The sequence below is a fragment of the Asterias rubens genome, chromosome 1 (assembly GCF_902459465.1).
Source record: "Asterias rubens chromosome 1, eAstRub1.3, whole genome shotgun sequence".
Taxonomy (NCBI): domain Eukaryota; kingdom Metazoa; phylum Echinodermata; class Asteroidea; order Forcipulatida; family Asteriidae; genus Asterias; species Asterias rubens.
In genome coordinates this window covers 28,247,197-28,319,285 of record NC_047062.1, presented here as the reverse complement: position 1 = coordinate 28,319,285, position 72,089 = coordinate 28,247,197, and the positions used below count along the sequence as shown (strand labels likewise).

Below are 72,089 nucleotides of genomic sequence, written 5' to 3'. Positions count from 1 at the left end.
TGCTTCCCTTCCCTAACTGGAACACTAAAATTTACTAAATGTTAAAACTACTAAGAATAATACAATGCCAGTTTACAAATTTTTGCAGTTTATAAAAACAAGTAAGTGCATATTATTTTATATTCAGTTTTTAAAAGTATAATGAATAGGGTAGATGGCCTTAGCTTTCGATCCAATCCGGACCTTCTTCAGAGGCATAAAACAAGTACAAACAAATACATCTCCATTTATAGCAAAGGAGAGGGGGAAAGGGATTAAGGAAAGGATCCAGAAAGAAGCGGGAAAATAACAGCCAATCAAAGTTTCTATTTCAGAAACAATATTGATGGCTATGAACCAATAGGACTGAAGTGGCGAGGACAAAGGATGTTTAGTATGAAAGGATGAGTTACTGGACCATAAAAGTGGTAAATGTATTGTTCGACAACAATGCAGGGAGACATGAAAGGGTAGGATTAGAGAGCAAGTTGCATCATGATGCAACTAACAATGGTCAATTAATAAGAATAGCAAGATCAAAGGTATGATGAGGAGTCTGTCCTCCAACTGAGACATGAATAGGTTAGCATGTGAGGGTGCCATTTTGGTACCCATGGCAGTACCCTGTACCTGTAGAAAATGCCTGTCAGAAAATGTGAAATTATTCTTCATTAGAATGTGGCTCATGAGTTCCTTAATATGACTCACTGGGGGCGGGACTGATTACTAGCATTGAGGGCAGAGACACATGCACTCGTGCCTTCATGATGGGGTATGTTAGTATACAGTGATGAAACATCAAAAGTAACCAAAATGGCAGAGTCAGGTATTTGGTGCTTGACCTCATCTAGTTTGTGGAGAAAGTGTTTGTTATCCTTGATGAAGGAAGGAATACGGCAGACTAAGGGTTTGAGAAAGAAACTCAGAAATGCGCTCTGTGGGGCTACCATTCCCAGATACAATAGGTCTCCCCGGGTTATTGGGGTTGTGTATCTTAGGTAGAAGGTAGAACCTTGCTGTACGGGGGTCATGTGGGAGGAGATAGTTAAATGTATCTTTCTCAATACCATTGGCATTATAAATCCTAACCAGGGTGTCACTGATATCTTGGGAGAAAGATTCAGTGGGATCAGAAGCACATTCAATGTAATGATCAGTGTTACTGAGCTGTCTAAGGCCCTCAGCAATGTAGTCATGTGTGTTCATGACTACAACTGCGGACCCCTTGTCAGCCCGTTTAATCACTATGTCTAGTGATTGGAAGAGTTGTGTAAGGGCATGCCGCTCATCTCGGGGGAGGTTATTGGGAGTAGGGGTACTGGGGGCCTTAAGAACCTCGGAGTTAACCGAATTGATGTATGTCTCTAGAGACACATCTCGGTTCTTAGGGGGTACCCAAGTACTCTTTTCCCTGAAGCGGTTGCGGGGAATACGTTGGGTCTCCTCAGATGACTCGTCATCCATGGAGGGCTCTACATGAAAGTATTCACGTAGGCGTAACCTACGATTGAATTGGGCCATGTCCTGTTGGAAAAGAAGTTGGTTAGGTTCTCTGGGTGTGGGCCAAACTTAAGACCCCTTGAGAGGAGTTTAACCTGTGGGTCAGTAAGGACCATGTCAGACAGGTTAACTACAGTACTGGTCTCTGGCAACCTAACAGTAGGAGGAGCAATGGTGGCTCTCTTACTGTGGAAACGTCTATGGGTGTGTTTCTTATGGTTAGCCAGGACATTCATACGTTTCTTGTTCTGTTTGTCCTTTAAGGTGGACCTTAAGTGGTTGACGTTAGACAGTATGGTATCTTGTAACTGTTCATACTCGTCAATAGAGCATGACTCCTGGAGTTGAGACTCAGTGTCTGTTATCTCAAGTAACTGGTTATCAATTAATTGTTGGCATTGATTTTCCAGCAACTTGATCAAACGGAAAGACGTATTAGTGTCTTGTTCCATTTCTTCAAAAAGGATGGGTCAAGGTCCCCAAAGGAAGGGGTACACTTGATCTGTCGGCCTTTGGGAATGATACGGGACAAACGATAAAAACGGTAGTTATCAAGATGTGACATGTAACGGGTGTTCTTTTCCTTAAGCTTACGAAGCTTGTGGAAAATGCACTTGGTGTCGGGAGCAAGTGCCATAATGGATGGGGGAATACAGTCAAGGGGAAATATGTTAAATCATTCCTGTGGAGAGAACGGGTTATAAATCCTGTACAAAATTGATTATTAATTAACAGACGCGAAAGGAAAAAGTAGAATAAAACTGAGAGTAAATTGGGTTAACAAGACCCTGTAAAAGAACGGGTTAAACCTGCAAAAAATAAATTATGTACAAACCTGAAAAGAGCAAAAAAGGGTTAACACAAACCTGTTGAAAAAATGGGGGTTAACATAATCCTGTAAAAAGAATGTAGTCAATAAACTTGTTTTAAAAGTATTTTGAGTAAAAGATATACCACGCGGGCCACATGAAGCCTATAACCAGTGAAGCCGAAGTGTTCGAAACAATTTCGTCGCCATGTTGTTTATTATGAAGCCTGAGCCTCACTGAGCCGGAGCCTGAAAATACCAAGCCTGAAGCCTCAAGCCTGAGCCTTCGATTCGAAAACGCTCCATGTGCTTTCTCAATGACATTCTTAATGCTTGCATTTCCTTTTTGTTGAGTGAAATTAAAAACAGCGTCAAAAAATGAAATTTTCTGCTCGGTACTCACTGTTGTTTTTCTGCCGCATCGCACCAGCCTACTACATGGGCGTCGCCGCTTACAATACCCGCCGTTCACGCATAAAGCTTGCACGCACTGCCTTGTATAAACGCCCCTTTCACAGAATGGTTTAGTCCGACTCCGCCGCGGCTCGGCAGTTCGTCGATCTACATGCAGTAGGCTGGTGCTATGCGGCAGAAAAACAACAGTGAGTACCGAGCAGAAAATTTGTTGACGATGCTTTTTAATTTCACTCAACAAACGGGGGAGCCTTATATAGTTTCTAGAAGTAGAAGTATGCTAGGACCTACACCAGAACTTTGTCGTACTTGTCATGTCATGATCTACATAGCACGGTATAACCATGGAGGTGTATAAATAGATTTATATTAATAAACATAAGTATAAACCACCATTACTTAGTCACTTTTTGTCACTTTAATTTTGAACAATATCAGTGGTAGGGTCTACTAAAAAGTTGATGGTGTGAGAAATAAGGAAAAAGTATCATCTGCCACATCAAGTTTAAAAAATGTATGATTGAAAGCTATTCTAATTACGTCCACGTCATTGCTGATTAGTGTGGCATACAATTACAAATACAAATTGAATCAAGACAATGTAACCATTGATGGGCTTTATCCATAGAGCTACATCTAGACTCTAGTAGTAGAAGGAGCCGTCTGATGGGGACACACAAAGGAAAATAGTATTGGAAATCGATAAAAAGACAAAGGAATGAATGGAATAATTAATGAGGACACACAAAGGAAGGGATTACAGTTTTGGGGACACACAAAGGAGGGGGATTAAGATTTTGGGAACACACAATGGAGGCCGGAAGAAGAAGGGATTAAGATTTTGGGGACACACAAAGGAGGGGGATTATAATTTTGGGGACACACAAAGGAAGACAGAAGGAGAAGGGATTAAAATTTTGGGGACACACAAAGGAAGACGGAAGGAGAGGGATTACAATTTTGGGGACACACAAAGGAAGATGAAAGGTTGTATGAAATTTTTAATGAGGACACACAAAGGAAGACGGAAGGAGAAGGGATTAAAATTTTGGGGACATACAAAGGAAGACGGAAGGTTGAATGAAATAATTACAATAGGAAGATGGAGTTTCATCATACCTAAATTAAACGTAAACAGAACTATAGTATACAGGATTAAAATGATCCCCCATCATAGGTATAACTAACAACTTAGTCAACTATATTGACCTATTATTTTCTACCCTCACCTGAAAAGGAAATATTCCATCAGTTATTTTTTCAGCAGGACTCCAACGTGTCTTAAAACATTAATGCAGTTAAAGTAATCTCAGTGAATTCACTAAGTTCAACTGAAGTTATTAAATATAATAATATTTGATTTTATGTTATGTTACTTACACTTTTAGTGTTTAAAACCATTATGCAATTACACGTCGAATATAATGCGAGCTTATTTCTGTATTTAGTTTTTATAAAACAAAAAATTATCATTGGAATAAAAAAAAACGAACCCCCTAATTTGAGATTACCTACATGAAACGCGTGCAGTAAATTCGATTCTTTATAATCGAATATTCGGATGTTACTTGAAAAGGAAATATTCCATCAGTTATTTACTCAGTAGGACTCCTACGTGTCTTAAAACATTCATACAGTTAAAGTAATCTTAGTAAATTCATTAAGTTCAACTGAAGTTATTAAATATAATAATATTTGATTTTATGTTATGTTACTTACACTTTAAGTGTTTAAAACCTTTATGCAATTACACGTCGAATATAAAGCGAGGTTATTTCTGTATTGTTTTTATAAAACAAATTATCATCGGAATAAAAAAAAAAAACGAACCCCATAATTTGAGATTACCTACATGAAACGCGTACAGTAAATTCGATTCTTTATAATCGAATATTCGGATGTTACTTGAAAAGGAAATATTCCATCAGTTATTTACTCAGTAGGACTCCTACGTGTCTTAAAACATTCATACAGTTAAAGTAATCTTATTAAATTTACATATGGTGGTGCTCCCTTAGCCTTACCGGCCTTCTTCCGTCCCTCTCCACTTGGCTTTTTGAATTTTCCGTGGGCGATATAATATTTAAACAGAGTATGAAAGATTAAATTAATCCCCGTTATAGTAAAAAGAATACATGTCATTTTTAGTATATGGAGAGACTATTGTAAACATTCCTATACTCTTTTTTCTTTAAATTTTAAGTTAAAGCGTTACGTTCAATATAAAATTGAATCTTAAGAGTGTCAAACGTCTTGAGCCATTTTACAAACAAACATATATTTGTTTAATACTACGAGAAAAATTGTGCGCTACCATGGCTAACGGAAGTTGGTATCGTTCATTGTTGCCTCCCATGACTAAATCAATACATGTGATGTAAAAAGAAAACGCAGTATGTAGGGCTTCACCGTTTTAATTTGTCTAGTGCACTCACTGCAACATCACATCCAGTATGATATGGGATGGCATAGTTGCATGCTGTGTGTGGTGCACATGGTGATGGCCCTATACTTACTCACTTGGGTATTTCCAGGCTTCTGATTGGTTATAAATTGACTGTTGAAACAAAGGGGGCTTGAGCAGCTGTTGAATAATTAGAGGGGGCATATATTGTTAAAAATCTAGGGGCAGTGACATAATGACAATTTAGCGGGGATTAAGGCATGAGGCCCCTACATTCGTTTTTTTTTTTACAAATGCTCAAACTGGCAAAAGTTTATGGTATTTAAAAGGATTGTTCTTCTCCTTTTTTGGAAGACCTTTGGAATCATGTTGCCCAACGAAGCCGGTATGTCCTTATAAGGTGCTGCACCCTTAGCCAACTTGCGGGGGAAATACTCATCAGACATTTGTGGTGGGAAAGAATCAGTACATCGAATCAACTGAGTTAAACAATTTATCGCTCCTTCACATTATTAAACGGTTCAGTGTAGAATAACATCGATTTTATCTTGGTTAAGGGTCATTCATAATAGTCAATGCTAAACAAGTACGATATGTTTTCGAAATTGTGGGTGGGTTAGTCAACAGAAATAACTGAAAATCAAACTTAATTTTTGGAAAAAAAGACAAGAAAACAGAAAAAGAAAAAAAATCGGGAAAAAAAAAATCAATTTAACATTATGAATAGCCCCGTATTTGAAACAATGACTTTTTCCCCGCTAATTTAAATCACCTGTTTTCGTGTCAGGTTCAACCAAGGCAAAGGCAGAGGAAAGTAAAACCTCGGTGGTCGAACCAACCGAAGATAAGCCAGTGACGGACGTAGGCATTGGACCAGCACTCGGTGAGAAACCCAACCAGGAAGGTTTGACTTTAATAACTCTTCTTCTTCTTATTGGACATTGTGACTAGCACAGATTAACTACAACGAAAATAGAAACAAAAAGATATGTCACAAGAAATACTCAGTGATTGTACCAATTGATTGGACCTAACCAGAATAACCACATTTGCAAATAAAGGACTGAATAAAGCAATGTTTACATTGACCCATGTGCCTGAAGTGAAACTATTAAACCAACTTGACCCTGGGCTATAATTACCACATAAACACAATTAGCAACTGACTGAATCATAAAATATGATGCTATACTATCCAGTGTGTTATATCAACCAACGGCAATTATGCATGTATGACCCGAAAAAATCCTCAATTACATGTGCAACCAAATTAAACGCATTGACAAAATACAACTATTTTAGCCTTCAAAACGGTACCTAAATATAACACAATCACTCAATCAGCTCAATAATTTAGTGGCTAGAAAATTAATGCACATACCGTTTCATAAACCTTGGCGGGAATCTAATACTTTGGTAGCCTTTAGTTAAGGTGCACGCGGCACACCGGATGGCACGCCGACCCTAAAAATGTAAAGCACGAAAAAGACTATCACCGCAAGCAGCGAAGCCGCGAAGCGCCTTTACCAACTCGTTTTGGGGCCTTATGGCTTTCTTTACATTTGCCAACGATTTTGGTGGGAGAAAATGTAATGCATAATGCATTAGCGTGGTGAGTTGCTGGCCAATAAGAAGCCACAATTACTTGCATGACGTCACAAGAACGTTCGATGCAAATTTGTTACATTTTCTCCCACCAAAATTGTTGGCAAATGTAAAGAAAAACATAAGGCAGTCTACCTGCAGTACACTAATCCCCATTGTTATTTATCTACAGGGGTATGCGGCGTTTTTCATGCGTGACCTCAGTTTGAATACTAATGAGTCAAAAGGGCTACTGGAATTCGGTCATTTTCAGCTATTGCTGAAAAGTCTCAACCAAAATAATGTACCTGCCAGTAAATTGAAACGAAGAGCATATCTGTCGTTATGTATAAAAATAATCGGTGCAACTCAAATTGTAAAAAGAAAAATTTGTACGTAAACAAAGTCAGAAAACAAGTCACAAAAACACGGAAAATGTTCATGTTATGAATGTCGGCAACAGTCCCCAATTAGTATGTATGGATAGATTATTTCATATTCTACCTGGAAATGTTAAAAGCGAGACCGGATCGTTCCTAGTCCAGTCAGGATACCAGATTACGAAAAAGTCAACTATTAGACAGAATGGTTTTCTTGCACGGGTGATTGGCTGACGATGACATGATCGACTGATAGGGCAGCATGCATGCTGTTTTTCAAGTACGATTTGAAACTTTGCATAATGGAAATAAGATATAGAAGAGTTTGGGGTAACACCATGAATGAATCTCTAAATGATTTGGGGTGGTTCTGAAAAGAACCGTTGGATTAACTCGACGTTTCGATCAGTATGCTCTGATCGTCTTCTGGAGAATGCTGTTTTTCGTTGGCATGGTACCTTGACCACCAAGCCTAAGTTTTTTATTGACTTATTAACAAGTTACCTTAACATCAAACGGGATGTACCAGCTGGAAATTATAAGTGACGTTACTATTATTATTCAATAATACTGCATTATTGTGTTTGATAAATGGTCGTTCTTTACATTAGTTCAAAAACGATTCACCAGAGATATCTCACGGACCCTATAAATAGAGTCATTTTTGGCACATAGTTAATTTTTGCACATTGCTAAATTTACCGAAATGGCTGTCTTTAGAAAAGGTCTGATATCTATAGTAAGTGGAACAAATGAAAGTCCGCATGCTCAACATTCACACTTGATCCTGCTAGGAGGATCAAAGGAGGATCTTATCTCGAATGGGCGATCAAAGGGCGATCTCCGGCGAGTGTGGACGCGATCAGGATCGGGATTGATTATTGTAAAAGAACGGGTTAAACCTGCAAAAAATAAATTATGTACAAGCCTGAAAAGAACAAAAAAGGGTTAACACAAACCTGTTGAAAAAATGGGGGTTAACATAGTCGTGTAAAAAGAATGTAGTAAATAAACTTGTTTTAAAAGTATTTTGAGTAAAAAATATATTATCAGTACACTATGGACGTTTTCGAATCGAAGGCTCGGGCTCAGGCTTCAGACTGATGCAGCCATTTTGAAGCCGCGTACGAATCGGAGGCTCCGGATCGGGCTTCGAATTTGAGGCTTCGATTTTGACTAAAAAGGGCGCCAGGTGAAGCCTCCTCAAGAAGTGGCTTCGCCAGGCTTCATGGCGTCAGATTCGTGATGATAAAACTTTTTCTTGCGGCAGCCATTAAAATCCTCGGTTACCGTTTAATAAAATTTACAAGTTTGGCTCTTTTGAGCGCGTTTTACTATTTTTAACAGCAGTCTTCACCTGATATATCACCCTTGAGAAGGCGAACAATTTGCATCAATGATATTAAGGTAAGTTTTGATATAAAATGTAATTTTTTATGATAATTTACTTCGCGTTAAAAATGACGGATACAAGTACGTGTGGTTTTGGTTTATTCTCAACATTTACTGATGAAGATAAGCTACATTCGGGAATTATTTAAACAGGACAATATTTGTGAAAGTAGGACCTGTCTTCTTAACTTGTTTATGGTGTTTTTTTTTTTTCGTTGACAGAAATAAAATACCTTATCTGCTGATAATAAAAACGAAAGTTTATTATTTAAATCAGGCAGGCCGAGAGCTGGATAGTGATATTAGTTATTAATATTGCGGTTTCGTTTAAGCTGAACCGATTTTTTTTATATATGTGACGGTCATGAACTATTACATATGCCCACAGTCTATTTTTTATTTAACTTCACCCTCTTACGTAATACCTCCATATAGCGCCCTCCAGCGATCTCATTTTCGCGGGCTTTCAGTTCATAAGATCCCTAGACGAAGATCTCATCACACCGTATTTATCTTCGTCAACAGGTAATTATGTTTTATATTGTTTAAGGCTTACCTTTTGCGTTAATATTGTTTTCTAAATCATTCATTATGTTCCGTTTACTGTCATAGTGTTAGTTGTATATATTTACTGTTTAAATCTTTGATTTATTGACTCGTTTGCCATGTATAACGGAGTCAAACGAGAGTTACCCTTAGTTCATGTTCATGCCTTAAGACAAATTATGTATTCGTTTTGTAAATTACATCGGGACAAGTCAGTCCCTTTAGTGTAAATATATCTTTAGTGCATTTATTAAGTAAGCTCTGTTTTGGATCCAGCTTACGGTTAGTTTATATTTTCCTTTGATTTCCAAGATGGCGGACGACGCCTAGAATTATGGCGTGAACCGCAGGTAGAACTGTTTGTTTATTTATCAGTGTTAATTTAATATTCATAATTATTATTGTAAAAGTTCATAAGATCCTTAGACGAAGATCTCATCACACCGTATTTATCTTCGTCAACAGATCCATGAGTGTAAATAAACTACTGGAAAGCTAACAACTGAACAGCCGTGTCAATCTTGAATACAGTCAGAGGGGTCACATATATAAACATTACATTGAACACCGTTGTTACTTATGAATAATATTTCGCTTTGTTCCCCTTTTTCAAGAAATGTTTTGTTGTAGGCCTACTTTTTTAATAATAATATTTCATATTGTTTACTTCTGAAATATGACTGATGTATCGGGTATTTAGTAATTTATTTGAGTTTTCTGAAGGGAAATACATTTCTTGGCAACTTATTAAAATATTAGCCATGAATGAATGAATGATGATACATGTACACTTCCTGCATCAACTTATCAAGCAGGGGCTACATGGGATTAAGGGCTTGTGGATTAAGGATTCCAACTTGTTTGTAGAAGAGGACTGGCATTCATCAACATTCTTACTTGAATCAACTTTCATTGTTTTATTTTATCGTGTAGGCCTACAAGTACAATGTAGAGTTGGAAGAGTGACTTTGGTGTGAGGAAAGCCACCAGGCCGAGGTTCAAGTCTAATAGGGGCAAAAGGATACTTGGACAATGCCCATATCTGTCAGGTACGGTATGAATCACATAATTGGTTTTTACCCATATACACCGGTGTGTGTTATATAAGCACGGTATACTCAGTACTTACCTGAGTTCTGTGAAAACAAAAATCACAGGCAAATTACTCAGGTGGGATTCGAACCCACAACCTTTGCAATTCTAGAGCAGTTTCATGCTAAACAAGACCACCGAGTTTGCCCAGTAGCTGAGGCAGTCTGAATCCTTAATTTTAGCAGCCGGAACTACAAATGATAATAAAATTGCACCGGGTTACGAGTATTCTTGGTTTTTACTCCGGTAAGTATTGAGTATAGTGCTAACACCACATCGGTGTATATTGGTAAAAACCAAAATGAATACTATAAATATCAAGGCTGTGGTATTATTCACTCCGAAAAAGACGACGGTCTAAACCCACCCGTATACATTGTGCGTAGTGTGTAATCACACCGCACGACCCACCCGTATACACCGTCACATTGCTGAACACTTGTCGTACGACAACTGTGCACAAGTCATCCGCACTCGTACCACTAACCGCATGCGGAAGCTGTGTACGGGGGCGTCGTGTCGTGCGATGTGGTTAATTTTACGCACAGTGTCCAATGTTTACGGGTGGGTTTTTACAGTGGCGTTTTTTCGGAGTGACAATTTGACTGCCGTAGCAAGGCTTAGCAAGGCTAACCCGACATCCTTTTGAGATGTTTCCGATAATCAGTGGTGATCTGGAGTTCCAGAGACTTCCAAGTCAATCCCCCCTTGAATGTTAACCTTTGTTTTTTATATCTAAAAGGGGGGGGGGGGGTAAGAAAAAGAAAACTCTCTAAACCAACATTAAGCCCAAGAGTTAAAAATCAATTTTGTTAAAATACATTGTACAATGATCACCCAAATGGTTTGATTAATGCTATAATTTTGCAATTTACGTTGAGGGCTGCATTGATTATTTGATCTGATACATGTACTCAAGCATTGATTATTTGATGATACTCGAGCATTGATTATTTGATCATACTCAAGCATTGACTATTTGATCATACTCATAAGATTGTATCTACTTCTCATTTCAGTTACAAGGATCTGCAGCAAAGCGTCAATGTGAGAAACGTATAATGTGCTAGCCAGTTCTGCATCAAAGCGAAAGACCTGTTAGTTCATTTCAGAAAGATGTCATCAGTAGGCCTGGGCAACAAGTGAAGTTTACTACTCATATAGTGCCAAAAACATTGTAGTCACGACTTTGACACTAGTTGCGACTATTTTAAACTTCCAAGATACATTGCGGCAAGTTGTTTGCCGCAGGCCCAATCAAGTAAAATTTGTGCTAAAAGGATTGAAGTTGTTGGGAATAGTCAAGAGCGACACAATGGGAGACTTTCCAACGCTAGGTGGCAGCAGACTTACCGGGTAAACTTCATTGTTTACGTAGTTATGAGCTTGCGCATAATTCTGAGAACTATGGCTTTACCCGGTAAGTCTGCTGCCACCTATCGTCCTAGAAAGTCTCCTGTTGGTTAACCAAGCAATAGCTGGACTGTTTTTGTAGTAGTCATGGTAGCACGTCAACTATCTGAGTAGTAGAACAATAGGAGACTTTCCAACGCTAGGTGGCAGCAGACATACCGGGTAAATTTCCATTGTTTACGTAGTTCTGAACATGCGCATAATTCTGAGAACAATGGATTTACCCGGTAAGTCTGCTGCCCTCTATCGTCCCAGAAAGTCTCCCATTGCATTTGTTACTCGACAAGGCAATCAATAGTCTCTACTTCGACACTTGTCACGTTAGTCGCTCAGGCTTAGTCATCGGTAGAGGAAATATCACCTGTGATTCAGCAGAATAAACTTCACCAGTGTCGATAAAGATATCAAGCTCAATTCTAACTCTGTAAAGTAACATAAAGCAAACTGACCTGTCCTTATTTGCTAATTTTTGCTAGCAACTATTCTACAGCTGAAAAATACAGTACGAAAAAGCTTGACAATTCCGAAATACTAACCTAACAGTTGACGAAGTAATCATGATTTTTTACTTTAAAGTGAAGATCATCATAATTGCAATGAACTTAAAAGTTGTTAAGTAACCTAACATTTTCCCAGCCTAATGGGAGAACACAAACAATTATTTACTAGCACCGTCTTTGTAATCTTAAAAAAGTTATTTAAAAAATCAATTGCTGTAAATTGATATTTCTTGTGTTTAAAAGTAACTCAATTTATGATAAAATAAAGTTTTCATTGTAGTGCAGTATAGCTTGTATGCAGTTTTTACTTGAGAGTCATAGTATATTATTTGTATTCTAAAAGAATACTCTAGTTTTCAAATAACAGAACTTACCTTTCGAAATTTCCCTGCTTTCCGGTTTCAATGCAAGGCATGTTGTTGACATATTACAACAAAATAAAGCTATGTTTTCAGAACATTTTTGGTCCATTTCGTTGTTGATGAAAACAACCATGATTTATTGGCTTTCACTAAAATAAGTCATTTTTCAATCAAGTGAAGCTAAAAGTGGGCTGCTTTAATTATTACAAGTTATTGAGGTATTTTTACAATATTAAACCATCAGAGAGCGAATATGCGTTTGTTAAATTACAAATGGTATGATTATGTGTTAATTTTACATGTAGTAGGCTGGTGTGATGCGGCAGAAAAACAACAGTGAGTAGAACATTTTTTGAGGATGCTTTTTAATTTCACTCAACAAACGGGGGAGCCTTATATAGTTTCTAGAAGTAGAAGTATGCTAGGACCTACACCAAAACTTTGTCGTACTTGTCATGTCATGATCTACATAGCACGGTATAACCATGGAGGTGTATAAATAGATTTATATTAATAAATATAGGAATAAACCACAATTACTTAGTCACTTTTTGTCACTTTAATTTTGAACAGTATCAGTGGTAGGCCCTACTAAAAAGTTGACGGTGTGAGAAATAAGGAAAAAGTATCATCTGCTACATCAAGTTTAAAAAATGTATGATTGAAAGCTATTCTAATTACGTCCACGTCATTGCTGATTAGTGTGGTATACAATTACAAATACAAATCGAATCTAGACAATGTAACCATTGATGGGCTTTATCCATAGACCTATATGTAGACTCTAGTCTAGACCGGATAGAGGAATAAGAGATGATTGTATTTTTGGTAAAACAGTCATGACAGTCCTCGATCATCAGGACCTTGTCAATGTTTTTTTCTGTTACAAAGTGTTGCAACTTCTCGTCCTTGACTTTGTCATAGTCGGCTCTGACGGTTGACAGACATAGACGAGCAAACCTAAAAATAGTAATTTTATCTCGAAAAAAGGTCGCCTTTGGAGTTTGTCTTTAACTACCGTGTCTTGGCACATTCACTTTAGCTAAAAATTACCTTAATTCGTCTATGCCAGAACTATTTATTCTTTCAAGCAGCTCTTTCTCGGTCACTCCTGCCACATCCATTTTGCAAACCGATCGATCGTGTACGAACGTTGAACGTTGTTTACTTTTTTGAGCGAGGTGCCAAATTTTGCCCACAGTCTACCTTAAATAAGGTCTATTAACAAACGGTTATGCACACACACGTGACGCGCTCTCCAACAATAGGAGTAGAGAAACTGTCTGGGGTATTTATGAATGATATTTTGATTAAAATGACTTCTGTGTTACTTTTCTTGCCTCTTAGTCTTAGATCTCAAATATTAAATTTGGTTCGAGAAATTTACTTTTGTACGGCTGGAAGTAACTCTAAATCTGAAGATCACGTGATTTATCAGAACCACATTTTGGTTCTAATAGATCACGTGACTGTTGTATTACACCCTTCATCAACCGAAGTTCACTCCGAGGTGCGCATTAATTGAAGCATATTTGTCAGACTCTGTATAGAAAGGATGTAAAAAGAAAACACAGTATGTAGGGCTTCACAGTTTTAATTTGTCGAGTGCACTCACTGCAACATCACATCCAGTATGGCATGGGATGGCATAGCTGCATGCTGTGTGTGGTGCACATGGTGATGACCCTATACTTACTCACTTGGGTATTTCCAGGCTTCTGATTGGTTATAAATTGACTGTTGAAACAAAGGGGGCTTGAGCAGCTGTTGAATAATTAGAGGGGCACATATTGTTGGAAATTTAGGGGCAGGGACATAATGACAATTTAGCGGGGATTAAGGCATGAGGCCCCTACATTCGTTTTTTTTTTTTTACAAATGCTCAAACAGGCAAAATTTTATGGTATTTAAAAGGATTGGTCTTCTTGGTTAAGGGTCAAACAAAACAACAACCAGAAGAAACATTTTTCGAATTATGAATGGCCCCTTATATGAAACAATGATTATTTCCCTGCTAATTTTAATCAACTGTTTTTGTGTCAGGTTTAAACAAGGAAGATGCATCGAAAAAAGCAAAATATGAAATACTTTTGAACGAACGTATCGGAAAGAAGAAAGTGACGGAATTACCAGGCATTGGACCAGTAAGCGGAGAGAAACTCAAGCAGAAAGGCTTCTTGTTTGTATGTTCACTGCATTAGTTTCATTACAACGACAGTAATATAATTTATTTTCATGATACCAACAGATTTAAATCAAGTTGATCAAATTACAACAACTAAGCTCCGTCACTTGAAAATGAAGGCTGAATATATTAAGAACATAAACTTTGAAGAGACCTACGTCATGAACTGTTGCTTCGTTTAGAAACTTGTTTCCGGTCATGGTCGCTAAAACACGCCCTCTGACGGTAGTAATTATAGGGAAATAAGTTTGCAATCTGTATAATTATTGTTAAACTTATTTCAATAAAGTTAATCCCATTTTTTGTATGTATGTTGGACTAATTTTAGAAGTTAACATAAATTCTTACTGGTATGGAAATAAACTTAATAATTTACTTTTAATTTGATTTTTATTTTATTAATTAAATAGATGAAACATCTTGTTGGAATTTACCTGACAATGCATGGAAACGAGAAGGAAAAAGAAGACTTCATCGATTGGTTTTGCGAAAAGATAGAGGCTAAACGTCGTGAGGATGCAATTAAATGCTACACACTTTTGAAGGAATGGACCAAAAAACACATCAATATTGATTCCAACTAGGCTTTGTATTTAGGTAGAGGTAGCGGAGGATTAAAAGGTATACCAATCAAACTTCGTAGCATAGGGAAGGAATTAGAACCTCGTGCGCAATGTGTAATTCATGGGGTTATAACCGCACTTAAAGGGTTTAAATGGAATGCACTGAATCTTCTATGCAATAAAAAAATTGTATAATAAAATTTAAAAAATGGACAATAATAATAATTAATATATAGCGCATAGCGAACTATGCGTAATCACAATGGTATGTTACGCCGAACACCATCGTAAAAACTGGTACCCGCTACCTTACAAATACCCTTTCTCACAAGTTCACTAAAACAATGATAAAAGTATAGTTTTATGATTATACAAAATATTGTTTATACATTATTGAATGTACTATTTTTAAGACATAGTTTAATAAAAGTGAATCAATTCAATTGTTAAATAAATAATAGAACAAACACACTTCTCAAAGTAATTTCAAGCTACACAATGCTGTGCTTCTGTGGGTATTTTTATTGGAAAAAGACAACAAATTAATCATAGAATAAATATTATATTAGGATTGGAAAAAAATTGTTAAATAATCAATTAAGTTTATCGCGAAAACAGTTACAAGTTAAACTTTTTATAATTTCAAGATGTTGGCTATTAAACCATACAAAAATATCACACTGAGTTTTGGTGAAGAACTGACATATTAATTACTTATTAAAAAACATATAAACATGTTCTCACACTCATCTGTTTTCATGAAACTGCAGCAGACCTTCATACTAGATTGTTTTGCCACTAGGCATGTTTCACACAATAATAATGATAATATTACTAATCATCATAATAAACTAAACATTTATAAAGAGCTTTATACGAAGTGCCTCACTGGTTTTTAACAAATTATATTAAATCATTTATTGTTCATAGTTATGTCACACTTTGCTCAGTATTTAAGATTGAATCGCACATAAGATCAATCTTAGCTCTAAGAGAGAGCCATAAAATCTTGTTTTGTTGCAGAATGCGGAATGCTTTGAACAATGACGATTTTCATGACTTATCAATATCTGTTTTTAGCACGTTACATTATTACCACCTAAAAAAAAACTTTTGTTAAATACATATGAAACATTAATCAAAACAAATACATTCTTTCATTTCATTCATGCACTCATAATTATAACAACCTTGGTTTAATGATAAAACAAAATAATAATTTGACATACAAATCTAATTTTCATAAAAAAAGAAAATTAATTAAATACAAAAAGTAGTTTGCATTGCATTTGAAACGAGCAGAATTTAAAAAATATATCACAAAGAGTTGGCAAGCAGTTAAAAGCTTTACTTGTTTTAATAAGGGTCGTGTTCTCCTGAACAAGTAAGGTTTATGCTGATCATTCTATTTGCACTGTGAAATCGAGATTATCGCCAGAGTGTATTGTATCTTAACTTACTTTTTATCATCTGGGATAATTTTATGGGTTTTGGTAACTGTATGTAATATTGTTAACTCTTTATATATATTAGTTGTCTTGGACATGTTTAAAATTAGTCAGCTTTTCAAGCATACACTTACTTTATTTTGAAAAAGAGCTGAATATAACCAAGTTTCCATTTGTGTCAGTCATCAATAATTTTCAATAAGTCATCAATGGTTTTCTTCCTATCTCTCAGGAAGAGAACAAAGAGTCCTCATTCAAGGTACATCTTCGGATCCATCTCCATTGCTTTGGGGTGTGCCCCAAGGATCTGTAGTAGGACCAGTTCTTTTCATCTGTTATACAACACCAGTTCAAGATTTAATTCATGCGCATGGTTTCTCCACTATGATATACGCAGATGACACACAACTCTATATTTCCATGAAATCTTCAAATCGGGACCAGATGATGGGGAAGCTTGACACCTGTCTGAAGGAGGTTAGAAGCTGGATGGGCTGCAATCATCTGGTCCTTAATGACAACAAGATGGAAATTCTTCATGTAGCTTCCAAATTCAGACCATGTCAAGAGCTCTCCCCGATCAATATAGACAGTGGTCAGGTCACATCTTCAACATCAGTGCGTGACCTGGGTGTCATCATTGACAAGAATCTGAACATGAGTCGTCACATCAACATAGTCTGCCGAAACGCCTCTCTTGCTCTGAGAAGGATTGGAAAGATTCGCTCCTTCTTAAACAAAACTACTACTGAAACCTTGATTCACGCCTTTGTCTCATCTCTTCTAGATAACTGCAACAGTCTCCTGTACGGCATTCCTGATAAAGACCTCTCTAAACTCCAAAGAATTCAGAATTCAGCAGCACGGCTCATCGCTAGATCAAAGAAGCAGAACCACATCACCCCCATTCTACAAGAACTCCACTGGCTTCCTGTCAATGCTCGCATACAGTACAAAGTCCTGCTCCTCACGTTCAATGCTGTCCATGGTCTCTCCCCTCATTACATTTCTGAACTGATAACGCCATACACCCCAACAAGGTCACTTAGATCCTCTTCACAGCTTCTCCTACAAGTTCCCCCATACAGAACAAAAACGTACGGTAAAAGAACCTTTGCTTTCAGCGCACCCACACTTTGGAACTCTCTTCCTGCTACTCTCCGTTCCCAGATAAACCCGGATCTCTTCAAATCCCATCTCAAAACTCACTTATTCACTAAATCTGTTTTGTAATATTGTATTGTTTAGTTAAATTGTTGCTTTCTCTTGTATAAATTAATTTGTTTATTTGTTTTGTAAAGCGCATTGAGAGTACTTGCAGTACTGAATTGCGCTATATAAGCATTTCTTATTATTATTATTATTATTATTATTATTATTATTATTATTAATTGCTATAAAGATTGCGAATGGTTGGAAACCCAGGATAGACCCAGGAAGTACCCCCTTACTCAGTGGTAGCACACTGAACAGGCAAACTAGATTGTGTACAGAAGAAAGGCGATTGTGGTTTACATCAGTCCATAAATATTTAGCAAGCTGCCCACAGGTGGCTGATAGGTGCGGGTCGATGGGCTGTACTTGTTTATCTGCAATCAGACACATTAAAACAGAAAAACAAGAAAAAACTAGACATAGTGTTTTTTGTTAATTACAAAAACACGGTGTTCGGTTGGACGTTACGTGATGACGTAGTTCAAAAACATTGAACCATAAAGATGTTTTTATACAATGTGTCGTATTTTATAGTTAAACTTGTGTCACACTTTTGAACGCCTTGTTTCTTCACAAATGCAATATGTTTGTGTGAGATTGGCATCAGTTTTTTGTTTGCAACTTATGAAAGCCCTTTAAAAATCTAGCTCACCCCTGCACTTGATGCTGTACACAGATTTGATAATCAAAAGCGCCCTCTTTGGTGGGCAAAAAGAGAGCGCTGTAGGGAAATCCCCAAAAAAAATTCGCGTCATATGATTTTTACAAATTTTAAACGTTGTTTTATTGTTATTTAATACCCGATAACGTCATTTTGAAGGTTCAACTATCTGTTGAGTTTCAAGGTTCAAATCGATCTCAATCTTGAGTTATGCCGTAGATAAGCTCAAAAGTTGTTTTTTTTATGGAAAAAACACGAAGGCAAACTTTGACCCAGGGTAACGACCCAGAAGTTTAGGTCGTACGATTTTGGCGTTAACTTTTCAAATGTTGTGTAAGTCTTAAACTATCTGATGCCTTAGTATGAACATCATAGCTGTTATAATCGTTGAGATACAGCAACAAGCAAATGATCATTTTTGAACATTAAAAACCCTGTCATGACGTCATCAATGACGTCATCATTCCAAAAAATTGGCGGTTTCATCTAATCACTATAACCTATGTACATACTAAGTTTTAAGTTTGTACAAGCTTTACTTTTGTTTTAAAGCTCAAAAGTTGTTTTTTGATGAAAAAATGCGAAGGCGAACTTTGACCCAGGGTAACGACCGGAAGTTAAGGTCATACGATTTTGGCGTTAACTTTTCAAATGTTGTCCAAGTCTTTATCTATCTGATGCCGAAGTATGAACATCATGGCATTCATATTCGTTGAGATACAGCGAAAAGCAAATGTCGTTTTTCAACTTTAAAAACCTTGCCATGACGTCATCAATGACGTCATCATTCCCAAAAAGTGGCGGTTTCGTCTACTCACTATTGCCTATGTACATATTAAGTTTTAAGTTTGTACAAGCTTTACTTTTGTTTAAAATTGCTGGAGAAGGTTCGCAGGGAAAGAAGAACACGAGGAAAAACTAGACATAGTGCTTTTTGTTAATTACAAAAACACGGTGTTCGGTTGGACGTTACGTGATGACGTGGTTCAAAAACATTGAACCATAAAGATGTTTTTTATACAATGTGTCGTTATTTTATAGTTAAATGTGCATTACAGATTTGAGAATCCCCTTAAAATGTTTTAGAAAAGTGTGCCATAATGCGATCGTTAATGCAAAGCCACCCCGGATTTTTAGGTTTAGTTTTTCAACTGAAAATCTTATGTCACGATAAAAAGCCGGTTCTAAACGAAAGCAAGGTCAAACACTAACACAATACTTTTGTCGTGGTCAAGACCATAAAAATAGCTTATTGGTAGTATTTGTGATGCTCAAGATATAAATTTTCTAGCTATTTAATGTAATGACTTCATCAATGACGTCATCAATTCAAAAAAGGTTGTGGTTTTTGTGCGAGACGTTATCACTCAACTGTTGCGATTTTCCGCTCTGCACATAGCGCTCAATGTTTCTAAAATCTTTATACCCAACAGCGCCCTCTTTCGTTGGACCAAAGAGAGCGCCGTTGGATATTCCCCCCCAAATTGCGCGCCATATGATTTTTACAATTTTTAAACTTTGATTTATTGTAGTTTAATGCCCGATGACGTCATTATGACATAGTTAGGTCTGTGGTGTCTTGATACCAAGGTTCACCTATCTGTTGAGTTTCAACGTTCAAATCAATCTCAATCTTGAGTTATTCCGTAGATAAGCTCGAAAGTTTGTTTTTTTATAAAAAAAACATGAAGGCGAACTTTGATCCAGGGTAACGACCCGGAAGTTAACGTCGTACGATTTTTGCGTTAACTTTTCAAATGTTATCCAAGTCTTTATCTATTCGATGCCTAAGTATGAACTTTATAGCTTTTATATTCGTTGAGATACAGCAACAAGCAAATGGTAATTTTTCAACATTAAAAACCTTGTCATGACGTCATTAATGTCATCATTCCAAAAAAGTGGCGGTTTCATCTACTCACTATTGCCGATGTACACAGTAAGTTTTAAGTTTGTACAAGCTTTACTTTTGTTTAAAATTGCTTGGGAAGGTTCAGAGGTAAAGAAGAACTCGAGGAAAATTAAATCTATGAACAGATTGTTGATAGCTTTTTAATTTTCACAGAAAGTAAAAGTGTAAATCTATTACATTTATACCTTTCTTTGCACAGAAAACAAATGCTAAGGTTATTACTTATTAAAGCGATGTATTTTATTAGTAAAGAACTAACTATGTGCAAAGTTTGAAGGTTTTGTGATCCTTGTGATGTTGAACTCAAGAGTAAACTTCTTAAAAGGTTAACTGGATTTGGGGAAACTTTATACGAAACAACAGTTTACTAATTTTAGACTTGTGAAGTAAATAACTGTAAAAGACTTATTTATTAAGTATTACAGAGGTTTCGCAAGTGTACGACACGGGTACAGATACAACTACGATAACTGGGATGCACGTTAGATTTTGTTAGGCATTAAATAAACACTTTTTTTGAAAAGCAATGATTTGTACACAAAGCTTTACCGTGTAGCGCGCTAAACACTGCCGTGAGTGCCGGATAGAAACACCCTTCACGAGTCGATGTCACGAATCCGCTTCCCGGTGTTTAATCAAAACATAACCAATGTTCGTCTTTTTCTGGTTGCATTTTCTCACATAATTAAAAGTCATACGAATCACTGAAGTTGGTGGCCATCTCAGCGAAGCTTCGTCTTTAATTCCGTTTTGATAATTAAATCATGAGAAGGGCGAACAGGGCACAATTTGACGCCGAATATGAGCGGACTTCAATTGTAAAATGTTGGTACACCATTAAACTAGCGCTACGTTGTAAGTACAATTTGTAAATACAATGACCTGAGACTTGTCAAAACATGAATGGAAATCACGCGTACAGTCAAACCATAGAGTAAGGACAGAGATGCACTATTCCGAGCAGAACACACAGGCCTCGTGGACTGATAAAGGTGTGATCAATGGAGCGGAACGGCCAGCCAAAGCGCTTTTGCAGTGTACGCAGTTATCACGCGGGTCAACACGTCCGTGGGCTTTCTCGTCCGATTTAGACCAGAGTTTCAGGTCAAGTTGGTATCATCTCTGTGGGAAAGTTTGAGCAGGATCACTCATCTATAACGGGATGCAAAATTTATGTTGAAATGTTACGTAGTTTTAGAGATCAAAAATTGTAAAATTGTTCAACTTTTGGTTTGAACCGGAAGTCAAGGTCAAATGGGGTCATTTTGTGTGTAGCGTTTTAAGAAGTTTGATCGACCTGTCCGATGATATGTAGATTGTCAAAATCCACCATGTGGTTCAGGAGTTATGATTTCTTTAAAATATTTAACTTTGATTTGTTGTAATTCAAAACCTGATGACGTCATCATGACATCATTAAGTTTGTGTGGTCTTATTATTAAGGTTCAATTATCTGATGAGTTTCAATGTTAAATTCCATATCAATCTTGAGTTATGACAACAAATTGTCTTTTTTTTACAAAAAAACACAAAAAACACAAAGGCAGAGTTTGACCTTCCGGTACGACCGGAAGATGAGGTCATACGATTTTGGCGTTAACTTTTCAAATGTTGTCCAAGTCTTTTTCTATGTGATGCCCAAGTATGAACATCATAGCATTAATATTCGTTGAGATACAGCGAAAAGCAAATGTCGTTTTTCAACTTTAAAAACCTTGCCATGACGTCATCAATGACGTCATCATTCCCAAAAAGTGGCGGTTTCGTCTACTCACTATTGCCTATATACATAGAAAGTTTTAAGTTTGTACAAGCTTTACTTTTGTTTAAAATTGCTGGAGAAGGTTCGCAGGGAAAGAAGAACGCGAGGAAAAAAAAACAGAACAATAACAATAGTTGTTCGGCTGTTTGCCGAACACCTAAAAAAAAACAGAACAATAACAATAGTTGTTCGGCTGTTGGCCGAACACCTAAAAAAAACAGAACAATAACAATAGTTGTTCGGCTGTTGGCCGAACACCTAACAATAGTTGTTCGGCTGTTGGCCGAACACCTAAAAAAAACAGAACAATAACAATAGATGTTCGGCTGTTGGCCGAACACCTAAAAAAACCAGAACAATAACAATAGTTGTTCGGCTGTTGGCCGAACACCTAAAAAAACAGAACAATAACAATAGTTGTTCGGCTGTTGGCCGAACACCTAAAAAAAAAAAAAAAACAGAACAATAACAATAGTTGTTCGGCTGTTGGCCGAACACCTAAAAAAAAAAAAAAAAAAAACAGAACAATAACAATAGTTGTTCGGCTGTTGGCCGAACACCTAACAATAGTTGTTCGGCTGTTGGCCGAACCCCTAAAAACAGAACAATAACAATAGTTGTTCGGCTGTTGGCCGAACACCTAAAAAACAGAACAGTAACAATAGTTGTTCGGCTGTTGGCCGAACACCTAATGAATACTCGACAAACAACGTTTTATAAATTTATGCAAAAGTTATCACGAGTGAAAAACGATATCATTGTTTTACGTGTTCCTGTGTGCTTTCATATAAAGGTCAGTAAACAGTGTAAAACACACACTGGCTTTTAATTTCTGTTCACATAGTTAAGTCGGAGGGGTTTTGTTTTCAAAATAAATACCATTCAGCTGTTGTAAATCCACAAATTGAAGTCGACAGTTTTATGTACATGTAATGTATAAACGAAGACGAACAAAGTGCGCATTTTACAAGTTGAGGGTTCGATCAGATTTGGGAATGAGTTTAGTTTGTGTCCATGGGCTATATATATTGACTAGAGCGCTAACACCCCGTTATACACGCACTAAAGTTTTGAAGCCATGTGGGCGCATCCATGTTTATGTACAAACCAATACAAAAGCTTGAAATTTTGTACGGCAATTGTACGGCTATTTGCATGATAGTGCGTTTGTTCTTTTTTATGTGCCACCGAAGCAAAAAATGCAGTAAATGTGAACGCACAATCTGCTGATCAGCGCACAAACTGCGAGCGTCATGTGCGTCCTGATTAAAAGGCGCGTTTACTTTTTTTAGTACGGTAATCAAGTCGAAGTTACGGTTTTCATAGCGCGGACATACGCGAGTGGACAGCTGCGTACGTATACGCACACGCCGAATGTAAAATAATCGCGGCAATGTGTGTTCTCTTAAGATTCCGAATTCACGCAACACACCAAACATGTCTGCGCCCAGGGTGGCTTCAAAACGCAGAGCAAGTTAGCGCTCTAGTCAATATATATAGCTCTATGTTTGTGTCACTTCGTGAAACCGCCGGGTGGGCGCGCGCCGTTTTAACGAAGTGACAGTTATCTTGTTGTCAGTTCGTGAAAACGCAAACAGCGGTTTTCGACATTTATGTTTCAAAACGTAAAACCGTTAAATACCATGTCAACACTTTTTTTGACTTTTAAACTCATTGAGAATGAATATTTCCTTCAACCCTAACGAAATATTAAAAAAAGAAAATCCGAAAAGGGTAAATTTTTGACATTCGTGTCACTTCTTGGGACCGGTGACGACATACCTAAAGTGGTCATGCCAAAAGCATGAACTGCTGGATGGACAGACATGCTTGCTTTTTGGAGCTGGACAGAATCTGTTAATAAATGGCTTTATGTGTAAGACTATAATACAACTAAACTGCTATTATTATTTGAATATTAATGGTAGAAGGCAAGAAATAAAACCTAGACAGAGTTATTGCAATTTCACTTGTTAGAGGATTCTCACACTTAGTTGACTAAATGAAGTATCTGGCTGTGGTCAGCATGCACTAGAAATGGTTAATCAAATTATCTGATGGTCGACCATAAAGCAGTAGAGTAGTCATTCTAACATTGTGAAAAACCTCTATACAAGTTCAAACATCCTGAAAAGTGCTTAAAAGCACTTTTCAGGATATTTGCACATTTTATAAAATGCATGATTTTTTATTATGGGAACAGCGAGGATCCTAAGAAAGACCCTCGAGATATTAGGCTACGGGACGAATAGCCCGACTTGAGGAGTTACCACCAATGCAAATATGATCTTTCTTTTGCATGCTGTGATAAGATGAAATATTAATAATAACTAGAGATAGTGATTGTAAACAATCACACAGCTGTTCCTGTAATAATTGTTTTCTATAAAGCTACAATAAAACACACACATTACAACTGTATAACATATAACTTATTCATGAAGCCTTCTTAGGCCTTAGTAAGCACTTACGTGTTACTTACTAGTTCGTTCTTAGCGAGTTGCGTCATATTCACGAAGCACTCGTAACTTCAATCGAGTAAGTAAGTCCTTACTAGCGCTACGTGTGGTGCTTTCGGCTTCGTACCGTTTTCTTAAGGCCCTTTTCAACATTCCTGTCCAATATTTCCTGGAGAATTGAGTTTTATGTGAAGGACAACAGCTTTCTCTAACATTGCGAAATTTTGGAGAAGGTACCAACCTATTTTTTTATATAGTTTTTATAAATTCTTCTTGATTTGTGTTATTTTATTTCATCATTATATATAATTTTATTATTTACTTATTTACTCGTTTATTTATTATTTTATTTTTATTTATTTATTTATTTATAATGACTATTTGTTGTTATGATTATTTGTTACTACTATTATTATCACTTCATATTTTAATTTATTCGTGTATTGTGTATTATTATTTTGGTTTTAAATTAGTTCGTCTGGTTGGTGTCTCTGCGCTTGTTTGGCTTTGCGGGGTTTTTAAGTTTTTAACGGTGGTTTCTGTCTACACACTTTGTTTACTTGCCTTGATTTGTGTAACTTTTCAATACAATTGTACTGGTAGTAGTGATTAATAACAACAACAACTCGATAGTTCAGCAGTAACCAACCACATTATGTTCTCTCATTGCATGTTGGTGTCGTGTGAATGCTTGCGAAAACTTTGAATGTCATCCCATTTGTGATGAACCGCTTTGGTAGTTCTGAGGACTTTTCCAACACAGCTTCTCAGCGGAATCTCTGCCCAGGTGTCGGCCTTTTTTTCAGCGTTACGACATCCGAAAATAAGGGAATCATCAATGTGTGGTGAAGAGGTTTTCAACTAGTGGTTTAATCCCATTGAGGCCTGGTTCTTGATAATTTTACCGATACGAAGTCGAGGTAAATTATCAAGAACCAGGCCTCGGCGGGTTTAAACCTAGTTGAAAACCGATTAAACACACTTTGATTCCCATTCGTAAATAACTTTTCGGTCAAAAACATCAACACTTTTTGGTCAAAAAGTAAAATAAATGCAAAAATTATAATTATTAAATGATTTCTTTCAACACAACACCCCTCCAGCTATGAAAATGGTAAAGCCCTCCGCCGCCCTCGGGTAAACAACTCCTTATAAGGGAATGCTGTGCGCGTCGCGCGTATCGCGTAATGTGGCTCAACTGTTTCAGCCGTTGCTCTCGAACAATAGGAATGAAGAAACTGTCCTATAAGCACAGATTCAATGTCGCGTGTCACGCCCGTGTTTCAACACTTTTTACCGGTCATAAACAAAGGTTTATACACACCCACGTGACGCGCTCTCCACCAATAGGAAAAGCGAAACTGTCTGAGGTATTTATGAATTTGTTATTAAGCACCGAAATGCAACAAGGTCAACTAACTTCACTATCTCAGTAGGCGAGAAATTCGCCTTGCGGTCTTCGCCCCCTCCTCGCGTTGAGGGACAACGGTCTTTCTCCTTTAATACTTTAGTCTGGCTCTCCATGCATGTTTGCAGGGTGACAAATATCTCCACAATTACGAAAGCCAGACCAGTCACTGTGTAAAAACTCGTTTTGGACAATGGGGTTACGCTCCAGTGGATTACATAACAAATCCATGACTGTTCAGCTCAAGCGCGTTACACTCTAAATTACAAGGATTTAAATTTAAATCCACAGAATTCAATTTTAAATCTTTCAAGGAGTCTGGCTAGGGACCAATCAGCGTGGATTTAAAATTCTCTTTTCAAAAGATTAAACAAATTAGTCTCTGGAGGATTAATTAAATCAATCCCAGTGGATTTATTTTTCCAAATCTTTACAGATTTAACCTTCACCCGTTGAATGATTTAAACCGAGATGCTAGCAATCTTTTCGGATTCATTTCTAATCTTCCTTGGGATTAAAATATTAAACACGATTTCTGAACAAGCAGAGAAAAAAAACAAAGTAAAAAAACAAGAGTTTTAACCTATTTTCCTTAAAGGCAGTGGACACTATTGGTAATTGTCAAAGACTAGCCTTCACAATTGGTGCATCTCAACTTAGAGAAAATGCAAGTGTTCATTAGCGCGTCAGAAATATTAATTACTAAATGCACATTTTGAGACAAATGGTTATTAACCGGTATCTACGATGTCTATTTGGCCATAGAAAGGTAAGAGTTGACATATTGAGATCATTCTTTATTGGCTCTTTAAACTGTATGCACATTTCAAAGGCAGTGGACACTATTGGTAATTGTCAAAGACTAGCCTTCACAGTTGGTGTATCTCAACATAAGAATAAAATAACAAACCTGTGAAAATTTGATCTCAATCGGTCTTCGAACTTGCGAGATAATAGTAAAAGAAAAAACAACCATGTCACACGAAGTTATGTGCGTTTAGATGGTTGATTTCGAGACCTCAAGTTCTAAATCTGATGTCTCGAAATCAAATTCGTGGAAAAATACTTCTTTCTCGAAAACTACATCACTTCAGAGGGAGCCGTTTCTCACAATATTTTATACCATCAACCTTTCCCCATTACTCGTCACCTAGAAAGGTTTTATGCTAAGAATTATTTTGAGTAGTCACCAATAGTGTCCACTGCCTTTAAAGGCAGTGGACACTAAATTGGTAATTACTCAAAATAATTTATTAGCATAAAACCTTACTTGTTAACGAGTAATGGGGAGAGGTTGACAGTATAAAACATTTTGAGAAACGGCTTCCTCTGAAGTAATGTAGTTTTCGAGAATGAAGTAAATTTCCACGAATTCGATTTCGAGACATTAGATTTAGAATTGGAGGTCTCGAAATCAAGCGTCTGAAAGCACATAACTTCGTGTGACATGGTTGTTTTTGTCTTTCATTATTATCTTGCAACTTCGATGACCGATTGAGCTCAACTTTTCACAGGTTTGTTATTTTATGCAGATGTTGAGATACACCAAGTAAAACGACTGGTCGTTGACAATTACCAATAGTGTCCAATGTCTTTAAAAACTTTATTTTCAAATAACATACAAGTTAAATACACATAGTTTCGACAAAAAAACTTCGACACAGATTTGACCTATGTTGTCCATGAACATGAGTTCTATTTTGTGGCTACATGTTTATCACTCAAGGGTTAAATCTGCAATTCTTCAAATATTCTTAGAAGATGCGAGTGGTTGTTAATCAGTTGTATACACCCTCTGGGCACATTTGAGAGAATTATTTTAAAACAAAACAACTTGTGTGTATCCTAGATAGGGAGAACATGGACAGTCTAGTTACGATACTAGCTTTTTCTGATAAACTTGCATTCAAAGAGTAGGCTCTACTGTCTTCACACTGGCAGTGCACTAAAAAGGATATTGCCACACACAATTTGTTTTAACAAATTGTGTGTGGCAATAGCATTTAAAAATGCTTTTGATTTAATAACTGATGCACTACCTTTCTCCTGAAAGTTTTTTTTTTTAAGCAAAACTGTATGCTGTATCCAAGGGAATGGCACTTCAAATTAGGTTGATGAAGTATGTTTGAAATCAGTTGAATAACAGGATTTCATTGGAGCAAAGATCTCAACAAGTTGTTGGTTCTTCAGGATAGTCTGACCCAAACTTAGAAAAGGATTTTAAGAACTTATCAAAAATTTAAACAACTGACTGGAATGCAGTCCAGACACAAGACAAACTGCTTCAGCTTTCTCTCAGGGAAGTTGTTCGGGTTGCTGTATCTCGTTAGATGTCAAGTTTGTAATTGATTCATCGATGTGTGTGCTACTCTCCTCCTGTATTTGAAGAAGAAAAAAACATGCTCGTGATAATGAAATGTTCTCATTTGAAATGCAGAGTTTTATCTTGACCGGTTTGAAAAAAGAGGGGTGGGCTGTTTTAGTTCCAAGGAAATGTCTTTGAAGAATTGTGTCCCTGGTCGACATACCCATGACCAAAAACATGTACATGTATAATAATAAAAACCTAAAGTGACCCTTGACCTGTAAGTGAGTGTGACCTTGATAAAGGTGAATCCGTAGTTCAGGTGGCAAGATTAAATACTTTAAAGTTACTCAACTATTGTAGTGAGCATTCAAACATGGATATGTGTTTGTTTTTCTAATGATATTATTATAAACTCACTCTAGCAAAAGCAATTGCATCAAGGAATTAAAGTTCTAATTAAATTTTAAACTCTGGGGCTAAATAAATTAATGTGAGTTCTTTCTGATAGAGTTGATTTAAATAACATTGTGATGCAAAGAGAATAAGTAATCCCTTTTACATTTCAATAAAGGAAACATAATTTTAAACAACCTCCATCAATGGGAAATAATATTTACCGGCTTGATCTGAATAATGTTTGGAACTTCAACAGCTACTGGGTGACTCGGTGACGGAAAGTGTAAACAGCAACCACTTAAGGAACAAAGGTCACCTGAAACATGAAAACATCCCTCCACATCAGTACCATGGAAAGTGTTTAGCATTAACTAAACATACAATTTATGTCACTGTAATTTGCGGTTGTTTTTCTGTCGACCAGCACACAATCGTTGAATGAAAAAACATGTCGGTCTCTATTTTCTAGATTATCTTATTGAGGCTCTTGCAACAGGGCTCAGGTGGCCATCTGTGAACAAAGTTCCACTCGTTTAACAGATACAAACATAACTTTTAAAACAGTTTTGTAATAAACCATGTCTCCCACCACATCGTACAAACCATGCCAACAAATGCAAAATTAACTTTTATTTTAATTGTATTGGATGGGAATAATAATATATCAACGAAAAAACACACAGGATATGCCTACCAGCTTGATCTGGATAATATTATGAATGTTGGGATTTGCATCAGGTACGATTGAAACCTCTTGACTTTTGCCTGGACGAAGAAAACACCGAGTCGCTCTGCGATCAGTAGGGAAGACAGGGGTCTTATTCATGAAGCCTTCTTAGGCATTAGTAAGCACTTACGTGTTACTAGTTCGTTATTAGCGAGTTGCGTCATATTCACGGAAGCACTCGTAACTTCAATCGAGTGCGTAAGTCCTTACTAGTGCTACGTGGGGTGTTTTCGGCTTCGTAGCGTTTTCTTAAGCCCTTTTTCAACATTCCTGGCCAACCTTTTCTTGCGACATTTTCTCAAACTTTCTCAACATTTTTGAGAACTTACTAACCTATTTTTCTCACTGTTTAGTCAATTTTTCGTGATTTTGTTATTTTATTTCATCATTAAAAAATTACTTATGTTTACAGTAACTATAATAGTGGGCATTTATAATGCGCGGGTATCCATCTAAATATGCTCATCGCGCAGTGACACAATAAACGGAAAAAAAGTTACGAAATCCTCATTAGATGAGGCTTGAGGGAAGTTTTGAACAAAGCTATTGATGGAGAAAGTTTAACATGATCAGGCAAGACGTTCCATAGTGAAGGAGCAGCAGAAGTAATTGATCTTTCACCCCATGATGTTTAGGCCAGGGGTTTCCTTAAAATATGTTTGTTATTAGATCGCATATAGACTGGCGGTTGGAAGTATGGGGTTGGAGTCCTTCTGAGAGATATGGTGAGTAGGTGCCTTTTGATATGAGCGATAGACATACACAAGGACTTTGAAGATGATTCTATCCTTAATGAGTAGCCAATGTATATCTTGTAGGATAGGTGTGATGTGACTCTGTAACCGGGTTACAATTCTGGCGGCAATATTTTGAAGGCGAGACAAGCGGTAAATTTGATCATTATGAGTCCATAGAGGAGAGAGTTTCCCATGTCAAGTCGGGAGGTTACAAAGGTGCGAACGAGTTGCTCTGTAGTATTTACTTCATTTACTTTATTTACTTCGTTTATTTATTTTATGTTTTTAGTTTAGGGGTAACCAACTATATTTTGTACTCTCATTGCATGTTTGTGTCGTGTGAAAGCTTGCGAAATCTCTGAATGTCATCCCATTTGTGATGAACCACTTCGGTGGTTCTGAGGACTTTTCCAACACAGTTGATTCTCCGCGATTTGCCCAGGTGTCGGCCTTTCTCTTCAGCGTTACAAACTTACAACATCTGAAAATTTGTTGTTAAGCACCAACCAATTCAATGCAACAAGGTCAACTAACTTCACTATCTCAGCAGGTGAGAAACTTCGCCTTCCAATGATTCCCCTTTGCCTTCTCGCGTTGAACGGTCTTCCTCCTTGCTTTAGTCTGGCTGTAGCCAGTCCAGTCACTGTATAAATACTCGTTCTGGACAATGAGGTCACACTCCAGTGAATTACATAACAAATCCATGACTGTTCAGCTCAAGCGCGTTCCCTCTTTAGAAGGCGTTAGGAGAGGTTTAGTAAAGTAACGCGGTAGTAAAGCGATACGAATGCTTCGTGAATAACACGTAAGGGCTTACTAAAGTCTTACTAAAGTCTTACTTAGAGCCACGTAAGTGACCGATTTACGAGGGCTTCATGAATAAGGCCCCTGGTCACCTGGAACATGGAAACATTCAGACCATAAAAATAAAGAAAACCTCACATGTATAAAGATTTTTATGTGTAGCCTATGTAACTGCAAACAAAGCTTTAACTAAAGACTTGGTTCCACTAAATTGTGTCATGTTTTTTATTTCTGTCGACTCGCAAAAAATCTGTGCATTATATTTTCCAGAATTTACATGCTGTAGGCCTACGTTTTCTTAATTATTTATTCTGCAAAACAATTTTCACTAGTATGGGCTTACAATATAAATAAAAATTTTAAAAAAAGACATGATTCTCTACCCCTGCATGAAAGTCAAACTAATTTAAATTTACTATGGAAATCGTTCATTCTTCATTTTTTTTTAAATTAAGAGCACAGAGTCTATTAATTAATCACGTTTCTATTGTAAAGTCTCGCCCTATCTACATATTATTTATCATGTTGGGCATGTTGGGCGACCCACAAAAGCAACACCAAACACACTGCTGTTCGTGAATTGTAGAGTATGCAACGGGAGCTGAACTCACTGGTCCACCGTCTACGCTCGAAAAAAAGGAACTGGGTGGGGGGAACTGGGTGAAAACCGGTCTTAAATTCACTCTTTTCCTCTTCAAGTTCGTTGTCTCTTTCTATGTGGAGTATGGTATGGTCACGGTCATGGACATGATGAAGTTTCTCCATGGAATGGTTGTTTGGTTTATTTTGTGTAAAAGCGATGTTCACTGACTTTACAAAACGTCCACGTATCAATGTTGATTGATACGTGGACGTTGTGTAAAAAATGTGTTTAACATAGTTTCGTCGAGATATAATTTGTACCAAACGACATCGTCGTCGTGTAAACCAACAATGCAAAACCTATCCTTATCCTATCCGATATACTACATAAGATTGGATTCACCTACCTCAGGAAATATTGACGTTTTGCCTCTCTACTGCCGACTGTTCTGACAAGAAACTTGTGTGACTATGAATGACCCATCATTCGTTCTTGTACGTTTAAATTTGTAATTGAACGTGCGCGTTGAGAATGCACACAGCAGTCAGCCAGCAGCTGCAGCGCACACACTTGAGGTCACGCTTGAAAAAAGGATGCTTATCAGTGCAGATAAATCACAAAGGAAACTAGTGTACTGCGGGTAGACTGTAAATAGCCACGTACTTCCCTTTTTTTTGGGGGGGGGTATTCGTACAAATAAGCATTCGGGCTTGTACTATACACTTAATGCAGTATTTACCTAATTCTATTTACAAAATATTAATAAAACAAAACCAAAATGTTGTCGTATAGACGATGTGACCTATTACATCACATGTTTACAAAAGAGCCACAGAGCCTAGACTTCCTGCAGGTACGATTTGTACACAGCCTAAAGAAAGAAAACATAAAATATTGTATTTTATGGAGATTGCACTGTCTAATTCTTATCAACTTTTGATATGATGAAAGGGGGCACATCTCAAAACTTGTCCAGCTTTTACTTTCACAATTTTTGGATTTATGTGGAACTTATGACAAAAAATTTCAACTTTCCCATTTGACCTGTGCAGTGTTGTGCCTGCCAGAATACTCAAAGAATGTTGGTAAAGCGTGCGTATTATGCGTAAGGTATTGGTAAGGAGAGGTTTAAGGACGACCGAGAACATATTCACTATCAAATCGCAACTTTTGGGCGAATTCATCGCGAATTTCAAACATTCATATTCGCAAGATATTCGCCCAAGCCCTTGGGCGAATATGGGTACCAATGGCTTACCAAAATGCTCATGAAAATCCATGGCGAATTACCGTCTTCACAACATTCGCTGAATTTACAGAAGTGCTTCGTATTGCCCCTCTCACAGAGTGGCGAATGTTCTTGCGAACATATTTGAATTTCGCGTTGAATTCGTCCAAAATGGCAGTTGGATAGTGACTATTTTCATCTCGGCCTCACCCCTCGATCGTCTTCGGTCGGCCCGCTCCTTACGAATATCTTACGAATATATTACGAATGCTTACCAACGCTTGCCAATGCCTTTACGAACGTTGCAAACGCTTACGCACGCTTTACCAACGTACCAATGCTTACGAAAATCACGCCGAATGACCGTCTTCGCAACATTCGCTGAAATTTACAAACCGGTTTGTAAATTGAGCGATCTTCGTAAGGAGTTGGGGAATATTTTGTGAAGTTTCCGAATCTGTTACCAACGCTAACGAAGACACGGCGAATGCTGCGAAGTTTGAGCGATTGTCAAATAATGTATGTCCTTCCGATAGCATATTGGCTAGCATATTCGCCGTGTGAGAGCAGCGGAAATTGACCGATCTTCGTAACGAGGTGGAGAATGACTTGTGAATGTAGTGAATTTGTGGCGAATGTGGCGAAGTTTGAGCGATTGTTCAATATTTCCGTTCGTAAGCACATTCGCTAGCATATTCTCCCTAGTGTGAGAGTAGCATTACGGAAGCATGGAATTCTGCCCAATACGTTAAGTGTACTTTACAGCTTAAATGATTGCTTGAGCGTGTGCATACCCTCAACGCTAGCACAGTGAGCGGATAAAGGTGATCGTCAGCACAACATTTTGCGGATGTATAAGTAAAACCATAAGCTGGGCCCTATATGTTGGGAAGGTTCGATGGTCCGAAGGTTCGTTAGTCGGATCCGAAGGTTCGTTTGTCCGAAGGTTCGTTAGTCCGAAGGTTCAATAGTCCGAAGGCTCGATAGTGCGAAGGTCCGAATCGACAATAAGGTCCGATAGTCTGAATTGACAATAAGGTTCGATCATCGACTATGACTATCGGACCTTATCGTCGATTCGGACTACCGAACCTTCGGACCAGTGAACTATCGGATCAATGAACCTTCGGACTATTGAACCTTCGGACTATCGCATCTAATGTTCGGATTAACAAACCCCATTTCATTTTCGGACTAATGAACCCCCTGTTTTATGGGAAATTTGTGCGTTCGGACTATCGAACCTTCGGACTATTGAACCTTCGGACGATTGGACCTTCGGACTATTGAACCTTCGGACTATTGAACCTTCGGACGAACGGACCTTCGGACTATCGGGCGGACACCATTGGGTTTACTTTGCCTTAAATACGTCAGCTTGATTCATACTTCCTGCGAATACGAATGCAACAAATAATTTGCTTCTGTTCACTTGTGTTCAACTTCTGCAAAACTTTCGCTGTGGAAACAGCACCTTGACTTGAAAATTTGATTTGCACTCGCAGTATGCACCGTGCTCTACATGTTTGGTGAACCAGTTGTGTCTCTTACTACAACTTACTATTCACAACAACATAATTAATATTGTGCTTGAGGCACAAATTGCCACAATGCATCTTGAGAATCAAAAATTAGTCGTGCCATAGATGACAAGTGCCATAGGTGGGTTTGAGGTGCGAATAGTCGAGTAGTAAATTTCCCTAGGCCTACCATGAAGGGAACTTGCTTCACATAACAAATCATGTACAACTATAGGCCCAATGTCATGGCTCTGCTCTGGAAGCAAAGATCCAACGCTTAAATTTTGTTTGGAGGTTTGGTAAGGTCTACACTTCAAACTTGTAAAATTTCTTTAATTGTGTACACATTTAAGTTGTGAAACTGTCCCAATTTTGTGAATCTGTTGCACCGTATAAGCAAATAATTAACACTTGTGCGTAAATTGTGCGCTTACATAACAGGGATAGTTTTGCTTGTGCGCGGGGAAACTCATATTTATTATTTGCTTTGAAGTATAGATAAGCTTAACTTGTCGACATGTAACAGTCAACAACGTAGCGTTTTCATCTGACAATTTCCTCTGTCTAAACGGCAAAAAATCCAATAAAAAAAACGGTTCAAACCTGTGAGCTGTGCATGAATGGCATTTTTCACCTCTTCCTCTGAAAATTTAGACTACCAAAAGCGGGATTAACAAGCCAAAACATTGATCAACATCGTCATGAAACTTAGCGAAACGTCTGTTTGACTGTAGTGTGTACTGAAGCAAAGGATTGTGGGATACATTTCTGGTGTGAAGAACAAAAAAATCAACAAATCTTCTACGGGAATATCCATAATTATGTCGGCGTTTGTTGCGTTTTTTTTTTCTGATACGGACTTTGACGTAGCTCGGCGGATATAGAGTTTCCCAAACAGCTGTACCACAACACAACATGACAACCTTACTCTGAGAGTTCCTATGACCAAGAAAGAAAGCTTGAGCTGAAGGGTTGCTTTTTCTGGGTCCAAAATGCTGAATACTTTGATATTGATATTGTTTGTATAAAAATAAAATAAAAAAGTCATGTGATTTAAACTATTAACTCTTACAATAAGTACCGTTTGACCGTATAATACGAGGGTGTGTGAACTGTTTAAACTATCCGTAAACTTACGGACTCCGTGAAGTGAAATATTCCGTAAATTTCGCCGTTGTTTTACGGAATTTTCGTCAATGCAAATATTAATTATGCTAATTAGTGTAATTAAAATCAAATACATGTGCCCAAACGACTACACATAATACATGTAATTTCATATTGTATTTCAGCCACAACCGTGTACACATCTACAAACCCAAGTTAAAGTCACCTGGAAATAGAATTTTTGTTCTTTCAAACATAAGAGTATATAATATGCTTCTGAACAATAAAACAGTTGTTTTAGTGATTGTTTGTCACGATTTATATGTTAAAAAATATATAGTTGCGGGGAAACATGAGCTATGGGTCGGCAATTAAAACAGTGCCAAGAACAATCCACGCACGGGATCACGGGGACAAGAGGAAGGGGCACAAAGTGGTACGTCTGTGGAACGGGGGACGGGGGAACGGCAAAACAAAATGGCGGGGAAAATGAACAGGGCTTTAGTAGGGACTGAACAAATGAAAAGGGACTATGATGGTATGGGATATGGGACAGGCAAATATAAAACTGAACAGGGGAAAAAATCAAACCGTGAAACGGGGAAAGAACCACTATCAGCGGAACCCGCGCAAAGTCGGATAACATTGGAATGGGGTATATATAGGCCTAAACGAGACTGGGAAAGAACCACAAGCGGGAACCGCGCAAAAAACTTCCGGGGCCCTTAAGCGGGGCCCGGACCCCACGTCGTATTGGATTCGCATACCGCACTCGCCGATTCAGTGGAAAATCCAGCACCCCATAGACGTGCACTAGTTAACGAATTATGCTAGTCAATAATTATTTGTTTTATAACAAGCCTCGGTGTTAAATGTGAAATAACAGAAATCTGGAAATTAAAGGAAGTTTTGTAGTTGCTGTTTACGGTTCACGTCAAAAGAGGGCGCCTTTTTTGAAAGACTATTGCCTGGTGGGCACTATTCCATATAAGTAGTTCACCCCACGTGACCGTGTTTCAGCCAACCAGAATACAGAACAAGTAAGAGGTGTGTTATAATAAAAAGTAACGCCCAAATGATTTCTATGCTCACGTTATGCTGCTACCTCAATGTATAATCACAATCACAGACGTCGTCCACAAACTTATTCAAACAACCGATGCCATTTTGTTGATGTCAAACTGAAAATTATTATTTCAACAACAATAATTACAGGACAGATGACTTTTACACAGGTTGGTGATGAACACTTTTTATTCTGATCGAAAACCGTGCTTCTAAAGACACTGGACAATATTGGTAATTGTCAAAGACCAGCCTTCTCACTTGGTGTATTTGTTTTATAACATATGCATACAATAACAAACCTGTGAAAATTTGAACTCAACTGGTTGTCGAAGTTGCGAGAGAATATACCTGGAAGAAAAAACACCCTTGTCGTACAAGTTGTGGGCTTTCAGATGCTTGATTTCGAGACCTCAGCTGAGGTCTCGAATTCAATTTAAATATATATTAGTGAGAAATTAGTATTTCTTCCTCAAAAACTACGCTACTTCAGAGGGAGCCGTTACAATGTTGTATACTATCAACACCCCTCCATTGCTTACCAAGTAAGTTTTTATGCTAACATTTATTTTGAGTAGTTACCAATAGTGTCCAGTGCCTTAAAAGGCAATGTGTACCTTAAGTTTTTTGAACCGCTCAGTTTTAATCCTATATAAATGAATCCTGTATAACTGTAGTGTTTACAATCAAATAAACCCGAAAACACTTCCTTCCAAAAGGTGGAAGCGTTTTTGAGATATTATATATATTTTCTTATAAAATACTACATTTCAGAAAGATATATTTCAAGGGATGTTTTCTACTATCATCATCTTTAAACCGTGTCATTTTGATATAAATCTGTGATCTAAGACGAGTTTTTTTTATACCAATTCTGTAATGCTCCTTTAAGTACTGCGGTAATAAAGTTTAATAAAGAGATAACTTAAATTTCCCAACCTAAAAAGTCAAAAACTTAAACTAAAGATATGACAACTAGTAAAAATGCTTTTAAAAATGTAGAAATATAGGTAACTATAAATGTTTGAACAAAACTTAGACTTATTCAGATACAACGACTCAACCTGAGTGAAAACGAAGACCCTATATATATAGAAAGCTTCAGCCTCGACGTAAACAAATCAAAATTAGTAATTTAAAGGCAGGGTATACTTTTGGTAATTGTCTAAGACCAGCATCCTCACTTGGTGTACCCAACATACGCATAAAAATGGTCCATGTGTGAACTTCATGTGCTAATATACAAATATTGACTGCTTCGAGAGTTATGGTTATAACTTTGACTCCTTAGGTGATCTCCGGAGCGTTATATTTTCCCGAGGCGAAGCCGAGGGAAAATAGAACGCAACGGGGATCACCAAGGGAGTCATAGTTTTAACCATTGCACGAATAAAAGCAGTCAATATTATTTTGTTTTATAACAAAACCCCAAACATTTCTAAATACTGTACTATTATTATTAAGTTACAGACCTGAATGCTACACTCACGGACGACGCGAATACAGATTGCAAAAACTTTTAGTGTGCTGCATGTAGTGTCGTGCAATCCGAAATGGTTACAGACTATTAATTTATCATCCTCGTACACGCAACGGACGTCTGGGTACTGCACGCCGTGTGCTAGTCTTCGGACTAGCGCATGGCAAACCGACGCAATATCACACGGCCGTCGTCTAGCAAAACTAAGACATGTCATGTGACGCGCTCTAAACCAATGAGCAGGCAGTATACTTGCAAGGGGTGTTATAATAATCAAAAGAAGCCAATCGGCCGGTTACCAAAGCTGCCTATAAAGAGATTCATGGTAACCGCGAATTCACCACCTAGTTTTCCCGTCGACAAAAACCACATTGAATAAATCAAATCAATTAACCAATAAACCAATATCAAAACTTAGCATAGGCATTGTAGTAATTGAACAAAACTATGAGTTTATTTTCAAAATAACTAGGATAAAACTACAAAAAATGTGTGTATAAAATAATGTAATTAAACTAAAAATAGAATTCATCTTTATTTCGATTAAAATCTGCCCTGCTGGCTACAATACTGTATTGTACAGGGACGTCTTACATGTTGACCTCATCGTAAGATGGCAACTCCATGTTCACATTGTCTATTCCAAAAGGGGCGCTAGTTTGCAATACCTGAATGGGTAACTTGTCACTGCGTGGTGTCCGTTTAGGAGTTGTAAGTAAAACCCAACGCTGTGATGAAGAACACAAAAGATAAATACATGGTTAGCTGGTGTCAAATAACACTCCTCCGAAACCAAAATTCACTCCGTATGAGATTCTTTCTGGTTGGAAAATGTTGCTTTTGTGTAAGTTACCTACCTGCCTTCAACATAATAAGAATGAACACGATCAAAAAGTAGGGTGTGCATGAGTCTTATCCAACTTTGTTCTTTTCTAAAATAAACTTATTTATAACCTTTGTATCAAATAAACACAAAATTGTCTCATTGTTGTTGAAACAAAATTGAAACTCCGCGACTAGAATGTTTTGTTAGGGTGTTTGTTAGGGGTGTCTGTGATGTGTGTTGTTTTTGTTTTATCATTCATTCATTTTATTATTAATTTCTTGATTTAATTATTTCTATTTGTGTCTTTTTAAATATAGTTGTTGCCGCAGTTACTGATAATTTAGTTGCCTTACCTCTTTTAGGCTTCCTTGTGCCATAATCATCTGATACACAACAAAGAATGGAATTTGAACCATTGATGCTAGAGCCATGAGCCAGCCAATGGCCTGGCCAACCTCTGTGTACGAGTAATCGCCAAATTCTAATGGCCGATAACTCACTAAGCTGAAGATGCAAATACCCTGAAACGAGCAAATCAAAACCAAAACCTATATTTTATTTTTGTATTTTATTCTACTTATGTAGGCATCCAATCTCTGTTCCTATTATTTTCTTGACGGCGGAGTACAGAATTGTTTGAATTGGGTAATTACTCAAAATAACTGTTATCATAAAAACTTTCTTGGTAACAAGCAATGGAGAGCTGTTGATAGTATAAAACAAAGTTCGAGAAACGGCTCCCTCTGAAGTAACGTAGTTTCTGAGTTTGCCACTAAAAATTATATTTGAATTTGATTTCGAGACCTCAGAATTAGATGTTGAGTTCCCGAAATCAAGCATCTGAAAGCACACAACCTTGTGTGACAAGGTTTTTTTTTCATTATTATCTCGCAACTTCGCCTCTGCAGCCGATCTACTCCACCCCATGGCCAACTACTTGTCATTGGAGACCTGAATGCTGTAAGCGGAAAAGTTAGTGCAGGTTACGAGCATGTTGTTGGAAACTTCGGTTCCGGACAGCCAAAAGATAACTCGGCACGCCTCCTCAGCACGTGCTCCCTCGCCAACCTGTCAATATTGTCGGCTGCTTCTTCAGACGAAGAGAAATCTACCGTCTGGTGGCTATCCAATGACGGTCGCACCAGGAAGGAGATCGACCGCATGTTAACAAGAGATCCCTCTCTCTTCAGCTCCTACAGGGTCTACAGAGGGGCAGAGGCTCCAGCTAACACAGACCACCGACTAGTTGTTGGCGTGATCAAAATTCAGGTCTACCGCAAACCACAAAAACCAACCGCCAGACGGCTCGATGTAAGCTCACTAACATGCAACACCAGCATTACAGCCAAGTACAACATATCGGTCAGCAACAAATTTGAAGCACTCGGCGCTCTTGAGCAAGACCCAGAGTCCGCGTGGTCAACCATCCGTTCATCAATCCTTTCCGCCGCTTCAGAATCCATCGGCAACTCTGGACGTACTTGACCAGAAGTGTGACGCACGTCTCCGTGGTGACACTGATGAAGCTCGCAGAATTAAGGGTGTCTTTAAATCTAAGGCCAAGAGCGACCTCGAGGAGTTTTATACTGACCACGTCGACAACGCCGAAGAAGGACTGCGAAAAAATAACCTCCGTCCAACCTTCCAGGCCATCAAGTGCATGCGCGGCCCCCCACAACAGGGACAAAGCACCTCCCCAATTACTAAAACTGATGGCACTCCCTGCAAGTCGGTTGAGGAGACTCTTGCCCGCTGGCGGGAGCACTACAACACCATGCTCAACCACCCCCAGCTACGCCCTGCCCAGATCTTACAGCACAGGCTTCAGGCACACCTCCTGTCACAGACGTCTCATCTGACGCTCCCACCTTGGCTGAAGTACGCCGTGCTATCAGAATAATGGGCGTGCTGCAGGACCTGACGGCGTTTCTCCTGAGCTGCTCAAATGTGTGTCAGTCAGGGCTGCATCCTTGCCCCAACATTACTCTGCTGCGCCATCGACTGGATCCTAAACCGCTGTCAGGCAGACTTTGGAATAATGGTTGGGGACTCATCCTTCACAGATCTGGACTATGCACTGTTTCTAGGAGAGCCCGCCCAGTGGCCTGTCTCACTCCAAAGATTCGAGGAAGAAGCTCGGATGATGGGGATGCACACGTTATGGGTCAAAACCAAGATCCAGAACTGCACCAGCCTTGGCCCACATCCCACCTCAGTCAACGTGTAGGGTAACTCTGTCCATATTACACAGAAGTTTAGGTATCTCGGCTGTGACATCCATTCCTCAAGCTACTCCTCCCCCGACATTCTCCGACGTCTTGGGCTTGCCTCATCCACCTTTGGCCAATTAGATCGCGTCTGGAGGAACAAACGCCTCAAGCTCACAACCAAGCTGAGGGTATTTACGACCTGTGTCCTCCCCGTCCTACTCTATGGCTCAGGAATATGGACACTCCTAGCTGATGGCACACGAAGGCTCCAAGCCTTCAGCCCCAGGGTGTCAAAGACGCATTCTCGGCGTCCGGTGGTCTGATTTCATCACTAACGCAACAATCTCGGAGACCACCGGCATCGAGGATATCCGCGTATCTATCTCCCGGAGACGTCATTCCCTCTTTGACCATGTCAGACGGCTCCCAGAGCATACACCTGCCCATGTGGCCCTCAAGCTGAGCGTCGAATCACGGGGAGGATCCCGACCACGCCCAGCCTAAAAGAGGCCAAGGGCGACCTCGCAGCACCTGGGTGGGCCAACTGGAAGCGGACTCCGAGTCCCGGGCTGGGCAACTGTGGCAATCCGCAGCAGAGAGCGCATTGGTTGGGCGGCTCTACGTCCCCCTTGATGGATCAAGAGAATGATGATGATGATGATGAACTTCGACGACCAATTGGGTCCAATTGGGTGACAATTACCAACAGTACCCAGTACCCTCAAGAGAAACAGTTCAATAGGCATTTGCAATAGGCCTTTTTGAAGTAAAAAAACAGCAAGACCGCCCCGGTTGAATTCAACTCAATTCCTTTCGATTCCATGCAATTCAATTCAATTCAATTCAATTCAATTCAATTCAATTCAATTCAATTCAATAATGGTTTATTAAAAACCATGACTGGCAGTAAAACCTGAATTGCACACAATGAATTAATACGTTCTTAAAAATGTAAACATTAACACGTGTAGGTTATATATTAAACATGAAATTAAAACAAAAACTGTACCATACAAGAGCATTACAAAAAATTAACAAGTAACAATGAACACCCAAAACACAATAATTTAAAAAAATGGCACAAGAGAGTTGATTACTCCGCGGTAGTATAGAACATAGTAAGACAGTTCTATAAAGAACAGACTCCACCTGGCAAGTAGATACACACATGGTGTTACCGCAAACCAAATATATATTGATTACGAATTATTTATCAACCGCACACCAAAGAGAAAAACAACTAACTTTTCTTTTAAAAATATAACCCGTACATACCAGTGTGAAGACAGGCGTAACGACCATCCAGCATATTTTCAGATAAGGATTGGGACGCCAGCCCAACATGTCCTCAAAATCACGGTATAAGTTTTCAGCCCCTGAAAGATGAAAGAAGTGTCACAGGATTAAATAAGTGAATACGTGTATCTGCTATATGCAGTCTCATTCAAGTTTATTATCTTCTTAAGTTCAAACATATTCTTGAAACAAGGCGTTAATTGAATGTTGACGAGCATTCTTCACTTTGAACCCACATCGTGCACAATGTGGATCGTGCATCGTGCATCGTGCATCATGCACAATGTACACGCGCCTGTATTGTGCTTCATTGTGTGGAAGTCAAAATGTGCACCAATTAATTGACTCCCAAAATGGCGGGAAGTGGTGGACACTGTTGTGAGCTTGGTTAAATACAAGTGCGCCCTCTAGTGTTAAGGTTGTTTGGGGTCACGCCATCTTGGATGGTGCAGTTGTTTTACAAACATGAGGTGAACATGATAGCATACTGTTAACTAACTTCTCTGCGTCATTGTGAATTCCTTACTGACTACACTACAGACGCGCATTGTTCTGAGGTGCGGCCCTCGTTGTGCAATGGGCAATACAGGTGACTCCAGTATTAAATGATATGGTTGAGTTTGTAATATAGAAAAGAGCATGACATATGACTTTGAACCCTGATCGTACGTTATTGTGTGGCCGTTTTGCTTCTCCCTTACTTCAACCCAATCCAAACAAAGCCGGAGTTTTAATTCGATAAGCCTTTTTGAGAAGCTCATTGTAAAAGGGCTTTGTTTAAACAGTTGTCTTGTATCAACATAATAAAAACTTACCGTACACCCATCCAATGACAGTAGCTTCAAAAAAGGCCACCCATAATAACGCAAAACCACTTGCAGCATAGTTGTCAAATAGTTGGAACACGTACATACCGCCCTATAAAAATAAACAAACATCATTTAAATCTATTCGAATCTGTTCATGCTCGTTCATAAATAATGTTATTACTTTTAGGAAAATACATTATGTCCAACCATCTTAATACAGTTAAATTCCGGTGAAATTAGAGCTCCGTATTTGTTCATGCTGGCGTTGTTCTTCATAGTTGTCAAATTCAGGTGAACATAGTTATCAGGACAGTATTGGCTTATGTATTTGCGGTAACACCATGTGTGTCTCTACTTGCCAGGTAGAGTTTGTTCTTAGAGAACTGTCTTTCTTTATTCTATTACTGCGGAGTAGATTCATCGGAATGATCGGGGGACTTCTCAGGTCTGAAAAGAACTGTCCTGATTTTAACTACAACCCGGATGGAAGGTATAGAAAATTGGCTGGGACTACTACTTCAGCCAACAGGGTCGTAAGCACTACCGCTGAGTGCTTAAATTTGTCTCAACGTTTCGACTAGCTTACTCTAGTCATCGTCAGGAGACTGCATTGAGTATTGGCATTGATATTGAAACAGAGAAGTAAACTTCTCACCATTATACAATGGGTAGGTCTCTGCTGTCAAAGATGGTCAGAGAGTAAATCATGAACGGCGTGCAGTATTGAAATTTAAACTGGTGAAGGTATGCCGCAGCCTCGCACCTATACAACTTACTGATTGCCAACAATGATACTAATAATGGTGAACGTTAAAATGTCGGTATCCTTCACAGATCGGCGCTCATGGCGCTGATATTTGCAAAGTTTTTATATGTATATAGTATGCAGAGTTATAAATATGAGAACAATAGGACCTAGACTTGACTCAAGTCCCAATCCCGTCAGAGTCATTTTATTTTCAGTCCCATCGCCGTACATCAGAAAACTCCCCAAACTTGTGCCGCGCCGCAATAGCTACATTTTGACGGCGGATATGGGGACCGTCCTCTCGCACCAGAATGGGACTTGAATCAAGTATATATGTAGAACATTGCAAGTAGGTTGCTTTGCTTGTATTAGGTATTACAAGGTACTGTGACGCAATCTTCAACAAACCATGCCAGAAACACCAGGGAAAATGCCTCCTCAATTAAGTGTACTTTGTTCTATACAGAGGTGGACTTCACCAGGCAAATGTATACGTTGTGCAAGCAAGATGTCAACTTATTCGTGTTTGAAAATGGCCTCTCCATGAAAGGCATAGTGTGAATTAAATGTGGACACTATGGTAACTAATGAAAATAATTGTTAGCATAAAAACTAACTTGGTAACAAGTAATGGAGAGCTGTTGATAGTATAACACACTGTGGGAAACAGATCCCCTGAAATAACGTAGTTTGTTTCGATAAAGAAATTTTGTTTCACTAAAATATTTGAATTTGATGTCGAGACCTCAGAATTAGATCCCGAAATCGAGCATCCGAAAGCACACACCTTCGCGTGACAAGGGTGTTTGTTATTTTGTGCATTTGTTGAGATACAAAAAATGAGAAAACTGGTCTTTGACAATTACCAAAGATGTCAAGTGCCTTTAATCAAGACGAGATTTTACAAATAAATAACTTACATGACACGTCATTGGGAGACCTGCCAGGAACAGCATAGTACAAATGCCTAAGACGAATAAAGGGCGTTTGTTGCCTCTTTGCATCGAAGGGAAGAAGTCAATAATGGCAGTTATCATTCCTTCAACGCCTACAAACTATTTACAAAAATAAAATAAATAAATTAACATGAACAACATTACAACTTAGGGTCCTTATATATCGTTCAACAATGCAGGTTTTATACGAGTTAGTTTTGTAAGCAACCGATTCCGTGTACTCTCAAAGGAGACAAAACACTTCACACTTCAAGTTTTACATCATGGAGGAAGCGTGACACCTTTATTAAAAACAATGTGACTGTTTGAACTGAAGTGTTCCTTTCCCTAGTCTTGGCCCCAGACGCAAGTGCTCAAGCTCGCCAGTCAGGTTGGTTAAAATCATAGCAATTTACAACTGAGCGTAGTCACTATATCGAGCACTTGCGCCTTGGGCCAAGACTACTTTTTCTTTTAACAGTGACGTTGGCTGTCTCTACGCTGCCTGTACAGCAATGCCCGTATGGGAAAAGGGATTTTGTGATTTCAAAAGATAATACTGTTTTCATTTTTCAGGGGAGAGCACACAGGAAAAATAAGTGCACGCAAAATGAGGGCGTTCACTGTTTGCACGCAAGATAGACACCGTCATCTGTGTGCCATTCGCTATATGGCTCCGTCATGTACGAGCCTATACGTCATGCTTCATGTTTATACTTACATTGAGTACCTGTTCGGATGAAAGTATCGTGGCATTACCGTGACAATCAATCAAAGTTAAAATATAACGTAGCTACTGTACACCCCAATTTGAGGCTCTAAACGGAAATGGCTGACCATGCAAGGGGCGAATGGGAAATTAACATGGGCTAAAGTAGGTCGATTTAGAGGGCGCTATCAGAACTTAATTTGTACGCAGATTCTCCTGCAAAATTGACAATGTCTTAGTTGTCAGTATGATATAGTGTTATGGCCGAGCGGTTATTTAAGAGCGCGAGGGGCTCGAATCCCGGTCAGGACGCGTATGTCGTTGAGCAAGACAAAATAATTACTTCCCTTCACCTAGGGGTATAGGCCTACATGGCTAACTGCTAGGGTGTTTGTGAATGAAAAAGCTTTGGGAGCGACATGAGACAGATTACATGTTTGTAATATTGGCCCAATGACGGGACACTACAAGAGTAAAGCATAATGTAAAATGCACTATTTAAAAACTAGTAATTACTAAATCTATATATAATTTCATATCTTATGAAAGTCGTACCTCACTGTCGATACCGAGCAGTAGAAGCATGACGAAGAACAAGATGGCCCAGAGTGGAGTGATTGGCATTTGGACAACGGCTTCTGGGTAGGCTATGAAAGCAAGACCAGGACCTAAACACAGACAAGTATAACATGAAGTATTAGGGGTGCTACCACGTTTCTAAAAAAAGCATCTTATAAGGGTTATTGGGTAACTAAACGAATCAAACAGTTCTTAACAATATCTGGGCATGCATAAGAAGTCACGTTAGATGTAACAGTTGCCAAATAAACTCACATAAAACGTGTGGTATTACCTTAGATTTAATGCCTCTTTCAAGAATTTGGCCCATAAAATGCATTTAAAAGTAGTGGTTGAGTGTGAGTCAATGGCTCAATAAATCAACCACCAAGCAGTCTAGGTTTATATTAAGGGCAATTTGGTCATATTTCAATTGGAAAATTATTATTAAAACAAAAATGAAATCGAAAAAACCCAGAGTAAACAACAGGTAGGCTTTCGTCGAAATTTTGTTTGTTTGTTTGTTTGTTTGCTTGCTTGCTTGCTTGCTTGCTTGCTTGCTTGCTTGCTTGCTTGCTTGCTTGCTTGCTTGCTTGTTTTGTTTTTTGGTATGTTTGTTTATAGATAGTGAAGAATGATTGTTTAATAGTGGCATATGTACCTACAAAACAGTGCAAATTTCGCTCTCTCGTCTGAATGGTGGCAGCTTCGCTCTGTTGAGCTGAAGGAAAATCTGTGTCGTCACTCTTTATGAGTGAAATTGGAACGAAGTTCACTCTAAATTAAGTTGAAAGTACCCGCCTTCCACTCTCAAAGAGTTGTCTACATGGCTCTTTGCAAAGTGGTATGGCAGACAAACGAGTTTTTTTTTGTTTCAATCTCTAACAATAAGGGGTATGAAAGCCTATGCTTTGTGCTATTCAAGACTTGCTGGAGATTTTGACCCACCACTCTTCTCATTATTATTGATGAAGTGTCTATTTTAGTTTGCACACTTATACCTGATTCTACTACGTCCGCCACCGGTACACCCTGCTGTCCAGCCATGAATCCAAGCACTGCGAATATCACTACACCTGAGTACAGACTCGTGCCGCTGTTTACTACTGCAAATATGATGCCATCCCTAACAGACGATTCATACAAGTTATTTCAGTATAGTACAAGTGTCATTATAATCATGTGAGGAGATGCTTTCTGCTTAATACAGGACCAAGTTTCACAGAGCTGCATATAGGCACATGCAGTAGCTAAGAATAGTGCGAACATGGCCTCCAAAATCAGCCATTCAACTTACCTGAAGAAGTTGTGATTGTATGCATTGTAGCTACCTAATGCAGCCATGTTACCAAGCCCCAGAGAGTAGGAAAAGAAGATCTGGGTAGCAGCATCAAGCCACACCTGCCAGAAAGAAGGTACCAAATCAAATTGATTAGGGCCAAGAAAAACGTTAGATCCATCTGACTCCTCTTGTACCTATAGTTCCTCCATTTATGAGACTGAACGGTTCCTAAAGGCAGTGGACACTATTGGTAATTACTCAAAATAATTATTAGCATAAAACCTTAATTGGTAACTAGTGATGGGGAGAGGTTGATAGTATAAAACATTGTGAGCGACGGCTCCCTCTGAGTAACGTATTTTTCGAGAACAAAAGTAATTTTCCACGAATTTGATTTCAAGACCTCAAAATAAGAATTTAAGGTCACGAAATCAAGCATCTGAAAGCACACAACTTCGTGACAAGGGTGTTCTTTCTTTCATTACTTGCAACTTCGATGACCAATTGAGCTCAAATATTCACAGGTTTGTTATTGTATGCATTGTTGAGATACACCAAGTGAAAAGACTGGTCTTTGACAATTACCAATAGTGTCTATAGAGTCTTCATTTCATTCAATTACATGGAGTCATAACAGGGAGGTTTAGCTGCAAGTTACGACTGAGCAAAAACGTGGGCGTGAACGTCAAATTTAATTGTTGTAACAATCTCACGTTTTAAGCATACGTGAAACTATCATTTCTCACGTCAGGTACGTATGTGCAGACGTCATACGTGAACGTGAAATAAACCCGAAGTGGTGACGTCACCTATAAATGACACAATTTGTTGACGTTCACGTTCGCGTTTTTGCTCGCGTATCGTGCAGCTAAACCTCGCTATAATATATAGCCGCAATTAAACATGTAAGTCTGGCACACTTTCTAAACAATTTTGTTACACCTTTTTTTCCAACGCATGGCTCATGAGGAGTCCTCAAACCCAGAAAATTTAACACTAACTTGTTCTTTAATGGCGTCTACAAATTCGCATGAAGGGAACATCTTTTTACGAAATACTAAATTTGGATGCTCGGTGCACCCTATAAGGAAATCATGAGTATCAAGACTGTGCAATTCTCGTGCATAGTCAAACATTGGAACCCGTTAAAGTGCGCGAATTTGTTTCCTTTACGAGTTGGGAACCAAAGCAAATTGGGACCGAAGCGGTGCCGAAAAAACGTTCGCATTTTTGCATGTGAGACTAGCAGGGCATTTTTTGGAACTTCTAAAGTACTTCTACCTACTTATAAATATCCAGGGCAAGGATAACAAATACCATGGGTAGCTGAGCGTACAAGAAGCAGACAATGGACAATGAAATAAAGTAGGTTGGGTGTCATTACACTACATTGCTTCAGAGTGTGATGAAAAAACCTCCTACATTGCAGTTGACCAAGATATGTTTGAATAGGAACGAGACCTTCAAGGTCTATATAGCAGTTCGGTACCACTCGGGCAAAGAAATAATCTTTTAAAAGATTAATAATACACAAGTAAAAGCTTCTGATGTGGGATGTTAGGAATATTACAGAATTGGTAGTTAGCACTAAATGTAAACCACCATATACATAAACTGACACACCTGTAGAATTTTGAGATCAATCAGCCATCTGGGTCACGGAAAAATAGTGAAAAACTTGTTTACACATTTTGAATGACATTGAAGCAAACGAAAAATAAGTAGGCCTAACGCTCACTGACCGATAAACTTAAAACGCAAAGTTAGATTATTTGTTTCGCATCAAATATGACATTTCAGACAGAAATATGTCAAGGGATGTTTTCTACTATCATCATCATTAGACCGTGTAAGTTTGATGTAAATCTGTTATATTCACCTTTTTTTCGTACACATTCTGCAACGTTCCTTTAGATGATGTGGGTACTTTTTGTAACACAAAACACAATGTCCACAGATTTTCATTAAACTTACGGTTTTAAGATAATGGTAGTAGAAAGCTTCCCTTAAAATATCCAAGTTAAATATATCAATTGCTGAGCTGAGGTGCTGTATTTTTTGCGAAAATGGTAAAACAATGTCACGAAAATATATTTAGCATAATAAAATAATGTTCGTGACTTGTTTAACTCATTACTAACAACACCTCTTCAGTAAGGCATATTTTAAGGTAAGCTTTCTACCATCATTGACTTCAAACTGTGTTAGTTTGATGTAAATCTGTGGACACCAAACCCTTTAGGCCGAAGTGTATTGCGCCTTATTCCCATGCTATGTTTCCGCACCTTGCAGTAATTAGGATAGTGAAGCGGGGATAAAACGATGTTGAAGTTTTGCTCAAACTATGTGAGCTTTATCTACAATACCTTGCCATCCAATAACCTGGTGGCATTGGGTTCCACGTAGAACTTCAATCCTTCCACGGCGTTCTCAAGAGTTATAGCCCGCACGAAGAGAATGGTGATGAAAATATACGGGAATGTTGCAGTGAAATATACTACCTGGAATACAAAATAAATACAAAAAGGTAAAATACAGTGAGTTTTCCGTCAAAGTAAAGAGATCTCCTAAACGCACCCTCATTATGGTTTTAGCAGAAAACAAACATTTTGAATTACCTTTAAACTTACGTGTTCTAAGTTGAAAAAAATGACGTTTTCTTGATGAAGTGTTTTCCCGTCCCCTTTGTGATTTGGGCAATAATGTCTGTCAGACTATGGTTTGACTCTCATGATTACAGTCGTTCTCCTAAACTATGATTTTAAGTCCGTTGAGCTAAAGCCTTATTGGTAGTCACGTGGCCTATTTTGACGATAAGAACCTAAGGCCGTATAACCAGAGATCACACAAAAGTTTCAGAGAACCCCGAGAGGTGCGAGTTTTATCAAGTAATAAAGCAAAATGGAAACTTGACTGTTCTCTGTTATTTGTTTTGGGGTTCATTTGTCTTCGTTCAATCGTAAAATGAAACCAATTTACTCAATTATGTTTTTTTAATGTTTTTTCATTTTATGAAAAGCCATTTTTTTCCAGCAAATGAAGTCAACATGGCTAAAGCCGATTTTTTTTTCACTTTAATATGTAACAATAATGTTTATTAACAATCAGCCTCGGTGATTTCCCTAGCAGTACCATTCACGATCTTGTTTTCACGCAAGTTCATGAATATTTATAATTTAAATGGAGGTCGACTTAAAAAAATTAATGGCAACTTGTCCCATCTTATTTTCTGTGGGAGTTTGTGTAGGTTTTCCATTTGTTTACTTTCAATTACAATTTTGTTGTGTTATTTCAGAAATAAACCGCAGGTCTGGGGGACTATATAGACGATGTGACCTGTGACATCACATGTTTACAAAAGAGCCACCAAGCCTAGACTTCCTGCAGGCACGATTTGTACACAGCACAATGGAAGAAAACATAAAATCTTATATTTTTATGGAGATTGCACTGTCTAATTCTCATCAACTTTTGATATGACGAAAGGGGGCATATCGCAAAACTTGTCCAGCTTTTACTTTCATAACTCTTGGATTTATGTGGAAACTATGACACAAAATGTAAACTTTCCCATATTACCAGTACAGTATCTTGCCTGCCAGACTAGCCAAAGAATGTACAAGGTCACACATATTGTAAACAAAGGTCACATGGTCTATAACAAGAAAAAGCTCCGCATCAATTTTGCCGGTACCGGTATTGTTTTTACGTAGCATAGGCCTAAACAACAGAATTAACGTCTGTTTCATTATACAAGTATATTTGAATTTGTACATCCATTTAATGTGTGCAGTGAATAAAGTCAATATTCAATTTATAATAATATCTATTACAAACTAAGAATGGAATAATTTTGTTCTGCATGACGTAATAAACACCGACCTTCCCTGAGCTTTTGACTCCTTTGAAGACACATAAATACACCAAGGCCCAAGCTAGCAGTAAACACAGCGTCAACTGCCAGTTAAATCCACCGATGTCTTCCAGCCCAGTTGATAGATGAATCTGTAAGATCTTACGTCTAAATTACAGAAAATTAAAGCCTCTTAAAACAATTGGAACAAAAATACTAAAAAGAGATTATATATAACCTAGTCAGTGTATGTTCTTGTTTCTAAGTGTTGCTCGAAGCTTTGCATGGTGTGGAGAAATAGGAAAATAATATAAATAAATAGTAAACTTGCGGGTACAACCATGTGTAAATCTCTTAAGGTGAGTGTTGGTTCTGGTGAGAAGAGCCGGTTGGGTCTCGATGTTTCGAACAGTATACTCTGATACTCTGCTCGTCTTCAGGAGAATGAAGAGCCAACACTCAAACAAAAGATATTTACACATGGCTTACTATTTGTTTATTCTTTTATTCCTAGTTCCTGATCATGTTTGTCTTCCTTTTTTGTCTGTCTTTCAGGCATCCCACGAAAGGCCCGGCTTTTAGAAGATACTTGTAATTATTTTTCAAAGGGATGCAAAAACTGCTTTACTGTACAACTCGATTGATTGTTACTTCTTATAACATTTCTATATAATTGTTTAGAAATGTACATGAATTAGTATAAATAAATTTGAGTAAGAGTTGAAAATAAAAAACAGAGCGATGTATTTGTTATAAAAATGGACTTCATGGAATGAAAATGCATACAATGCTTTCTCACTCTACTGGTTTATCCAAATGCTTGGTAAAATAACCTAAGAACATTCACGATTGCTTCTCATTACCAATCATACCGAGCCAAAGAACATTTTCAAACCATTGATGTGCTAATTAAAAAAGCATAAGCGTGACTGTATAGTGTTAAGTTAGACCCCTTGAAGGGAAGCTTTCTACTATCATAATCTTCAAATTGGGTTAGTTTAATGTAAATCTGTGGACTTTGTGTTTTGTGTTACGAAAAGGTACATAGACCCTTTAAAGGCACTGGACACTATTGGTTATACTAAAAATAATAGTTAGCATAACAATTTACATGTACTTGGTAACGAGCAATGGAGAGCTGTTGACAATACAAAACAGTGTGAGAATTGGCTCCCTCTGAAGTAATGTAGTTTTTGAGAAAGAGATATTTCTCACTAAAATATTTGAATTGAATTCGGCTCGAAATCAAGCATCTGAAAGCACACAACTTTTTGCGACACGGGTGTTTTTTCTTTAATTATTTTGTCGCAACTTTGACGACCAATTTCAGTCCACATTTTTACAGGTTTGTTATTTGATGCAAGTGTGCTTAGACCGGTCTTTGACATTATTTCCGAAGGTGTCCAGTGCCTTTAACGTGGAGTTTCATTAAAGATAAATCTCTCACTCTATAATTATTCGTAGGACCGATGGAGTTCTTGAGGAGCAGGTTGCATGGCGATAACGCGTTTGAATTAGCCTTCAAACTGTGTGGTATACTTTGCAAAAGGCCTATGTAGAATTTTACCGTTAGGTTTTGGGAGTTCATTGCCAAGTACACTATTATGATGTACGTTAATTGAACTCATTTTTATTATTTCAAAATAAGGACAATTTAAATTGAAGGCAACCACACCTTTAATTTACACACGACTGTAAAATTAAGGTGTTTTTAGGGGGGGTTGAAATCAACAGTTATCAAACTCACTCCCAAAATTCTGTCACAGAGCTTGTTCTGTTCGTGGCTCCAATCACTGTACAATTCAGCTGGTCATCAGTGGCATTTGTCAAGTCGGTTATTAACGGAACATCAGTTGGATATGTCTCATTCTTATTGATGTAATCGCATCTCCAGAGGTCAGTTCCCTGTACACCATACCCAGTTGGATCTTTACAGAGATCTGTGTTGAAGGGATTGTTACAGTGGGACCATGGCACCACAGCAGCGAAGGACATGAACAAGTAGTAAAGCGACCAAGCTAGGATCACGTTGTAGTAGATGTTGAGCAGTGTTACTATAACAAAACTTGCTATTCCTATACCTGGAATACAAACATCGTTAACTATTAGAGTACATCAACCAATCATCAGTCAATCAATTTATAAAGCGCAAAAATCTGGAACAGGTGAGCTTTAAGGAGTTTCTTGAATGAAGGTGCGTGAGCTGGCATTTCTTATCTGTGTAAGGGAGCTCATTCAAACATTTTGAGGCCATACAGCAAGTTATTGGCACAACAAAAAAGGAGCAAGAGGAAACTAAACGAAGATGTCTTTGTTGAGATCTTAACTCGAGCATGTCCATGATATGTCCAGGAGCTTGCTTATGGTACGCTTTATACATCAGGATCATAACTTTGAAGGAGATTCTTTGAGTGATGGGAAGCCAATGTAGGATGAATAGATGAAGACTGATGGAGTCGTATTTGCGTATAATTATTTAGAATCAATCTTGCAGCAGTCTTTTGAACATTATGAAGCCTTCTTTCCATCAAAGAACTTGGGAAAGTAGATATGCAGCCATTCGCATTGCTGTAATAAGAGAAAAACCAAAGTAAGATAAACTGTTGTTTGTTTGCATTGTTATATTAATTGGGCTGACCGGCTTGGATTGGTTGTCTGTTGTGCATAGCCCCCACGGGTTGATCTTTTGTATCAGTGGTCTAAGAACCAATGATTTTGCAATTTTGAAAGTGAATTTTCGTCATAATTGGCTTTTCCAGCCAGAGTATTATTGGGGGGTTTTTTCGATTTGGTTTATATTAGTGTAGTGCAAAAAGTAACGGTGTGAAACTCAATTTGTGCCAGGGTATTTGTGCAAGTAATCAACTCGATTGTGGTAAAAACGAATGAACAATAACCATTTTTGTGGTTTTATGGATTGATTTTCTCCATATTAGACAGTGAGTAGTTCCCCAGAAGCTCCTCATTGATTACAAACATTTTATCTTTTTATAATAATAAACAATAACAACCGAATTTTAAGTTAAAATATGGAAATTTCAGACAGAATATTTTCTGAACAGTTTTGTTAAAATTAAACCCCCTGTCACAGCAATACACAAAACGTTTAAATATTACGCCCTCATGCAATTCGTCTATGGCACCCAATAACGTTATGCAGGTGTGCAGATGCTAGTGACAACAACATATAATAACACATTTTATCCCTTAAGGATCAAATGTTTTATAACTCAGAGTACAGTACATGGATTTTATATAGGTCACATTGTTTACATGTGTACAATAAGCCAGAGCAAATGTTATACATTTTAATTTTTTTACTTTATTGATAAATAGGTCACCACACAGGGTTTGTGGTTGGTTGATCTGAATACGCATTAATATTGATTTATAGGGCATGACAAAATGAGGTTTAGGGGTTTCAGCCGAACAGCCATTCATTGACTTCCTTTTTGACCAATCAGGAAGGCACTCAATGGCCAATAGTTGGAAGTTTTAAGGGCAACCAATTAGGGTACTTCTTTTATCAGGAGCATACCATTTTGGCGGGCTCTAGAGAAAACCTCATGTCATTCTGTCACAGCCTGTCAGAGGATGCACATGTAGTGCAACATTTTTTACAATTTTCTTTCATCCCTCCTCCGCCCCATTTCGCAACCCTTTGTTGTTGCTGGTGGAGGCGTTTTTTGGTTTGGGGTACACTCCGTCAACATAGCAAGGCAATCATGTTTATTGGTGGGGGTAATGTACAGTATCAAATGTTACATTTTAAAAAGTAATTGTGAAGTTCGGACTCGGTAACAGCACCCAGCTTTTACACTGGGTGCTATTATTCCACATGCTTTACACGGTGGAATGTTCCTGTACCCTAGGTGATAACATTGTTACTGTATTATGTCACATAAGTTGGCTTTTGATAATTCAGGTTTTTTATCATAAAGCAAGTGCATGCGTTCATGCATTGTACATGCCCAATAATGGTAAAGTTTTAATGTTCATATTGGGCTTTGTTAAAGTGATTGGGGCCAAGGTGTCCTGTGCTAATGTGCACATATTATACAGGGTGCTGGGACTGCAGCCCAGTGGCTTTAAAAGGCCTATTGGTTTTGGGCAAGTGTGCCCATTTGGTACGGGCCAAGGTGCCCATCTGGGTCATGTGTGCCCAGCTAAATTGTTTACCGGTATGCCCAGGTCAAGTTGGTATCCGGTGTACATTTTACATTTATTGACATGTTTTGGCGGTGACATTGGTTCACAATAATGTTTCAAAATAAAATTTTGGCTGTGGCATTTAGTCACAAAACCTCATGAAAAAGAGTTGTGTTTGTTTTTTGGAGGAAGTCTGAGTATAAGAGCGTATTACATTTGAAAACTTTATGTTTTTATTTGTTTTGTATGCCTCGGGTATAGGGGTAGGCAAATATAGTTTTGCTCCCGATGTTAGAAATTAATATAGCCACATCTTGCAGTTAGTAAACGGTTATGTTTACATGTATGTTGGTAATACCCTCCCAGTCAGTGGCAACTGGCAAGACGACTAGTCGCGACTGTTAGTGTCCTACAAAAGCTATCACAGCTCTAGCTCTATTCCCATTGAGTCCCTTTGATATTTTGAATGGGATTCATTGGGATCCCATTGTTTTAATAGGATTCAATGACATTCAATGGGGTCACTTAAAGATCCCCTGTCCATCCCATTGGATCCCATTGAATATGTCCCAAATTCCACACCAATCGGATCACATTGAGTCCCGTTGATATTTTGAATGGGATTCAAATGGGACTCAATGGGTTCAATTGGATTAAACAAAATCTATACAAATTTAGTGTGTTTGGTGGTAAAATATAAAATATACAATATAATAGATTTACCTTTTGATTTATCTAATCCGAATGACTCTGTCTAAATGTTGTATGTTTGTATCAACACCCAAATCGATTACTTTATGCAGCTCTAAAACTTGGTTCATGATTTCACGTGGCCTTCACATCTAAAAAATGTGTTAACTATGGGGTGGGTCTGCAGACAATGACCGGTCCGGCGAGGCGGCGCACTCTCAGCATGGTGCGATCCCCAGGTTCAAATTCAGGACTTTTGAGATTAGAAATTCAAAAAACAAAGTAGGGCAAGTTAGTTGTCTGTTTACATGTCTGTCTATGTACAAACGTATCAACAGCATTACAACTTTTAAATAATATAATATAATAATATATGTCGGACTCTGTTATAAATTGCATATTATAACATAATTTGTATTAGTCCGACGAAGAATTCTTACTTCAGTTAATAGTCCGACGAAGATTATTTTATTTAGTTTAAGTTGTCCAACGAGGATTCTTAAGTTTATTATAGAGTCATTGTTTCAACTTTCACCTCCTGTGTGGGTGTTAGTTTTTCTTAGTTTTATAATTCTGAGAAACATTTGTTTATAGTGCCACATCCTTGAGAGGAGTGGCCAGAGTCACTGTCCAGGAATTCCTTGACCATAAGACATAGCAGTCGGTTGCCCCCAGGGACATGACGTAAGGCTATGTTGCAATGACTGTTGCAAGGTCAGTAGTTTCCTTGAATTGTGCCCGGATTTGATTGTCTTTAGCTGCCCACACGTTTTCTTAAGAACTTAGGCCACTAGTTCTGTTCTCATTGGTCAAGCCCAACCAGAATGTTATTATTTTAATATTTCTGGCCAATCATAGTTCAACTTTCCTGTCCGTGCGTGACCAGCTTGGTATATCCTGGCTCGTTTTCCTCTGGATCCTCAGAGCGAAAATCGGCCTAATGCAAGGAAGACTTCTTGAAAGTGTTTAGATAGTTACACTTTGCGTAGATTTTGTTTGGAACATTTGTTACTTCCCTAAGTACGTTCCTAAATCCCCTTCTTGCATCTTTACCACGTGCTCTGTTGATACAGGTAAGCTTTGATTATTTCTTTCACATTGTATAAGATTTATCACTTGTGCATTTGCCGTTTGAAAGATTTGTTCGACAAGGTAGTTGGAGTAAGACTCAAGATGGATGGTACAGTTCAATATGAGTTTAAACCATTATGTTGATTGTTCGAACAATGCTGCTAAGATGTATAAATTCCTTGAGTGTTTTATTGTGTAATCCTTTTTGTTGTTTATCATGTGTACGGAAAAGATTTAGGAGTTCCGTCTATTTAATCGTATATTCCTCTTACTTTCTGTTGCCGATATGATTTAGTTGTATATTGCATTTATTGCATAGTTAGCAGTTAGATTTTACACTCAGTGCTATTTTATTGCCGTTCGATACGTTTTTACTGTTTGATAGAACCTATTTGGTTTATCGAAACACCTGTTACTTTATATACCGTGATTTCACTCATAGCGCCTTCCACATTTGATCATTATGTGATTGAACTATTTCTGATTAGTATTTATGATATACTTTGTTATTGGTATGTTCCTACATTTTTGCTTAGCAATACCATGGCAATACGTAACTTTAGTTGTGCTGGACAAGCATTGTCCTTAGATAACCCCTTTTCACACTTGAAGATGTCCGAGCACATTCCTTTCCATTTAAGTAGACTAGACGACTGTTTGCTGTTACGCACGTAAACAGTTGTGACCTTTGATCTGGATTGACCACTATCGTGTTGTACACATGCACGCACAGAAGTTTTTTATCGTTCCATTATGTTTAAGTTTCATGAAGGTTGCCAGTATGCACTGGAAGAGTGTTCGTTTTACATTTTGTTGTATGTTCTTTATATTTGTGTAAGTCATAGTTGAATTAGTTTATGATGAGTTAAGACTTTTTATAGAGCGAAAATCGGCCTAATGCAAGGAAGACTTCTTGAAAGTGTTTAGATAGTTACACTTTGCATAGATTTTGTTTGGAACATTTGTTACTTCCCTAAGTACATTCCTAAATCCCCTTCTTGCATCTTTACCACGTGCTCTGTTGATACAGACTAGCCCACAGGCCTCGCTTGGGAAGTTGACCCGGTTCAACTTTTCGCCAGTCCCGCTCTCAACCCCCTTCGTCGTCTTCCTGGAATTCGTCAGAGTCACTTCTTGGACTTCGGAGCCAATCTGATGTCGACCTCCAAAGACAGAGTCTCTGCCAAGTCCAGTTGAAGCGCGGAACCAGCTAAGACCTATTATATATCATTGTGTATTTTCGTTGCCATTAACTGCTTCAGTATTTATTATTGCTGTTTCATTTTACAAACCTGCGATTGTTAATATTTCCTCAGACTCATATATTGTTGAGTATTTTTACTTGTTGTTTCACCTTGGTGAATTGCCGTTCAAATACCATTTCGTACAGTTGTGAACCGTTGATAATACTGAAGGAGTTAATATGATTTTGAACTATTGCCTTATTGATTGTTTTTTATAACTGAATGGATTGTGTTGTATTTGTTGAATCCTTGATATTGAGATATTGAGATAATTTTCATAATAATAATAACTATAATTGAGAGAGAAGAGAATCTAACTAAATTGCTGTCTGTTGTGTTTTCTTTCTTAGCAAACATTCCGATATTCTTAATCGAACCACGTCGTAGGCTCTTGATTAAAAAGAGGTAAAAACCTGTGACATATATAAGTATTATAAACCGCACGTATGAAGTGATAAAGTCTTAGTCCAATTTATGTAGCACCTTATAAGGGTTTACAAGGTGCTACGGCGCATATTATATAGCAGCCACAGCCAGGAACACCGGGGCAAAGTACAGCGGATAAGCTCCCATATTATTATGAAGATTGTGCACTTTTTGAGAAAAGCATGAAACTTCTAGCATAGTTAGGTTGGACCATAAGGATCAGTTTTAGATGTGGAGGGAAATCAGATTTGACCTCTGATGACCTTGAGAGGTCAAAATCCAAAATGATCGCCAATCTGCCTATTCTAAGGTAAAAACACGCTTAAGTTCTGAACCAAATAGTCTAGGAAAACTCTTAAGGTGTCCTTTCCGACTAGATTGGGGGTGCCAATTCATTTGGTAATGCTCGCAAGATCACCAAAACTTTAGGTTTTGCAGAAAGGTTAAGGTCTAGGTAAAAAAAAAAAAAAGGCAAAATTTCGCATGTTTACAACATGTTTAGCCATTACTTTGTCATGTGTTCTCCCCTATATTCTAAAATGTATATTGGGGTGGTTCCCCTGCATAGTCCGTCATCTTAATCCCTTTTCAGTTAGTTCATTTCACTTATTAGTAACAGACCATTCTTTTTCTTGTAACTGACCATATGCATATCATAGATGCTGCTGAGAAACTCCACTCCCAATCTATTTATCCCTCAAGGTCCATGCAGCAACCCAAAGTAGAGGGCTAGTTGACACGCCTCAATCTGGGAGTATGTGTCTCCTATATGACAGGCTGTTGCAACACTCATCAGACATTGCAGATGGTGTCTGCCAGCGGTCTTAGGGTGAAAAATGTAGTGTGCCTGCCAAAGTTGCGTCTTGGACTGTTTACAACAGGGGATGTGGACTAGATCGACCACAATCCAAGCTCTGCCTGCAACTGCAAAAGATTCCTTCCACGACATTGGCATCTCACTTATGCAGCATCCATCACACACACAGGGCGGAACTAAAAATAGTGTACCGGTGGTTAGTCAGGGTGGCTCTTCCACCAAGTCAGTACCATCTATGCCATCAGCCCATTGTGCCACCAGCTGCCCTCGAGACAAAGTTCTTGAGTGCGCTGTGTGTACAAAGTTCCGTGAGGCCTTCCAACCTCTTGGCAGCTGCATCTGCTACAGAAGATGAGTATGCGTGGCAAAGTCAAGACGGCTGTTGAAGAGTCTACCATGGATGACTGGATATCGTAGTCTGCCTACCATGCTGACACACAGGACACTGTCATCCATCCAACCGCAATCAAGGCACTGCTGCCTCTGTTTCTTTACAATGTACACTCCAGGGCAATGAAACGGCACTCCATGAACATTGTTAACCCATCAGTTCAGAACTTGAACCAACGTCAAATTCTGTCCTTGCCGCTGACCAACCCCTGTATGCTCGTGCAAAACAAGTTCAGTGAACCTAGCTGGCCGGACACTCACTCAGAGCAGATGATCGTTTCGTAATCATGTTGGGTCGTTTACACAGCGAGATGGCCACACTGAAGTTGCTGGGAGACTGATTTGAAGATAGTGGCTCGACAAAAGCCCTGGTATGGCTGACATTGCAAGTTCCGGAACAGCCAATTCTTTCATATGTGCCAGCCATGTCACCAAGACCAGCCATGCACATCAGGTCAAAGGTGCAAGCCTTTTTACACTCCTCCAACAAGCTTACATGGTGATGATGCCATTAAGCCAGACAGTCCGCCTCTTGAGGAGTGGTGCACACGGCGAGCAAAGGATTGTGTCCACTTTGACTATTGGATCAAGAGCCTGTCATTAGAGCTTCTTCTGCTGCGGTACATCAGGAGGCAGAAGACACAGCTCGCAGCACTTAAGAGTAACTGTGGTCTTTTTCCGAGGCTGTACATCTCGTGTCAGACACGGGACAGACACGGACAATTTCTTCTCCCATGAAAACCAGGCCGCCCGCCAGCTCTATCAACTTGAGGTGAAATGCGGATTGGAGTTTAAGCACATCTACTTCGCTGCCTGAAATCTGATCTGCTTGAAAACAGTTGTGCACCTGTGGGGGCCGAAGCAATAACTCTTGACGGTACAGCTGTGGTTTAAATGCTTAATCCTGGAACAAGAGTTTGGAGAAAGAGTGTTCGCCCCACACATCTTTGCTTAACTCAAGAAAAGCGTCCGTATCCACCTTGTCTGGGATTTATACTTACATAATAGCCTAACAGCCTCATCAAGACAGAAGAGGGGAAAAGGCACAAGGAAAAGGGTGAATCTTGCTACTGTGCTTCCAAAAATCGGAAGGCCTTCCTTAGAGTCAATGAGAACAAAACCAAATTGTTTGCTTTCCTGTCACACGACCAGTAGGAAGTGGAGTACTCTGCTCTCCTTCTGAGTCACACTTGGCCCGCCTTACCCCATGCTCACAAGAGGAGGCTGAGACTCGTTTACTTCTGCATGTGGCCGAAGCTGTGCAAAACAGGTTGTAAAAAGGTATCGCGTACCGTTGATACTGATGTGGCTGTACTGGGTGTGGCTTCATTCAGCAAAACAACTCCTGATGTGCTGGGGATTGCCTTTTGGTGTCGGATCAAGCTTTCTGTTCATGAAATGGTTGCCACAATGAGTCCGACACAGTGTCTCACTCTCCCAGTCTTCCAAACGTTCACTGGGTGTGCCACTGTGACTTCATTCGCAGGCAGAGGAAAGAAGACTGCCTGGGAAACTTGGAAGTCTTTCCCAGAGGTGAACGATGCTTTCAGTGAACTCCTATGCATGCCAAGTGAGGTCAGTGAAGGATCTATGTCACTGCTACAGAAATTTGCTGATGTACAACCTAACCAGTGAGAGCATGGAAGTGAATGATGGCAGAAAACAGCTCATCATACGGAAGTCTTGAACCCTGGAGAACATTCCCCAACCCATGGGCAGCACTCAAGCAGCACATCAAACAAACTTGTTACCAGGCCAACTGTCGGAACCAGGCACTGGCAAATGATCCAGAGATGCCAGAGCCATCTGACTGGGGCTTGACAAACGAAAGAACTTGGTGGTAGCCTATTTGGACCAATTTTTTTGATGAATCAAAATCGTGCCATGAATTGATCCATGGTCGCTGCATGAAAGGATGCACTGGATGTTGCAGCTGATGTGTCAAAGCTGCACTCAAGTGCACAGCAATGTGCTCTTGTTCTGGAGACTGTTAGATGTTGAAAGTTACCATTAGGATATACATAAGATGGACAGTGCTAATTTGATATTGATAACTATAGTGGTAGTTTTCTCAAGCATTAGCGTGTACAAAACAAACACCCCTTTTGTTTACCTTGTTTGACCTTGACCTTAACCTAAATGCATATCTTTGAGATTTGAGATCTCCCATGCATTACCAAATGATTTGGCATCCCTAATTTAGTTGGAAATGACACCTTTAACAAGACAAATAAATGGGTATGCCTAAACATGTTGTAAACATTCGAAATTTGCCTTTTTTGGTAAATTTTGACCTTGACCTTGACCTTTATGCAAAACCTAAAGTTTTGGTGGTCTTGCAAGTATTACCAAATGTATTGGCATCCCCAATATAGTTGGAAATGACACTTTAAGCGTTTTTTTTTTACTATTTGGTTCAAAAGTTAAATGTGTTTTTACATTAGACCATGCGGATTGGCGGCCATTTTGGATTTTGACCTCTCAAGGTCATCAGAGGTCAAATCTGACTTCCCTCCACATCTAAAATTGTTTCTTATGGTCCAACCTAACTATGCTAGAAGTTTCATGCTTTTCTCAAAAAGTGCACAATTTTCTTGCTAAGCCGCTGTACTGGGCTATGTAACATGTGTTACACAACACATGGGACCAGGCTTTACGTCCCATCCGAAGCAAGAAGCAATGGTTAAGTGTCTTGCTTAAAGGCAGTTGACACCATTGGTAATTACTCAAAATAATTATTAGCATAACACCTCACTTGGTAACGAGTAATGGGGAGCGGTTAGTAGTATAAAACGTTGTGAGAGACGGCTCCCTCTGAAGTGGAGTAGTTTTCGAGAAAGAAGTAATTTTCCACAAGTGAGAAGACTGGTATTTGACAATTACCAATAGTGTCGAGTGTGTTTAATAAGCACACAAGTGTAATGGCCTGGGATTTGAACTCACACTCTGCTGAGCAGAAACACAAGAGTTTTAATTCGGTGTTCCGCTCAGCCATCACGAGACTTCCACTCTTACATCAAAGACGACAATTGTACAAGCAAGCGGCCGATGAAACCTTTTCCGTCCCAAGGGATACAAGTTATTGCTCAAAATAGAGTATTTGCTGAGATGGTATGATGGTATGTGCAAGGTATCAATGCAAATGGGTAATTTCCAGAGAGAGTCTTTGCTGATATTTGTTCTGGCACTGATGCTAATGCCGAATAATATGTTGAAGGTGGGTGCTGGTAATGAAGAAGGCCGGATGTAAAACCAACCATCTGCCTTTTGTGGACGATTTGAAGTTATTTACAAAGAACGAGGTGGAGATCGATTATTTGGTGCAAGACAACGTCGGGAGTTTGATCTGGAAAGTGATTCTCCAATATTGCAGAGGGGAATGATTTTACATTCCGATGACATCGCTCTGCCATGGACGAGGTATTAAGGAAGGAAGAAATGGAGTATATGTACTAATCGGACCTCCTTCATCAATAGGAATCGAAGGTAAGGCTGAGACGAAATGAAGAAATGTTTGAAGGCTATCTGAACGGGAGAAACACATGTTCAATGTCATTTAAACACAACAGCCGTGTTTTGATTAGGAACAGTATCAATATTGAGCACACGAGTTTTCATTGTCATGTCAGGAGCACACATGAGAGTTTGTTGGGTAAGCACCATATCGTTGAAGGAGTACAACAAGTGGGAAAGGAAACACAAAGTACTTCAAGATTGGATGAACAAGAAAAGACAAAGTACATCAAAATTGGAGGAACACCTTAGTTCCAGTTTGCAGATGCATAGAAGGAGTGGCTTTGCTGCAAACATGGAATAGTTTAAAGGGTAGAGAACAGGTGGAAAAAACGGGAAACCTAGGGTTTAATTAAAGTGGCGCAGGACAAAATGAACACAGAATACAGACGTCTCTCCTACGGTGTAGAATGTGTCATATAGAATAAAGGACTGTATTTCTTGTCCACGAAATGAGCATGATGGACCATACGGATAAATGGAACAATTCCCAACTCGTTCAAATATTCTCACCATTGCACTCATAACACGCCGAATGTATATTCACAAACTGGGACGCTCAATGTCACACACTGGATCAACAAATCAGAGTCAACAAGTTTTCTGTAAGATAAAACTTGCTGTTGCATTCCGTGTTTCCATGGAAACAAATCCGTGTCTCTAAAATAAACTTGGCAACTAAGGTGAAAGCAACAGTCTCCTCCTGGCCTTGCTCCCGTTTCCAGCGATGGGTTCCCAAATAACTACACGTGGGGCTCATATTCCATATTGTGTTTAATAAACTGACCACTAAACAGTAACAATGTTTGCTTTGACACTTACCCTTGAAGAGTGGGGCAAGTTTCCAGACACCGATGCCCCCCTGGGCCATTAATTGACCCAGTCCTAGCTCCAAGAGAAGTAGAGGTACACCTCCAATAACCAGACATATCAGATACGGGATGAGGAACGCACCTATAGTACAAATATATACAACAATGGAATTGTACTTAAAACAAAATACGGGTTGGGTAAGAATATTTGTTTTAAACAAAGGAATAGATGCAATCTGAAATGAGCCCACTAATGAGTATATGTTCATTCCAGTTCCAATATTCGAGATAAATATCCATACAGTTCAACTGTTTATTAATGTTTCTTTATTTTTTTTCTCGTGAGTATTGTCTGTATCATCAACGGTGAGCGTCTCCGCTATCTTCCGAACACGGTGAGAACAAAATTAAACTTAAATCTTTGGAAATCTTTTCAGACACACACTTAAATAACCCACTTGCCAACCACTTGCATTTATATAGTGAGCAATATATTTGTGTAATTCTCTTATAGTCACCTGGAATTTTTTTTTCTCAAACATAAGAGTATAACAATTATGGTTTTTTTGTAAAAAAAATTCCACGATTTATATACTTAAAATTGATAAAGATGTTTGGGGTGACTCCGCCCATACCCTTTTGTGACGTCCATCGAGGCAGACTTCAAGTACATGTAAGTACAAGTCGTGAGTTTATACGTTTCGAAAAAAGTTTTTTCTTGCATTTTTCGGCCATTTTGCCGACCAGTTACATGCTGCTGCATGCAGCAAAACAACTAAAGATGGGGTCAGTTTGCATCTGTTTTCTGCAGATCCCAAGTATAGGCGGTTGTTGGCCGTGAAAGTGGTCCGTTCCTACGTTTATTTCACAGCGCTGTGCAGCGAACACTTTGAGCAGTCGTGTTTCGAATCCGGAATACACCACACATTGACAAGCAGAAAAAAAGTTATTCTAAAACTTGACGCCAACCTAGCAATTTTTCCAGCTAGTGGGTAGTCGAAGAAGGTACCTGAAATACGTGACGAACCTAGAGGAGCATTTGCAAACGTGAAAAAAATTCGGGTAAGTTTGAACTTTGAGGGCATGTTTTTAGCTTGCGCTAAGCGTCACGATTTTTTGTTGGCACTGCATGTGCGATTCACCGTCAGGGTAATCCGAGTGGACCGTCTGCCTGCTCCGTGACCGTAGTTCTGTACGTAGGCAGGCTAACACAGTTTACAGCCCATTTGGTCACTAAAAAGTCACCTAGAAAATAACAGCAATAGCTTTTGTAAAAATCACTAGGCGTTCAAGTTTCAACGTATGTATGTGTGTATAATTTCTTAAGTAAAATTGTGTCTAGTTGTGATGTGCCATGTTCGTCGAGACCCTGTTATGGCTATTTTACACGCAGGTCTTACACGCCACACAGCATATGCATCATACCGATCAGGTACCCAGACGTAGTGTACGGGGCCAGACTACACATTTTTTTCTTCAAATATCGCGCCTCAATTGACGTCACGAACAGCGCCCTCTCGGGTCGGGCCAACTCCTAAATTTGTAAATAAAATAAAAACTAATTTTTTAGAACCTTAGTTAAGTGTTTATTCAAATTCCACTCATCAAACACATATCTTAGTGACAAAAGCTTTATTTTGACAAAATACCACTTCCAGGTGACTTTAAGAAACAGGTACTTGAGCGAATTTTGTTTGACGGGAATGCTATTTCAACTTGTTTATAACGTGTTTGTTAACTATTTAAATGTAATATTGATGTTTGTACACTTCTTGATTTTTCGTAATTGTCGATCAAAAATGAGGCACCAACCTCAAGGTTTTGAAAAACTAGAAACACTTCTGCCGTTGACGGGCGTGCGTTCAAATTACAATACTTTGACGTCATGTGTGGGAGTTTGCTTTGTTATACCTCCATGCTGCAACAAATGGAAGCTCCCACATATATGACGTAACATTTAAGTGATGACGTAACAGAGGTTATCGCGAATCTTTCTAAAAAGCACTGGATAAGGGTATTAAAAATGCTTATTTTTAAAGAAATGATTAATGATACAACAACGTTTTAAACGAATTCAGCACTGATCACTACTTGCTGTTTTCGTTCACGTTGGTACTGCAAAGGATTTGTGAGACTGTATAAGCAGTGCGGTTTTTTCATCCCACTGAGGTTGGGGTGGAAGCTTTAGTCACTGACGAGAAGCCGATAATAAACTCACTCATTCAACAAACAGTTCATCATCAAACAAGTTGAATATCATCTCTTTGACAACCACAGATACAATACAAATAGGTACACAAGCTGTCCGCCACTTGACCCACACTCATCCAGTGTATTTAGGTCTGTTTGTTTACAAATAACGCAAATCGAATACGTCTCTGTTAAAAACTATTGATGTACTCATCAATTTCACATTTTCAACCAGTTTCAGCACGTATGATTTAAAACTTTTCATGCTAGAAATACGATTTAGTAAATGTTTGCGGTAACAGCATGTAATGATAATCTCTAAATGAGTTGGGGTAGTTCGTCTGAACCTAAGTTTCATAATTACACTGACTAGGACATGATGACAAAATTTGCCATTCTGAGTTCAATGAAGTCACGTATCACGATACGCCACTGAAAAACAAATGCAAGATTGAAAGCACATTGACACTGAACTTGAATAGGCATTATACCACTTCCAGAAACTAAAGAGCTGTTTTTAAATTGAATACATTGCATATTGACTTCAATTCCTAAATAATGGCCTGTGTTTGCCAAACACACATTCCAAATGCAACTATGAGCGCTATATTTAAAAATACAGCGCTCATAGTTATGGTGCGCCACTTAGTAGTTTTTGTGTGTGAGGTGACCAAATATTTGCCCGGGGCTTTATTTCTTGTTTGTCATTATTCCACTTGTAGACTCTTTTCGTATGGTAATACTCTCAGTTGCAGGTCTTTTGAATTTCCGAGGTTAGTCAGAGTCTTAATTTTGACCCCCCGCCCCCGACCGGTGTCCTTAAATTGATTTGCATCGGTGGGTTAATACAATTTTAGGCCTCCAGTTAATACATTGAATGAGATGACGTCGCTGTTAAGATCCATAGTCAACTGTTTGTATTATCCAATCCAATACCTTGAACTGTTGTCCTTATATGAACAGCGTATGAATACGGAGCTAGTGAAGTAAACATAAAAATAGAGCAGGTGAAAAAAGGGGTACATATTAATTCGAGGGGATGACATACATTTTTTCGGGTACCTGTCTTGTGGTTTTTGTACCTCTTTGGAACTGCACAGAAAAAAAGTCATGCGACAACTATAGGTTATAACAGCTAACGCTTGGGTTTCCTTGAGACTCAGATTAACAAATACTTTACTAATATGTTTGCTATACGGGAATGTCGAAACGTCGGGCCATGAACCATTCCCTTCGCCCCCCCCCCCCCCCCCCCCCCCATTTTATACCCCTGGTCCTTTTCGAGAAAGACTCTGCTAGGGTCGAAACGTCAGGCCATCGGTCATTTTCTTGCTGTATTCATTTTATGTAATACATCTATCCACTCTCGACCACCAATGTTTCCCAAGTTACACTGATTGCCACTTCGACAAAAATATCATTTAAAGTTCTTATAACAACTTATCGAGACATTATGATTTATCACCAATGTATCAGCTCATAAACAATGAACTCACTCAATGGACATCTTACCGTCTTGCCCTGATAAAGGGGCAGCAGCCGATTTCACGCGAAACCCTCAGATTAATCCTACCTCGAGTTAGGAATCTCGTCCTAACTTAGGATGGGTTCAATGCGTCCTAAAGTCTTCGGATAAGGACATTACCTCGTCCTAAGTTCTAAGATTCATCCTAAGTTAATATGAAGAGTTTGGCGAAAACGACGGCTGGATTATAGCCTACTTGCTTCATTTCACTATAGAACTTCTTTGCAATAATAGAGGTTTTCTCGGTCAAATTCGGCAAATGAGCAGCCAATTTCATTTTCATGCGTTCGAATTAAAGCTGTTTTGCCTCTCCAGTTGTTAGCGTTTCAAATTCAAAATTCGGCCATTCAATTTCGTTTTGAGTCGAGTCAAATTTCTTTAGCACTATGTTCAATTTAGTGTATCGTCATTCTTTTTCGAGACACACACGCCCAAAGAAGCGACTCACGAATTTGAATGCTGCTTTAACGAATTGTTAAATTGAATGGTTATTTTGTTAAATCGAATGACGCAACATTACATTTGACTAATCATAAAACGAAATCGAATTACCCTTTTCAGTAGAATTCGATTTCGCGCGAAATAGAATAGCTTGATGGTTAGATTGGCTGCTCTTTTTCCGAAATTGGCCGAGAAAACCTATATTGGCTCTCCATCAGGGAGGAGACAAATTTCTATAACATCTCGGGCAAATTCGGCAAATGAGCAGTCATTTCATTTTCATGCGTTCGAATTAAAGTAGTTTTGCCTCTCCAGTTGTTACTGCGTTTCAAATTGAATTCGGTCATTCAATTTCGTTTTTGGTCAAGTCTAATTCCTTTAGCACTCAGTTCAATTTAGCGTATGGTCATTCTTTTTCGTGACACAACTGCCTCAAGAAGCGTCTGCGAATTTGAATGCTGCTTTAATGAACTGTTAAATTGAATGAATATTTTGTTAAATCGAATGACGCAACACTACATTTTGACTAATCATAAAACGAAATCGAATGACCCTTTTCAATAGCATTTGATTGCGCACGAAATAGAATAGCTTAGTGGTTAAATTGGCTACTCATTTGCCGAAATTGACAGAGAAAACCTATATTAAAAACAATTTTCTTTCTCATGAGACAACCATTATGACATTACAAAGTGATAAAACTGAAGCATACCTCCTCCATTTTTATAACACAAGTACGGAAACCTCCACACATTGCCAAGGCCGACGGAGAACCCAATCAGCGCGAGTAAGAAATCCAACTTGCTACTCCATTGCTCTCTCTGTGGAGGTGCATCATCTGCAGTCACTCCCTTGCCATCATTCTCTTGGCCAATGGACTCGATAGTTCCGGCTTGAGCTTGAGTTGCGCTGAGCTTGCTCATCTTCAAGTAAAGTCTCTCCCTAGCTTATCTTTGAGATACCTGCTGACTTTCTCGCAACAAGTGCGTTACTAGTACAGTGGAAGCAACTGTTTGGCTTAGCCGTACGTTATTTCGTTGTTGTACTTGCCTTTACAGGCACACCCGGTCTATTGTGTTTGCCCTCACATGAAGGTCTATATGCCCTGACTGAGCACGGTAAACATTCAGCCTATACACTCAGTATAATACAAACACCGTATCCTTGGTCTATACGGTTCCTATTGTATAGGTATTTATGATTACTAACTCACACTGATCATATTCAAAACAATCTTTGAATGACCTTTCCTTTTACCTAAAGGCCTCTCTTCATTCGATTCATTAGGTTCTGTTGAACGCTTTACACTGGTGTATCGTGTTATACACCCATACCAATTTAACTGCAGATTGTTTCAGAGCATTTCATAAAGGTCTGTTAACTGGTTAAGAGCAATCTGACGGCAGAAATACACTTCGTGTATTCAATGATGGCATGAAGAAAACAACTAAGTGAGACCATTAAGTTATGAGATTACACATAAGAAGTTGTTCGGTTGTGAAACCCACATTACACAAGACATACTTGATCGGGAATCAGGCTCTTTTACTGGAAATTCGAGCATGCCAGTGAAGTTATGTTCCGACATTTTCATTTCTGTTGAAAGTGTAGATTATTTTTGGGAATCTACACTTATACGTTAAAAGTTTATTCCCTAGGCAGGGAAAAGGGAAGAGCGGCTAGTCTTAGAAGTAATAATCAACTCTGGAAATCGCGTTTTGACGGTGCAAATCGACCAAGTTGAGCGTCCCGAACAACTTTCCTGTGTAAAGGCATGCAAAATTCGCAAAACCTTGGGAATTGCAATTTGTTGTGTGCAACAGTGACATTTTTACCAAAAATCGTCGATTATACAATTTTCCTGTGTGGAGGCATGCAAAACCTTGGGAATTGCAATTTTTTTTTTCGCAACAGTGACATTTTGACCAAAAATCTTCGATTATACTGCTAAAATATAACAGTGACGGAGTTGAAATTTGCACCAGTACACTCGGGTGGGGTATCCGCACGAAGTATTTATGATCCATAATGCAACCCCTAGCACAACAGTCAGAACTCATTCATCAGTTCTAAGTGTTTTCTTTAAAGGTAGTGGACACTTTTGGTAACTACTCAAAATAATTATTAGCATAAAACCTTTCTTGATGACGAGTAATGGGGAGAGGTTGATGGTATAAAACAGTGTGAGAAACGGCTCCCTCTGAAGTGCCATAGTTTTTGAGAAAGAAGTAATTTTCCATGAATTTTATTTCGAGACCTCAGATTTAGAACTTGAGGTCTCGAAATCAACCATCTAAACGCACACAACCTTGTGTGACAAGGGTGTTTTTTTCTTTCATTATTATCTTGCAAGTTCGATGACCGATTGAGCTCAAATTTTCACAGGTTTGTTATTTTATGCATATGTTGAGATACACCAACTGTGAAGGCTAGTCTTTAACAATTACCAATAGTGTCCACTGCCTTTAAAGGCTAGGCGTTTGGTAATTGTTACAGACCACTGTTCTCACCTGGTGTATCCCGTCACAAGCATAAAATAACAAACCTGTGGCAATTTGGGCTCAATCGGTCATCGAAGTTGCGAGAAAATGATGAAAGAAAAATCACCATTGTTGGACGAATTTGTGTGCTTTCAGATAGGAATAAAAGACTTCTAGGTAGAAGTCTTTTAATATTTTAGTGAGAAATTACTTCTTTTTTCAAAAACTACATTGCTTCAGAGGAAGTCGTTTCCCACAATGTTTTATACTACCAACAGCTTTCCAATGCTCGTTACCAAGTCAGTTTTTAAGTTAATATTTGTTTGAGTAATTACCAAACGTGTACCTTCCCTTAAAAGTATGTATTCCTGTTCGTGGATGATAGGGGGTTCGTGGAGTGAATTGCCCTTTATGACACCCCTTACATATATTCTGCCTTTTTATTGGTTTAGAGTGCGTCAAATGATATCAAACGGAGGCCGTGTGATAGTGCATCGTTTGCCGTGTGATAGTCCGACGACTATCACACGGCGTGCAGTACCCAGACGTCTTTTTACCCACCCATACCATTACCATTTTAACTGCAGATTGTTTCAGAGCATTTCATTTCAGGGCCCAATATCATGGCTCTGCTTACCGTAAGCACAGAATCGGTTCCATACGCTTACAAGGCTAGCGCAGAAATTCGGCGCTTGCACGTGAGCGGGGAATCGTGATCGTAAGCGCAGAATTCGGCGGTAAGCAGAGCCATGAAATGGGGCCCAGTTGTGCATCTGCGTATCTGAAATGCACGTATGAAAGTTGCGTGTGCGAGGATGGTAATAGTCTGTTGGTGTGTTATAAAACAAATATGGACTGCCTCGTGCTTTGGTTATAACTCCAACTCCCTCGGTGATTCCCGGACCGTTCCATTTTCCCTCTGCGAACGGTCGTAGTTTTAACCCTAGCACTCGAAGCAGCGACGTAAACTATTCGTATCACAATTGCGTTCACATGAATTATATACTGAGCTATGGGGCCTTGTCGAGTGGAAGAGCTGGACGTACCTATGGTTTTGGGAGGATGGGGTTGAATGGTCCTGATGGATTGAGTTGATTGTTTGGTGGATTGGGTGGATTGGGTGTTTTGGTGGATTATTTGGGGACTTGTTGTGGATTACAGAGGAATATACCC

At 38.7% G+C, this 72,089-nt stretch overlaps 2 protein-coding genes and 1 long non-coding RNA gene across 3 annotated transcripts in view; 2 read left to right on the top strand and 1 right to left on the bottom strand.

The window, feature by feature from the left end:
- The window catches only part of LOC117292733, a 20,087-nt gene extending 3,198 nt beyond the window's left edge, over positions 1-16,889 (top strand). The window contains exons 5-8 of the mRNA XM_033774885.1: positions 5,893-6,009; positions 14,418-14,557; positions 14,970-15,180; positions 16,803-16,889. Of these exons, the coding sequence (XP_033630776.1) occupies positions 5,893-6,009; positions 14,418-14,557; positions 14,970-15,143 (431 nt within the window). The 3' untranslated portion in view covers positions 15,144-15,180; positions 16,803-16,889. The remainder of the gene's footprint in view (positions 1-5,892; positions 6,010-14,417; positions 14,558-14,969; positions 15,181-16,802) is intronic.
- LOC117292742 lies at positions 8,015-11,688 on the top strand. The gene is made up of 3 exons (XR_004519315.1): positions 8,015-8,476; positions 9,960-10,056; positions 11,119-11,688. It is a non-coding gene; the product is annotated as an uncharacterized LOC117292742 (long non-coding RNA).
- Positions 16,890-38,143: 21,254 nt separating the features above from the next.
- Positions 38,144-69,487, bottom strand: LOC117297996 (sodium- and chloride-dependent taurine transporter-like). Its single transcript, XM_033781212.1, has 13 exons — positions 69,149-69,487; positions 64,291-64,422; positions 52,916-53,249; positions 51,198-51,336; positions 49,682-49,816; positions 47,331-47,434; positions 47,035-47,159; positions 46,031-46,143; positions 44,752-44,886; positions 43,090-43,192; positions 42,254-42,354; positions 39,122-39,289; positions 38,144-38,670 (listed from the first exon to the last, which is right to left on the bottom strand). Exons 1-13 carry the CDS (start codon positions 69,357-69,359, stop codon positions 38,533-38,535), a joined length of 1,938 nt encoding a protein of 645 aa, XP_033637103.1. The 5' UTR covers positions 69,360-69,487; the 3' UTR covers positions 38,144-38,532.
- Between the last annotated feature and the right edge of the window lie 2,602 nt (positions 69,488-72,089).

Excerpts from the sequence above, each read along its gene's own strand:
- LOC117297996 (XM_033781212.1), bottom strand. The coding sequence starts at position 69,359 with ATGAGCAAGCTCAGCGCAACTCAAGCTCAAGCCGGAACTATCGAGTCC. Across the intron at positions 49,817-51,197 it reads GAGTCAAAAGCTCAGGGAAG|GTAGTATATTTCACTGCAAC; the intron begins GTCGGTGTTTAT and ends TTTGTATTCCAG. Across the intron at positions 47,435-49,681 it reads CCAGGTTATTGGATGGCAAG|GTGTGGCTTGATGCTGCTAC; the intron begins GTATTGTAGATA and ends TCTTTCTGGCAG.